The 72,089-nt window shown below is 33.2% G+C and overlaps 4 protein-coding genes and 1 long non-coding RNA gene across 6 annotated transcripts; 4 read left to right on the top strand and 1 right to left on the bottom strand.

Annotated features, from left to right (window-relative positions):
* Positions 1–1,715: 1,715 nt before the first annotated feature.
* On the bottom strand, positions 1,716–4,681 carry LOC112276359 (uncharacterized). Of its 2 annotated transcripts, none has more exons than XM_024507603.3 (5): positions 3,599–4,681; positions 2,906–3,377; positions 2,700–2,774; positions 2,430–2,536; positions 1,716–2,287 (listed from the first exon to the last, which is right to left on the bottom strand). In XM_024507603.3, exons 1-5 carry the CDS (start codon positions 3,823–3,825, stop codon positions 2,038–2,040), a joined length of 1,131 nt encoding a protein of 376 aa, XP_024363371.1. In that variant the 5' UTR covers positions 3,826–4,681; the 3' UTR covers positions 1,716–2,037. The 2 variants fall into 2 exon arrangements, with proteins under 2 accessions (XP_024363371.1, XP_024363372.1); XM_024507604.3 differs by having other exon boundaries at positions 3,614–4,612.
* Positions 4,682–16,442: 11,761 nt separating this feature from the next.
* LOC149986354 (uncharacterized) lies at positions 16,443–21,850 on the top strand. The gene is made up of 3 exons (XR_016500714.1): positions 16,443–18,620; positions 18,887–20,102; positions 20,362–21,850. It is a non-coding gene; the product is annotated as an uncharacterized LOC149986354 (long non-coding RNA).
* A 406-nt stretch (positions 21,851–22,256) lies between these two features.
* Positions 22,257–26,710, top strand: LOC112276729 (uncharacterized). The gene is made up of 8 exons (XM_024508353.3): positions 22,257–22,980; positions 23,303–23,507; positions 23,867–23,973; positions 24,286–24,471; positions 24,610–24,742; positions 24,933–25,030; positions 25,445–25,701; positions 25,944–26,710. The coding sequence occupies exons 1-8, from the start codon at positions 22,420–22,422 to the stop codon at positions 26,419–26,421; spliced, it is 2,025 nt and encodes a 674-aa protein (XP_024364121.1). The 5' UTR covers positions 22,257–22,419; the 3' UTR covers positions 26,422–26,710.
* Positions 26,711–42,356: 15,646 nt separating this feature from the next.
* LOC112276444 (putative glycerol-3-phosphate transporter 1) lies at positions 42,357–46,102 on the top strand. The gene is made up of 4 exons (XM_024507773.3): positions 42,357–43,759; positions 43,910–44,176; positions 44,337–44,894; positions 45,157–46,102. Exons 1-4 carry the CDS (start codon positions 42,913–42,915, stop codon positions 45,183–45,185), a joined length of 1,701 nt encoding a protein of 566 aa, XP_024363541.1. The 5' UTR covers positions 42,357–42,912; the 3' UTR covers positions 45,186–46,102.
* A 2,289-nt stretch (positions 46,103–48,391) lies between these two features.
* Positions 48,392–51,303, top strand: LOC112276902 (uncharacterized). The gene is made up of 2 exons (XM_024508707.3): positions 48,392–49,975; positions 50,410–51,303. Exons 1-2 carry the CDS (start codon positions 48,929–48,931, stop codon positions 50,845–50,847), a joined length of 1,485 nt encoding a protein of 494 aa, XP_024364475.1. The 5' UTR covers positions 48,392–48,928; the 3' UTR covers positions 50,848–51,303.
* Positions 51,304–72,089: the final 20,786 nt, after the last annotated feature.

Below are 72,089 nucleotides of genomic sequence, written 5' to 3'. Positions count from 1 at the left end.
TAACAAAACAACAATGATATGGGGGGTACATCACAATGCTAGGTAAAAACAATAGCAATGTGGTAGGTGCATCATATTGTTAGGTGAAAAGAATAAAATTCTAAGTAGAAATATTAATTTTCTAATTTTATGTGGTTATTAAATACTTCCATTTTATGTTGTATTAAGATACTAATTTTTATATGTAGATTGCAAGAAAAATAATTATCATAAAATTAAATAAAATTTATATTATTTTTAATAATATTTTCTAAAATATCTAGAAGATAATTTTATATTATATATATATGAAAGAGAACCTACTTACAAAACTAAATGAGTATTGAATACTGATCAAATGGTATAATCCTTTATCATATACAAACTACAATATCACAGTTTCAGTACAAAATTGTGAATATTTGTTATGAGATTGATTGAATTTTGTAAAATATGACGAAAAAAAGTTAGAAGTAAGATATTTTGATTCACAAATGCTGAAATGTTATTTTGATTTTATCCAAATATTGAAAAGAACACTGTAATAAATGTATTCTTTGTTCAACAAAAATTTCAATGTGTTTACTTATGTGTCAAATTAATGAAATGTACATATTACCAATCTCAATTGATATTCACAAAAAAAATATTTTTTATAAAGATATGTTGATGTATTCAAGAAAATCAAAGTTTTTTACATTTATCAACATCAGGTTCAAAATCATGTCCAATGTTTTTTTTGGATTCTTTCTTTTTTCTTTCATTCTTTTCTTGCATGTGTCTGTGTGTGTGCGTGTATATATATATATATATATTTTTTTAATGCACAAACACCTGTGAAACACTGGTTTTGTATGTACACTAAATTCAGTTCTTCTACCAAATGTTTTCAAATAATAGCTTTTTTACCAGGAATACACTTTGAAATAACATTGAACAGACATTTATTTGCAACAAGCAATGCACTTCTGGATAGTTCTTTCATAACAATTATGCCAAAGCATGGATGTAAATACACTTCACATTTACTGCTAGTGTATAAGATTATCATTAATGCAATGGACATGGTCCAATATTTAGTAACCGTCAAAGTTAATGTCGTAAACAGGGTATTGTTTGATTTGGCACCCCAACTAAAATAAAGTGATACATCTCATTTTTTTTTACACGCTATTAAGCACATAATACAGTTAGCCCTTAGTTGAAGAAAAACGACTATTTTTAACTTGCAATTACGTACAATAGTTAATTTGGTCACTATTTGGCAAGTATGCAAACCCAACCCTCCATCGATGCAACGTATGCTACACCTCTATCAATACAGGTGTTATAACATAGACCACAGTAGCCTTACAACATTATTTCATTACACATATCGGTACATATAACCAATGTTATACTACATTTAATGAATGTTCACAATGTCTCGAAGAACAATTCGATCGCAAAAAATCGTTCATGAAAAGATGATTGTTTAGACTCGAAAATTTTACAACACGTATCACTAACATCACTTATAATTACATAGACTAGTGGCAGGATTAAATCATGTTGACTGGTTTACAATATTTCCAGTACTTCAATGACATTATTATCCTAGGAAACTCTATGGTGACGAACCTGTTAATTGTTGCGTACCCACAGCAGGCAGAAAGTAATCTACGTCTACACATGCAGTGTTTCAGATGGATCGAATAATCACAAGTACTTCAAAACTGAACTCAAGCGTGCCATAGTTGACTCTAAAATTCCGTCCATACATTGGACGTTTTAGAAAGTATGATACATCACGGAAGCTGGCTCATCATTCAGCTTCACCTACAATTTCCACATTTGACAGTGGTAAAAATTTCTAGCGTGGTGCCATGCCCCAAAATGTATCTGATCTCGGCTATATGTTAGAAGTAATGGGTACCAGTTTAAACAGGCTCCTAATAAACAAGAACCTCTCTACAAGATTCCAACAAGGGCATGTACACAAGAGGGCATTGCACCTCAGGCGACAATATGTATCTGAAAAATCGTACAGGCTTCAGAAGCATTACTTCGAATCTCAAGTTACAGAGCTCCTCCTTGACAAAATTCTGCTTCATTGAAGAGGACTCGATGCGACGCAATTGCCTTGAACGTCGGCCGAGGGAGACCAGGGGGCCTGTGCGGAGTATCTCTGGGCCCTTGAAACAATGGAGCAACGACTGTCTTCATTTCAGACAATGGAATCCGAACATGTGGTGGCTTAGGTCCATGTCTTGGAGCCTGTGGCGTTGGGGGTCGCACATCCAGCACTCCTCCAGGTGCTTCACTAAAGCTTCAGAAAGACAAGAAAAGCCATCAGCATTCAAACAACATGTCACCCGAACCATTATCAAACATTAATACCTTGCAAGGACATGAAACAAGTTCGGATTTTGGATCAGAGACAGGCGGGGTTCAAAACAAGCGTAACTAACCTTAAGTAAAAATCCCGGTAGCGCTTGGGGGTGCACAAACTAATGGTTTTTTGTCTCTCGAAGTCGGGGGTAGTGAAGTTGAAGTGCATTTCCCTGGCAATATTAACCTGCACAACAGACCAGTGAAGTCCAAATCAGCATAACCAAACAAGGGGAGGCCGCATACCCGAGCAACCCACCCCACGCGTAGCATGAATGCCGACATTGTAGACAACCTAGGAGGCTACAACACGTACATGCAAGTCGACTAGCATAAGACACTACGCTTACCGCTTCTTGCAGGGACCTACAGACGTGGAAGACGGGTTTCAGTTGGTCATGGTGAAGTCTACAAACAATGTGTACCTGCGTAACATTGCGTAGCACATTGTCAGAACACACAATGAACGGACAAGTATACCTTACTGGTGTTGTAGAAGCAAGATCATATCCTAGGGTTGTTTACAGGACAACAAGAGTAAGGAGATGAGCCGTACCAGTAGCTCAACCGGCAGCCCTTCCAAAGGTGATTCGGATTGGGATGGGAAATCTACTTCATGCATGGGATCCCGCACCACTGTCAACTGCGAAGCGGGGGTCAGTGGAGTTCTAGGTGCCACTAACTTTTTCCTCTGGGGATATGCAGGTCCAAACACTTGTAACGTAGGAACTGGAGAACTCAAAGATGGTGCAGTCGAATCCGTCACGTTTGCAACCTCCAATGCAGAGGAGTTTTTCCTGAAGATGCTATTTCCAATTTTATTCTTCTTTCTAAGCGCATTAGTCATACGAGATTTCTTATGCTCATCCACTAATTTTGCCAGTTGTCCTGGCCTAAGATACTTTCGTCTCCGGGGCACCTGCGTTTGAGTATCCATACTGTGTTCTAAGCCTTGGATCCTCTGCTCACTTATAGAACTTACTTTAATACCAGACACCATCACAATATCAGACCTCAATGCACGCCCACTGCAAGGGAAACAAAGTGCACAGTTTAGGATTTCAGTATGATGCTACCAGAGATCCAAACCGTAGACGGGACACAGTGAAACTAGCGGAGGCGCTAAAACCCAAAATACGCAACGGTGATATGCATGTAGCAGGGCATGACCACTAAACCCCATAACCAACCAAAAAAATGTGTGGCAGGGGCTGACGACTAGGTCTCAGCAGTAGAAAATGAGATTTACCAGTACGAATCGCACCTAGAGAAGGTTTGAGAAGAGCCGCGAGTTAGTTCCGGAACTCTTCGGTACGACGAAGCTGCACAGGAAGGACCAGCTCGATCCTCCAAACCAATAGTGATTCCTACACAGCTGTGAGGGGAGTCACGTCTTTGACGTTTCACAAAAGTAACAGCATCCGGTTGTCCGCATCCACCTCTGCAAGAATCATCTCGCCTCCTTGGGAGGGCCATCACATTCGATATTTAGTCCTTGGTGGACTCACATAGGCAACAACGGCCTCACGTACACTACGAATTATCCGCGGACGAACAACAGAGGAGTGACACCATCGTTCTAGCCAAAAGTCGCGATGTGCTAAAAAAGCACAGGAAGTCTACACCCACATACAGAGAAGAACACGCAGGCTCGTACTATGAACGCAGCTACATTTGCACTCTAAGTGACGCGGGGCTGTACCAGTTAAGATAGAGAGAAACTCATGTCACTCTCGCTGATGCTCGCTCTACTTTCAGGTAGTCAGAACGCATCAACCGAATGTCTGCTGTGGTGTGCTGCAAGACCTAAACTCAACACGCCAAAGCCTCCGTTCCAACAGTGGTTGAACCTGGCACTAACCCCAAGGACATGAACGCGCCAACAATCACACTTCCCAAACCAGGCACACTGTATTGCCCTGCGACACCCTAACAATACTCTCACTGTCCCGCGTTACTTCCTCTCCCCAAACATGCAGCCATACAGAAGCGTCTGAACATTACTAATAAACGCACAGACTCCGTAACACGCCGCCTCCCCCAATCTGTGATGCACCGCACCACTAACGGACGAGATTCCCTGACACAACGCTGCTGCTGCGGCAGCCTCCGCACACCACCCGAGACTTCATGGAAAGAAGCTATCGCACCGCTCTCTAGTTAACAGAACGCCCGAGGTGTGCTAAAGAAGCACCGGAGCAGAACGCGGCGACGGAGGATCTGAACACTGCTCGACTAGTTCGCTAACAATAGCATAGCATCTCACGGCGAACGAAGGTTGTAGCGCTGCACCGAGAATAGGAAATCTACTAACACCCTGTCTGGATTGTGAGAGGAAGACAGTTCCGAACTGGAACATGCTCTCTCAAGATGGCGGGAGCGGGAGTTTATTTGAATCGGGCGCGAAGGAGGCTCCCGCTTCTTTTCGGAGGGATTTTGACAGCCCGGACAAGTCGCCCACACGGGTGGCTGCTGCGTCCAGTGTCCTGCGCTACCTCTGCCCAGTCGGCGACTCGCATTTCTCATTCAATTTCGCGCAGGTCGATACATTACTCTGTGTATTTTGTTTGCGATGTCGCTGTGATGATATGAAGTTTGATACGATTTATATATAACTTTGTAAGAGGTATACAATGGTTTGCTGAGTTGGCAATGTGTAAATTGATTCCAACAGAACATGCTGCCTCTCATTCCTCTGGAAATACCAGGGCAGATTCATAATAACCACCCTGGAGATGCTTGACAAGATGAAATCATATGCACTGGTGTTGGATATTTTGACCTACAGGTCATTGGTTTGATTGATTGATATCCATGACATATTGATTGGCCTTTTCTGAGGCTCACTGCCAGGTTGGCTGTGATAGTCAAAAACTATCATAATAATAATATCCGAAAAATAAAATAAAACAAGGATAATGTATCTAAGCAAAAACTTAAGGCTGCTCTTGCATTCTGTGGTCTTTGTGGGCAAAGAGATGCCAAATAATTCATGAGGCCTGAAGCTGGAAGCTAAGGATTGAAACCCTGCAATTCCTCATGAGATGTGGCAATGCCATCGGACAGCAAGCTGTAATTAGGGCGTAGATATTGTTCGATATTTTTTTGCCACCAGGTGACTAGGTGAGTTTTACACCATCCTGGCATAAGTTCATCACATGGCCTTGCTAAGTCACTGCTAGATGTATTTTGTCTGACTGTGCCAAGTCATCACTGGACAAGTTCCTTAGACTCTTGCCAACTCATCACTACACTGAGTTGTTACCTGCTGCAGCAATGTGTGCTTTCTCTGGGGTCAAAGGTCTCCAGATCATTCAGTTCCATTTTAGCAAGGTTGTTGAGAAAATGGTTTGGTGTGACGTTCTTGTGGCACAAGGGTCCTTGTGTAACATTTGATCACAACAATTGATCAATCTCATACATAAAATATCTAAGGGGATGAACCAGAGGAGACAAAACCATCTCTAATTGATTGCATATTTCATTGTTTTCATCAAAAGTGAAGCAATAATTTATCTTCTGATCAATTAGAGATCAAAATCTGCACATTGTTGTTGCAGATTGCCATGAACAGAAATGTGAGATCATTAAGCATGGAGTTCAGAAGCTCCCAATTGTAATTTTAAGTAAATATTTTTCTGTGGCCAATGGCATGGGTTTGCAGTAATTCTCAATGATACAGAATTGTGAAGAGAAAAAAGAAAACAACGACAACAACTTTGTGATCTTCTCCCTTATGTGGTAAAGAACAGAAATGTAAACGAAAAGTGATAAAGTTAAAAGTTAGCCAAAAGCTAACTGAGAACGACGTTCTCAATACGGGGAGCTTTGTTACTGATGATGCGAACTTGCTTTCTCAAGGAGAACTGCGTCTAGGGGCTGCGAAGAAGGTAAAACTTATTTGGCGCCTGTGATGATTGCCATGCGAGGCCCAATCTCTCTCTAAAGTCTCTCTCCAACACGTATGCATGTTGCTAGGGCGGGGGTTCGAACTTGGGCGGGGCGGCAGGGAAGCGGCAGATCAAAGCCAAGTGTACGTAAAAGATCCGATAGAATGGCAAAATATAGGCAAAGATCTGACGGCTCTGCATTGGATCCTATTTTTCCAAGTGATAAATAACGTTGGGTGTTTTGAACGAGGGTGCCCCAATCCCGGGCGGATCACGGTCATGGGACCTTGCGGGATACCTTTCTCCAACGTGGGGCCCATGCCCAACCCCTTAGTTGTTCCGGACAAATATCTAATTTACCCTCCTCCTACCCAGTGGTATTTAATGTCCTCCTTATTAACTTATTTATGAATATGGATGTGCGCTTTAACTTTGCCGCATCATGGAAGGCTCAAAACTCAAGACAAAACATACTTAAAAAACAAAATAAAATCTCGGGAAGGAATTTAAATTGTTCCACGAATGTCCGATATTGGTTTTAATTTCGATCATTTATATAAATTTGTTCATATTTCACTTATACTGAGATTAACGTACACACCCACAAACGCAACTTTTCATAGAGGTGAACAACTGATTGTACGATTTAGATACTTAAGTTTAGTCTTTTTCCTCTATATTTTTAACTATGTTGATTCATATTATTACAAAAAAATAAAAAATAAAAATAAAAAAAACTATGTTTGAGCAATTTTATTTCAATATTCAACCCTATGTTTCACTTTAATTATTTTAAATCTTGAGCTTCTTTAACATAAACTGTAGCCTTGAATTTACATTATATATCAATATTCTGGTTTTCATTTTGTGATTTCGCTTATTTATTTACTTAACTTTTCGAATCTGCATTCTTTTTGTTTCTTTTTTCTGTTGGGATCATTTTTAGTTTGGATATATGAGACAGGGTTTTTGTGTTAATTTTGCATTAAATATGTTTTTTGGCATGTGTTTCAGGAACATGAATTCTAGGGTACCGAAGAACTCTAAGATGGGAAATATATAGCAACTGAATACACAGCAATACTTCTCAATGCTAGAAAATTTGCCACCTTAAATAGGCATGGTATTGTAGATAAATCACCCATTCAACCTTTCAATTTTATGTGCTTCAAGTATTTTATACAGCGATTCATTGATGAGAAAAGGACCACACATCTTTAACAACAAGTTATCTTAGTTATTTTTGAGATTTTTTATTTGACGAATTTGGGTTTCTTTTTCAGAATAATTTAGCAACTTTTTAGATAACCATGAAGGCGTAAAGATAAGTCATTATTTTCAATAATGCATACACTGTCATCTCTTCTAAACCTCTCGATTTTCAGAGACTTTGTTTTCTTAACCTTCAAATAATAATCAGGTAATGGTTGGAAAAATTACACGTTCGAATCAGTAACAACATTGTGTACGAGGAACACAATTTTGTTCTTTTGGTAGTTGTCCCTAATATTGCACAAAGTTAACATTTATATGTGACTAACCTAGAAAGTTGCACCACGCAGATACTATCGATGTTGGTGTAATTTATCACTTAAAAATCATCAGGTTTTTGGTTCTTGACAACGTGGAATTCAAATTTTCTATTTTCTAAAACAGAAATTTGTCACCAATCGTTCTCTTTCAATTATAGACATATGACATTTTAAGCTCTAATCTTGAAACTTCTCATCTCGTAAATGTCCGCAAATCATGCGAAAGGCCAACATATAATAAAGTAGTGAATTGAAGAGAACTTATGAGTGGTATCAAATTCTAGAAGTCATTTAATCTTTGGGAATGAAGTCATTAATGCTTGCCACTTGGAAACCTTCTATAAGTTAGAGGATTAGTTTTTGGCTTGAAATTGAACAACTAATAACAGCAACAATAAATGTGGCTTTGGCTGCTCCACATGGTGGCTGGTCTCCATCCTTTTCTTCACTAGGAGTCCACATGCCGCTTTAACTTATCTATGATTTTGGGCATTGGATACCCATTTTTGGTGCCCAATTTAGGCTTATGACCATACAATACTATGAAGTTGATTGAATTTTTGTTGTGAATTATCATATATGATTCCTAATAGAGTAAGCTCATTAAAGCATTGTAAGAATTGTAAATTATTGGGTTAAATGCTTTCTTATGTATAAAAGAATGTGTGTAATATATTGTGACTTTTGAGACCCAATCCTTTAAAATTTAGAAGATGAATAATTGTAAGCTCCAAGGAAGGTGCCATTTAGTTAAATGTCCTTTTCTACTACAAGTTGCATTTTTGGAAAAGTATTAATGCAAATGAAAATAAAAATATAAATACTAATTTTAGTATCTACCGTAAATGCAAAGAGTTGTATACATGTTTTTCAACAATTAACATTCTTTTCAACTGATTTTACCTCTGTAAAATTGCTACAATATTTTGATTAGAATCTCCCTTTGATTTTGATTATATTTTTTGATAACTTGTATAAAAATAGCACATTTTATTATTATTATTATTTTTTCTCGTTTTTGTTACATTTCCAATAAAAATTTGATTTTTTTCTTTAGTAGATCTTGAATAAAGTAATAATCGGATTATATTGATTTTTTATTAAAAAATAATATATTAATATGTCTATTGTCATTGCAATCCTAAACCATTAACCTGAATCTAAGGTGGTTATTCAAGTTTTGAACAATTAGTTTTTAAAAATAATTTCAATCTTATGCATGTGATTTTTTATTTTTTATTTTTTATTTTTCTCAAAACGAAATAATGTTCTTCAATATTATAGGAATGGTTGAAGTGTCAACCTGCAAAAGCCCATGTAAAACTTTAAAGCCAAAAACTGATTTTATCCAAGACTTTTTAAATAATCAAGTAAATTCTTAAAATGAGTCATGTCACTTTTTGCATCATGCACACTTGTTTTGACACCATTTGATAATTATACATACATGTATAAATATATAAGTTCAATACACATTCTACTAACTATAATATGTATATATTTCAAAATTTAAATGATTTTCACCTTACATGTAACACTATTTCTTACTTAAAATTTCAAAAGGTATACTTATACTAGTACAAAAAAGGTGGTGTAATGAATGTGATCTAATAAATATAATTTAATATATTTATACGATTTTATATTTGAAAATCTAAAAATTAGTATATATATATATATATATAATTTTGTGGTAAAAATAACAAACTTAATTTTGATTTTTTTTCATTTTAATAAGTCATTAAAGAACTTAAGCTTAGTCTTTATTTACTTTTATGTTGTTGCATATAAATTATCTATTAATAATTTCAAATATTTTATAATGATTAATTTTAGGATAATATATTTATTATATTTATTTATTTATTTATTTATTTAAAAATTACTATTATACAATAAATTCTTATTAGTCTTTATGTAGCCATAGCCTTAAATATTCTATATTTCATATGTTCATGAATGTCTCATTGTTACTTTAATAAGCTTCATCTTATTTGTACAATATATTATTCATTAATGATTTTGCATTGCTGTAACAACATATGTTTTTGTCACTCAAAACACATTTGTTAGTTAACATAATGAAAATCTTATTGGTATATGATTTGATGTCACAAATATATATATTTATTCCAATAATTACCTATATGATTAAATAGAAGTAGGCAAAAATACATTAATTTCATAATATCTTTTAGAGAAGCTTTTTAAAAGTTTTATAGATGCTACTTTGACTTTACATATGTTTGTAGTTAATTGATAGGCTAGAAACTTGATCAACAAGTTAAACACATGTTATAAGTATTTGGAGCTAGTGGATCAAGCTAACTATGTGGCCTACACATAGATAACTTAAGTTGCAAGTTATGATATGTGTCTAACAAAGTTAATACATGTTAGAGGTTCTATAATAAATCACCATATAACTCTTAGTTAGAGAGTATATATGGAGACAAGAGTGAAGTCTTTTTTACTCTTATCAATGCCTTTCTAATCTTTTGTCTTGTTTCAACACGTTCTTGTCTTCTTGTCTTTAGCAATAACTAATCTAGTTCAATATATTACCATCTTTGAGTGATTTTATAGTCTTTTTGAGTGATACACGAGTATATTGAGGATTTTTTATTCATTTTTTATGTGAGATTCATACCTTGATATTTTGATAAAAGTATTAATTTATTATTTTTGTTTTATTTTTAGAAGTGACTAGATTAAACCATTTCTATTTTTATATTTTAAAGGTTGTAGATTATCTATATTTAAATAAATAATTTATTTTTTTAATACTATTTTTTTTAAAGAAAGTGAATTATTTTTTTTTGTAGAAATTTTCATTTGGTATTAAAGGTTGCAAATTATCTTCTTTTAATTTAACTTTTAGAATTTATTTGAGTTGTTTATAGAAGGAAAGAATATGGATGCTATCCTCAGCAAAAGTGAGAATAAATTTGTAACTATTATAAATCTTTATAAATTTTTTAATATTCTAAAAATATAAATTTTAAATATTTCTAATATAAAACATAGACATAATATTCTTATATATATGAAAGAAGTCTAAAGTCTATGCCAAAAAGTGGTGTAATTAAAAAAAATATATATTAGTCTTACAACCAAATTCAGGAAGTTTCACTTCTAGAAGCATAAGGGAGGCAAGGATTAGTATGCTTGAAAAGTTTGATGGAACGAGATCAAATTTTTGAAGGTTTTTACAACAAGTAATGCTCTATCAAAGGTTGCATCGTCCTCAATACTATAATGGATTTACTCAAGTTGGATTTATAGGTGTACTTCTATTGAGAAGTGTTCTTTCTTAATTTCTACCTTTGATGAAAAAAGATTCATAACTATATTCTGATTTGAATTTATTTTTGAAAGTATTTATGGATACATTAAGAAAAATTGATCAAAAAAAGGTAGTAAAGACAAAACTTATATTGCTACAGCAAAGATCATGTTCAGCCACTACATATGCTACTGAATTCCAAAATCTTACTTACAACTTGGATTAGAATGAAAAAGCCTTTGTTAATTAATTTTGATATGAGTTAAAAGATAATGTCAAAGATTTATTGTTGATAATATGAAGAATACATTCATTAGAACAATTTATTGCTTATGCTATTGCATACGACAATTGATTATCTCAAAGATACTAAAAACAAAAATTTGATTAGAGAAGTATAAGTTAGGCCATAACAACAACTCGTAAGTTTTTGGAAATTTATTTGGTTAGGCTAAAGCCTATATAAATTGACACAATATATTTTAAACTTCTTATTAAGTGAAAAAAAAAACTTGTTGTCATTAAGAAGGTTTGTATCTATATTGTAGAGAATCTAAATATATTCTAAAAAAAAAGAGATAGCTTGAATTAAAAAAACCAAACTTATACATGTAGAAGTAATAGATGGTCATTTGTTATTTTTTGGAGATATTATACATGAACTTTTTTACTTAGAAATAGCAATTAATGGTCATAATAGTTTAATAATATTTAATTTAATAAGATCTTCTTCCAATTAATTATTTTAGAATAATCAAGATTAAAAAAATATAAGCCTCAAATTGATTTGATTTCGTATAATCTTAATTTTTCTTGTAGTTTGATCTAAAATTTTGTTAGTTAAGTTAGAATAAAAAAATTTAATACATCCCAATCTTAAACTGATAGCTACACAAGCTTTCATGCATGTGACAAAAAAAGGGTCATCTTTTGTTATATATGCTATGTCCATTTTTAATGGTACAAAGATGTCAAGTGACATCTTAGCTAGTATTAAGATTTCTAAGAAGATTTTGAAAAGAAAAATGTAGATATTCTTCCAAAGCATTGATAAATTGATTTGCAAGAAGAATCTCAACCACCATTCAGATCAATTTATAACTTATCACAAAATAAGTTGGTTTCACTAAAAGAATATATAAATAAGAATTTAGCTAAGAACTTTATACACTATTCAAAATCTCTAGCATGAGCTTTTATCTTATTTGTGAAGAAAAAAATTAGATCTATTTAGATGTGCATAGATTATCGGAGATTTAACAAGATCACCATCAATAATATGTATCTTCTACCTTTGATTTCAAGACTTCTTGATCAACTCAATGAAGCAAAGATCTATATAAAAATAGATCTATAAAGAGCATATATCTTGGTTTACATTAAAAAAAGAGATGTATGAAAGATTGCTTTTCAAATTAAGTATGAAAATTTTAATCATAATATCTGGCCTTTTGGTTTCACAAATACACCAACCACTTTTTAACATCTCATTAATGAATTTTTTTGCAAGTTTCTTAGTGATTTTATTGTTTTATTTTTATTTTTATTTAGATAACATTTTAATCTACTCTAAGAATATAGGAGAATATGAACTTCATATTTATCATATGTTATTAAAATTTATAGATGTAAGATTATATGTCAATATGAAAAGTATATATTCTATACTACTCACGTTTATTTCTTAGAGTACATCATTTTTAACAAAGGACTAATGATAGATTCAAAGAAGGTTCAAACTATCATGGATTGAAAGATCTCAAAAACAGTCAAAGATGTGCAATATTTTTTGAGATTTGCTAGTTATTATAAGATATTTATCAAGAATTTTTTTTAAGTTATGTCTTCTCTTAGACCATTGACATATAAAGACAAACTTAAGTGGAGCAAAGAAGTTGAAACATCTCTTGAAGCCTTGAAGAAAATATTTATTTTTGTACCAATTTTGAATTGCATCAATTTTTTTAAGGTATTCTTTATAGAAAAAAATATATCAAACTTTACTATAAGTGCCATTTTATTATAAATAGAAGAAGATGATAAGCTCCATCTACCAGCTTTTGATTTAAAGAAAATTTTAACAGTCAAGATTAATTATGAGATTCATGATAAAGAGCTTCTTACAATTTTAGATTTATTTTAAGGATGGAATCATTATCTAAAAATTCCTCAAGTCAAGTCACCATATATACAAATCACAAGAACCTCGATACTTCATGTCAGCATATGTTTTAAATTGTTGACAAGCTCATTAGAGCATGTCATTATTAAAATTTGATTTCAAAATTACTTATTGATCTAAAAAAATAATAAGATTTCTTAAACGTCTTTTCTAAATTTCTTATCTAGCACTAAAAAGAAGACACATAGCTTTTGATTAGCAAAGAATGATTTTCTTAAAGTCAAAGTATTTTCATTTTCAAGCAATAAAATCAATATTGATTATTTTTTTAACTTTTGTCAAGCAAATTCAATCAAATATGTCTTTTAATCCTCTTCTTCATGATATCAAAGATAACTATTTTAAGTTTTATGGTATTTCTAAATTCAAGTTTGAGAATAATCTATTCTATTTTGAAAGATAATTATATAATCTTCAAGGTGAAGTACAATTACTTGTTCTTTAAGCTTATCATGACTTTCCAACAATTACACATTTTGGATATAATAAAATTTTGGAGCTAATATTGAGAGATTTTTGGTGGCTTTAAATATGAAATATAATTAAAAGATTTTTTTTTAATCATGTGATATTTATTCAAGATCCAAAATTTCTTATTATCAACCTTATGGACTTTTTAAGCCATTATTTATTCTAGAATAACTATAATATTTTGTTTCTATGGATTTTATTATAAATCTTTTAGATTCAAGTTCATGTGATTTTATATTTGTGATAGTAGATCGTTTTATCAAGATGGCACATTTTGTACTATGTACAAAATCTATCATAGGTAAAGAAATATTTAAGTTTTTTTTTAACAATATTTATGGCTATTATAGATTGCCAAAAGATATTATATCAGATAGGGAGACTTAATTTGTATGAAGATTTTGAAGAATCCTATTGAAGATTCTAAAGGTAGATTTAAAGCTTTTTTTAATTTTTTATCTTCAAATTGGAGCAAAGTTTTGAAACAAAGTAAATCAAGTTTTGGAGCAATATTTGAAGGGTACTATCAACCATCATTAAGATGATTGGAAAATTCTTTTGCCATTGACAAAATTTACATATAATAATTTGGTATATTTTTCTACTCAACAAACAACTTACTTTATTAATTATGGTTATCATCAATAATTTGATACTTTTTACTTTAAAAAAATTAATAATCTTGTAATAGAAGATTTGGAAAATTGTTTGTCAAAGCTATATGCAACAATAAAGGTAGGATTAAAAGAAGATCAAACACGACAATTAATCAAAGTAAATGCCTATTACAAAAAATAACTATAATTCAATGTGGATGAGAAGGTATGAGTATTTTATTGCAATATCAAAACTATTCGTCTTTGCAACAAGTTAGACTAACATAAGCTTAAATTATTTGATATTTATGAATAAATCAATCTTATTGCTTATTGATTATATCTACTAAAGTCTTTAAAGATCCATTCTATATTTCATATATCTCTTCTTGAGGCATATAAGATAATAAATATCTCAAAGAAAAGACAAATGCCACTTCTTCCTATAGAAGTGGATAATGATCAAGAATTCAAGGTAGAAGAAATCTTAGATTTAAGGCAACGCCAAAATAAATTCAAATATCTTATTCATTGGCATGGATATGATATTAATAAATGCATGTGGAAGTCAACAAAGAATCTTGTAAATGCAACAAAGAATCTTACAAATGCAGCAAAGAAAATTGAAGCTTTTTATTGATGATATTCATCAAAATCGACATAAAGAATAGCAAGACTCATGAAAGTTAAAGATCGCTCTTTATTTATTTGAATATTGTTGTATTTTCTTAGGATGAGATTTTGATAATTCTAATAGAAGTTGATTTACCTTTGTTATTTGTTAATAAATATAATTTTTTTGATGTAAATTTATTTCATAAATAAGATAATTTTATATTTTGAAGTGAATTAAAAATATATTTTTGAATATTTATAATTTATTTTTATTTTTTGCTATATAAAAATGGTAAGATTGGCTATTTTTATTAAAAATTGATTTTACTATTATTCTTTATTTATTTTTCATTACTTCCATATAATTTACTTTTGAAGCATTAAAAAGATTTTTGATTATATGTTGTATTCATAGTTTTGAAATGTCAATAATTAGTTCTTTTAGACAAATTATTTTATTAAAAATATTATTTTTATATACAAAGAAATTAAAATAATATTTATAATTGTTCAAACATAAATAATAAATATATTTTTTTGATATTTAATTTTTTTATCTTCAATAAATAATCATATATTTATATACAATAAGATAATATTTAAAATTTCTAAAGATATCAACTTATGATTCATAAATATAATATACATATCATATAATATTAATAATAATAATTATTATTAGTAACTTAACTACAGTATCAACAATACTATCCAAAGTAATATGATAATGAAACAATGGTCTAAATAAGTGATGTTGATATATTCTTATACTAGTAAGAAATATTCTTATATACTTAAGAATAGTATAATAATTATACAAGACTATTATTGATATTATAGAAATAAGATGCTACTCAAATGTTTTAGAATTCAACAATATCAAGAATGTAAAGGTGATAGAAGCATAACATTATTGGAAGTGTACTTAAGAATGCTAAAATTACAATAATAAAATGGAAAATCGTGTTAATTACATGTTACATATTTAGAATGCCTTTTTAAAGGCAATGCTTTATGCTATAAAAGTTGGATCATCAACAATTGTTTAGTGTGGTTGTTAAAAACCACAAGAGAACCATTTGTGGTAGCCTATTTTGATACTTTATCACTTTTGCATCACAACACACAAAAGTGTCCAAAAGAGGAGGAAAAGGAATAAAAGGTATGAAAATGACCCTTAATGAGGTATAATGGAGGGACCCAAAACAAGAAAGGTGGAACATGGGGAACATGGGTTGGTATGGGATCAAGTTCTACATATACATATTAGTGTGAACGCGAACAGAGGGCTTTCCGTCCTCATTCTGCGGGAACACCACGGGAACACGATGGGCACTCCATGTTTTTAATTAGGTTGAGCGCACCACAATGTGGGAACGTGCGAGAGGAGCAGAGTGTAGAATAAGGGGGCTCCCACCACGACAGGAGATCTCAGTGTGGGAACCAGCGTTCGAACTCTGGAACGTTGCGTGCGATGTCGGTTCTTGGGATGGGAGCGGGGAGTACTCTAACCATTTAACCAGATTTATATTCCACACTAATTTTAATACTCCGTTACTCTGTATTATACCCCGAAGTTCGTTATCTCTTCCCACGAAAGATGATTTGCATCCACACGGTCGTGCTCATTTTATTGCTTCGGCGGCTCATCCTCTTCGGCTGGATCTCTCGCAGAATGAGGAGCCATGTGGAAGTGTCGATTCCCTTGGATCGGTTCGCACTAGATGCGCGATGCGTTCCGGATACGAAGCATAGTATATTTTTCTACAATATGGAGAGGTGTGTGGTTTGAATTCCAATATTGATTGCCACCAGCATGGAGAACGCGGGATTTGCTGGGATATCTCGTGTTCTTCCTTTTTATCAGAACAGTTTTCTTTCGTTATGGTGAAATCTGCAGAAAAGTCCAAATATGGTGGTGGATGTGCTTGACCAGCTTAGAACATGTGGACAGATGAGTTCCGCAGAAATAAAGGAATGGACAGAGATTCGCAACTCGCAATAATCTTAACATCTTATTTGACGGCTACGATTTGAAGGAGCATTTCATGGAGGCGAGGAGGCGGAGCAGTTTTTGATACTGTCAAGAGCGGAGTGAAAGAACGTGAACAAGGCTGATGAGGTGAAGTAAGCGTTGCTTTCAAATATTACTTCATTTCTCGCTATGCCTTGAACGTGCTCTCATGTGTGGTGCTGAGAGAATCCTAGCCTCAAGATTATCGTAGATAGGGTTCCTTGCAAAGAAACAAGGAATGCCTAAGATCTCGAGTCGCTGAAGAGTTTCCTGCGGCGACCATCTGAATTGGATAGCTACACGGATCTCCAGCTTAGCATCATGTATGAAGCTGGAACATTCAGAAAGCTACAGTAAAATCGTTGAGGAGGTAGACGCATTATAAATTAGGAAGCGCAAACTCTCTTTAAGTACCTGAGCAGGTCAGCATTTTCCTAGAAATACTTACGTCTAAGTAGTATACTACTATGTGTACCGACGGACATACCCCTTCGATACATCTACTTCTTTGTACAAGAGAGGAGATAACAATGTAATGTTTAGAAAATACATGTAACGAAACGTATATTTCCTCACATCTTTATCAGTTGTGTGTTCAATCGCTAATATTTCCGCGCTTTTCACAACACAAATTCCGACCGTCTTTGAACAGTGCCCTCATTTTAGTATTCGATAGTCTCCAAATTGTTTCTGTGAGGTTGAAATGAACTCAGATGCTTAATGAACTTACCAGTTGCAATGACAGTTGCATCTATGTTGCTAACCTTTCTGACCCCTGGCGAATGCCGAAAATTGGTGCATCTTCAAGGTTAACGGAAGGTGATTGACCAAAAATCTTCACTAAATGTATGTACAGCAGCTCCTCCGTTGAAGGTTCTAATGAACACTTGGATAAAAAGAGTGCAGCACATAGTGCGTCACTGACAGGCCAGTGCGATGGTTTCGCAAAATTGCTTCACTAACAGAGGTGGATGCAAACTTCAAACTGAATTGGGAACTTATTTGTGAAGTTCACATAGAATGAACTTCACACATCTTACTGAACAATCGTGATTATTTGTTCTGTAACTTTGGTTATGTTGTTCCAGCCTCAGACGATGGTTGATATGGCCAATCCGTATGAGGGTGGTTCATATCGCCAATCGACCTCTGTTGATAGATTTTAAATCGAGAAGATGGATTAGAACTATTTCAAGCTAAAATATCAGACTTGTTCAGAGAAGACCATTCGAAGTTCAGGTTTTGATTGCGGTGTAGTTTTAATTTTGAATCTTGAGAGGATGCCGTTATTGCTATCGAGTAGATGCTGTATGTGCTGCGTTCTCTGTTCCAAGTTCTAAGTTCCTCTCAAGCTTATTGTAGCCAGAAGACAATGCAAAAGACTTCAGAAAGACTTCAAACAAACAAGAGATTTTGAACGGAAGATTCAAAATTAAAGTTGAATACAGTGCTTATAGCATTGGTACAGCAATCCAATGCTTTTGATTCGTATCACAACCATCAGCGTAACTTTTGGCCTCTATTCTTTGACCTTTAAGTGAAGATGGTTCGCCAATGGTGGAAACTGCTCACAGAAAAGCAGCACTCCGCACATCACCAATGATCAGTCTGGTGCCTCTTAACCTAGAACACGAGTTCATTCGTGGATGCTGAGTTGACTTGCACCAAATCGTCATCACAATAAGGTGACAGTTTCTTGAAATTCGGTCAATGCCTGTTCTGTGAATGTGTGTAAAGGTTGTATTTTCAGTGAAGAAGAATATTTCAATATTTTTTGTAAGACATTAGACATTTTTCAGAGGGAAATAGAACTTCAACCGCAGCATATCTAGTGATTCTGCCATCTCACAGTATTGAAACGTTTTCATAAAGTTTATGAAGCTTAGCCTAAAACAACTTAAAAACATTACATCTAACATTTCTGTCTTTTTTGCAAATTTTTTGGTTCTAGGTAGTAACTTACCAGCTGTGTAAGCTGCCACTAATCGGCTGCTTAAGACAGAAGGTGATGCGATCTGTAACCGTAAACTGGAAGTTGCAAATTTTCAAGCCGAAAGAGATCTAGATCTTAACAGACGAAGGAAAAAGTACAAGAACCAGAGGATTCACAGTTTTCTATAACGAAGAATGTGACTTCAACAACCACGGAAGACTTCAAAAACCTCCTAATAGGAAACAAGAAGCGTGCCTAAGCATCCCATACACTGAGGATGCCTAAACAAGCTACAGAATTGCCACAGTCGTTCATTGTAGCAAGTTCAACAACAAGACAGTGCAGAGATGAGGGCATCTTTTGTGAGCCAAACGCTTTGACAGTAATTCAACTGCTCAATTCAGCACTTCGTTTTCTTCACAACTTTGTAATCTCGAGAATGAGATGATTCAGCCAGCTGCGTAATCGAAATGATACGTGAAGAGTAAAAGAGGGCTGCGGTGGTTGGTAATGAATCAACACGAAGTTGAAAATACGTAGACCAAACAACATTTTCTGCTACAAATTGTGACACCAGAAGGATAGACAGAATAGAAAACCCAATCTCATTATCCTAAGAACCTTAGCGGTTAAAGTAACGATGCCCCAAAAGGCTCCAAAGCCTCCACCATTTTGGACGGATGATGGTGGTATAAAACCTTTCAATAACCTGAAGGTGGTAGCGTTTGCTAGCGTCTTATTTTCTGAAGACATTCTCTCAGAACATATTGCCAGGCATTTTTGAGTTCAGAATGTGTCCTTGGAACGAAGTCCGGCAGTTGATCTTTGTCTGGGTCTCCAGATTCGTCAGTACTCCGCTGTCTCAGCTGCATATGTGGTTAGGCATGCTTGTAGCAAATTTTCTGAGAATCTTAGACAAAAGCAGAAACTGAACGGTTTAGCTTCTTCTATAATTTTTAGGTGCCACCTCAATTTGTACACTTACAAAAAAGAAAAAAAGAAAAAAGAAATAGAGGGAAAGAAAATAGTGATACAGCAAACTTTCAAACTTTTTTGTCTTTGTACATCACCTTAAACTAAGCGATTGGCAACCAGACGACATATTTACCTGGATTGTGGTTCCGCGCTACCTTAAGAAAATCAACTCAAGATTATCTAAAGAACTTGCTGGACGTAAATGCAGGCTAGAGAACTTTTGAAGACATCTCTTGGCGTGATCGTCACGGTGCTAGGGGTAAAGTAATGCTCGGTATCTCGTAAATTCCCAGAGCACAAATGTTCATACAGAATTGTGAATACGCATCATGTCAAGCGCAACTTGTGCGGTGCTATGTTTTTCTCAAAGTTTAAAATCGTTCTGAAGTCAGATGAAAGCCTGCTACATTAATTCTCATGCTTAAGTTGGTGATTTAGAATATGAACAGTGCTAAGAGAATCGAAATCGAAAATCTGAGAATTCAAAAGTAGTTAGCTACTGCTATACGTGTGAGCAGGTATGAAACGAAGGCTCGAGGAGACATCGGTACCAGAGTGTTGTGGGTGGAGTACCCTAATCGATTTCTAGCGCCACTGGAGAAAGATATGAGTGGGTAAGTGTAACTTTCAATTATTAATTGCAAATCGTAGCTTCACGAAGTGAGTCAAATTGACATGAAAATTTGCGTTGCATTCCAGCCACAGCCATAATCCAAGCATACGTCTCTGCTTCTTGCCTCCTAAAGTTTGAATCGAAACAACCAAGATGGTGCTCAAGCAGAGCCTCTAATCTTCTATTCGAGCCCTGAATGAAACCGGCATTTCTCTGCTAGTAGGATGCTTACACTAGAGTGCCTGACCCCGCATAGTACTATTCCATTCTCAATCCAGGTGAAATCAAGCCCCTCACTGTGAATTTCAGGCAACACCTATGGTGCTTGCGTCTCCTGCCTTCTTTTCTCCTCAACACCGTCTTCTGTAGATGCACAGATATACCAAGCTCTCGGACGGGGAGCATTTATGGCGTGATCTCGGGAAAATAGGCGTGGTAATCATTTTTGTAACCCTCCTCATCACATTGACTTAGAGGTGAAACAAACCACTTGCCACGTTAAGAGGTATTCTGAAGCTGTTGTACGATTCACATCCTTAAAGAAACTTATGCATGTTTGACGAAAAAACTGATCAAGGAAGAAGAAGAGAATGTGAGGACCATCATCGATAACGATAACGATAAATACGCGGCTGAGTTGATTGCTAACAACGAGAAGAAGAACAAAAATAAAAAATAAGATCCACGTCTCCCTCTTCAAACGCTCATCCTGCAGCTCCTGCATAGTTCTCTGCACTTCTGCACAGTTTTTCTCGAATGCATCTTCACAGCGAAGATGGTTTTAACAGTTACTTATAGGTAGGAAATAAGCCACGAATTCCAGAACATATGATCAACTCAACTTCATAACTTATACAACTGAAAATTTGTGGACACTTAAAAACCTGAAACTTGGAAACATGTTCTTTACTGGTGAAAGAAGTTAAGGAAGCCATAAATTATGATCGAATAGAATAAACGATTATAATAGGTAAAAAGATCAAGATGCTACAGCGAGTTAAATGTCCACGGCGAGGCGTTCGGGCCTGTCAGAGTTTAGAATTAATCACTAATAAGTACAAACAACAAATCCATCACTGATCCCTGGAAACACAGTTAAGAAATAGTCTCTCTGACCTACACACTTGACATCACAGCTACTTACACCCTGACTAAAATAAATCAGAAGCGCAATGACAGCATCATCTCTAAAACTCTTTTATCTAATAACTTCATTTTCTCTCAAATTACTTCTGAGGCCGGTGAGGTGGAAGTCCTCCATTCTTCAACGCAATCGAATTCCACAACGCGCATAAATCAGTCGCTATGTACTGTGCACAGCAACAGCATCAGCAGGTGCAGAACAGGTAGACAAAGCCACAACGCAAGCGACCAGAGAGGAAAATTATTTTCCAGTCTTTCGAGTGATTATTATTCGAGGCTTCGGAGCACGCCCTGTTTTGTTTTCAAAAACCTTTGAACTGGAAATGGCGACGTCAGCAAGATAGGAGGCGCGCAATGAGAAGGAGCAAAGGCGGTGCGAAGCTGGTTTGAGCTAAAATTTAAAATGAAAGAGTTAACATTCGTTGAGTTAACATGAAATTTCATCCAAAACGACAGAGTTTAGATAACTGCAGGGGTTTCTTTCACAATCAACAAGCCCCGCGCACTCGGTCCAACTGCAACAGAAACACGTCGTGGGTGACCGGAAGGTCCGGTCATCGTCTTCGGTCGCCACAACCGGTCCCACTGCAGTCCTCGTTTGCTGAGAGTTTTATTTATTTAGTCCCGGCCAGCGGCATGCTTTTAGAGCCTTTCTAGAATCCGAATTCCCGCTTCTATGCTTGCTTAGACGTGTAGCGTTTTTCTGTATGGGATAGGATACCCTTGTGGTTCCTGGACGGGACGTTTTGGTGATGCTTTTGAAAATTTCCTTAGGAGAGGTTTGACGGTTTGTGTTGGGAATTGGGGAGGTTTTGAAGTGATGAGGGGAGACATGGCGACTTGGCTGCGCGTCGCGGCGGTTGTAGCCGTGGTGTGCTTGGTGGGTGTTATGGCTGAGCAGCCGAAGTCCGCAGGGGAGTTTGTGGCGGTGCACAGGAATTTCCCTAGGACTGTGCGGGTGGTGTCCCAAGAGGATGGGATCGCTGCCCGTGGCCATGGCGATGAGGAGCATGTGGATGGTAACAAAATGCAGTGGAGTTTTAATCTGTTCAAACCCTTCCAGATGTTCGGGGTACGAAGAGAAGGCCATGAGCACAAGAAGTGCAAAATGGGTGCTAAATTAGGTTTGTGGTGGTCGCATATGTTTGGGCATGGTCGTGATCATCATCACCACCACCACCGCCACAATGAGCACGGGTTTGAGAAGGATGTGGAGCACCGTCACTTCCGCCACCATGAGCACGGCTATGAACACAGGTTTGAAAAGGATACGGAGCACCATCATTGGCTACGTCCTTCATTTGCATGGAGTTTACTCGGCAAGATTGGCCGGTGGTTTTCTGGAATTCCATCCTTCTTTTCCGACATGGCTCACGTTAATGTAAGTAATTTCAATGTTCATCTGCAGCATACATCTACATGTTGTTAAACACAATGCAGGTTCTCACTAGTAAGTGCAATGGATAGGAATTATTTAGTTGTGCATTTTTTTAAAGTTTAGCCCTCGTTTCAAGAACAAGCTCACTATTATTTTTAGACCTTTTCCATGCTGTTTCGTGGAAACGTAATTTTGGAGACATATTGCAATTATTGAATTCTTCTCGGCCTTACATAACTCATATCTTGTGGTTTTAAGATAGCAATTGAGACATGAATTAATTTCCTTATTCTGATTCGTCTTGTGAACTTCTACTGGATTTTAGAGAATTTGGAGCGCTGGAGCTGGCGGAAGGAAGCCCCCTACTGTTGAATCTGCGACCGAACCTTTGGATATGCACGCACTCCAAAAGATTTTAAGCCCCAGTCTTTCATGCTCTTTGCGGGAGAAGCTTGCTAACATTTTTGCAGCTGTTTCAGAGGAGATTGTTGCAACCGCTAATGGCATTGACGACTCCGGCGATCAGCCAGGTGATCGCGCGTACCTAACACTTCAACATCGAAATCTCATGATGCGTTTGATTGTTTTAGTGATACCTTGCATCTTTTGCCTCGCGAATGAAACGTTAGTTTTTGACATCACTGTTCTACCGTTTTCTCGAATGCTTACTCTTTTACTTCTCTTCGTTTGGTCTCTCTTTTACCTATTTACATCATCCCTTGTGGTTTTAAAACCGTTGTACAATTAACCGAATTTTAGAAATGTAAGGTTACAAAATTTGCTTCCTTATTTGATCTCCACGGTTCCCATTCACCAAAAACTGTCTACAGTGAAATGATAAAGCATATTACTCTTCACGGTTGAGTAATTTATCCTTGTATTTGTGTAGATATGATCAAGAGAAACTTGAAGAATTTCATGGGAGATTCCATGAAGCGTAGAATCGCAAGCAGTGTATGCGACAGTAGTTCAATGTCTTCATGTGAACAGGAATTCGTACGTAACCGAGCGTCTTCAAGGCTTCCTTTATGTTTTCGATTCCGTCTGCTGCTCTGAGTTTGAGGATGGCTTTGAACTTCAGGATGGTCATGCGTCGCCACATGCTAATGGCTTACTGTTGAGGTTCTGTGAAGTGATGAGATGCAACGAAAAATTTCTACAATTTGGTGTTATTTTTGCTCTGATTGCCTTAACAAGATCAGAGAAAAGGCTGGCTTGCGTGGAACATTTCAGAAGTATTTCTTTGTTATTCGCCGAATACTCTATCCGAAAGTCAGTGGTTGATGTTGTTTATTGTTTTTTTCCCAGTGTGATGTCTTCCTCAGCCATTCTAGGAGTGGAATTCTTATGGCCTTCCGAGTTTTAGGCCTAAATCCAGTAAGGGCAGCTATCAACCCAGAAGGTGTTGCTGCTTGCGTGATGTCTTCCAGGTGTCAGAGCAAAAACTTGGTCATGTCCACGAGTGAGTTGGCCTTGATCATGAGTCTGAAAAAGGTGTGCTGCATGCTCAAACCAAGTAGACGTTGACTTAAACGGGTTTCTGCTTTACTATTCATCCTCCTGCGTAATGTATGTTTCTATTATGTTTTGTCTACTAGTTCTTATGTGTAATGGTTGTATGTGGAGTTATAGGCTCGCAGGTTAGCGCGTATTGTTTATCAAGCTGTTAATGCAAAATTGAATGAAGAGGCTTCGCAAACTTTTTCACACAAGCTCATTAGCATGTTCTCTAAAGCGTTTGGTGGAGAGCCAAATCCTTGCAGAGGTAATTCTTAAATAGTACAGCAACGTGATTTAGTTCTTTTTAGGCTTCCAATTTCTGTTCTAATTTGCCAATGAAGCAGTGGTTATACAACTCGTGCAAGAAATGTATCCGACTGTGTGCTTGAAACTCTTAAGTTAAAATGTCTTTGCTCTAGAAAATTGAAAATTATGAATTGATGTTCTTTCGTCAGACTGCTTGCGATGGAAGATTCATGGGTTGAAAAAACTGACTAAGAAAGCAGTGGCTGAAGTCTGTGAAAACGCAGCTCACTATAATTTGGAAGAAGAAGTAAGTTCGACTCACTCTTGATTATGACTGAAATTGTTGAGGTTGGGATCTTTTAGTCGTTACTCACGAGACTTTTTAATAAAGAATTATGTCGCAAGTATATTAACGTACTTGTATTGCTTGCGACGGTAAAAATAAAAAATTATCTTCAATGAACGTTCCGTCTTTCTAATACCTATTGACACGGAATGTTCATTGACGGTACTATATATATATATATATATATATATATATATATATATATATACTTTAAGTTGTTATGCAAGATGTAGCTGAGAAAATGTCTGCACATGGGCGGCCTTTTGAATTTATTTCAAGGGATTGTGCATCTTGTGGAAGGTACGCATTGTTTGAGAAGTCACCAGTATGCGCTTTTGTTGGTATTGATGAACCTGAATTGTCCCTTTCTGGCAGTGCAACTTTGCGAAAGAGAATAAATTCATATTCAAGACATTGTTTGCATACAAATTCAGGCTTTGGAAGAAGGCTACTGTTGTTTGTAGGAACCGTGAAGCTTGCGACACTCTCCCAATCCCTTCCACTGACACCTCTGAACAAGGAACAGTCACCGAAGGAGTGCAGAAGTTACCCTTTGGTCGGGTTGATATTAACACATTACGGACTCCAAGGGAGATGGAAGTGAACCCTATGGTGGCTAACTTCATGTTTTGGTCAGTTCCAGTCTTGACACGGAATGATTCTGTTTGGGTAGTGAACGAGGCTGGGTGATTCTTCTTCCTTGGGCTTTATCATAATTAATGACAGCTTCTTGAATGTAACACTTTTGAATTTCCATGGACCATCAATAGATGAACTGAAGAGTATAGCTTGCATGCTAATTTTCCCATGCCAGATCAGTTAGTGTTTTGAAAAATTTCCATTCATGATAAATTGTGTGACCTATTGTGTGTAGGAGGCAAGACTGTAAGCAGCGAGCCCTTCACAGAGCAGCCATGCTTCGCGGACACAGCTTAGAAGCTATTGCTTCCCATTTGAATGGTGATGGTAGCCTATCCCTGACACCTGGAAATGGTGCACTCATAATAGTGGATTTCGTGCGAAGTCCTCAATTAGAGCTTGATCAGCAATTGAACGTTCCTTTCGCAGCTGACTTACCGAAGAAGTGGGATTACTTTCATGGAACCATGAATATGGAGGGATTGGAGATGCAAACTTTTGAGCCCAGGTATGCAAGCTCGATGGATCTGGGGCCTTTCCATGAGGTTTGGAGGAAACCCGTTCTCGACTCCAGTCCTATACATGTGAATGGAGTGATGGAGGATGCACTTGTCAAGCCTCGCAACAATGTGTTGTCTATTACTGCTGATTCCGCCAGTAAGGACAAGTTGCCCTCCAGCAACGAAGCTGTTGTGGAGCATTCAGCTATGTGAACGGTTCCCTGAAATGTGCCTTCAACATGCACAGGTGACACATAGTTGCAGTTCAATACATCGGTAGCGGTTTGGAGTGTCCAAGGCTCGATGTTAGAGCCCAGCTTGTGCTTTCTGAAGCCATGTAGAATTATGCTGTTGTGAAAGCCATGTGACTTGTGCCAGTGTTTGGAGGGCTACGTAGAATAATTTTCATTTTTTTCTATATGTAATTAGAGACCCAGTCCACTCTGGAGAGTAGAGGCTTTTTTTTAATGCATATAGATAGTGTCGGTTGTGTTGATCGGAACATCTGACAGCTAATTGTTTTGTGTGCTTGAATGTTCTGATGATGCGTGGTTCTGCTTATTTAAAGTTTTCTGTCTCTGCTGTTGTATTCATGTAGCCTATATTTTCTCAATTTAATTTTTAATGTCGTCATTGAATTTATATCAAATCGTTTAGCAGTATTTTGTAGAAATAAATTTATTGTTGTGCATTGTTGCACCAAGCTATTGTTGCACCAAGCTATTGTTGCACCAAGCTATTGTTGCATTACTAAAATGCTTTTGTACCAACTCAATAGATATCAATTGAAGTGTATTTTCAGGTACACAACTTGAAAGTGAAATCTATAATGTTCAGTAAGGAATATTTATTGAAACAGCTACTAATTAGAAATTAATTCACATTCTTCACAGCTTACCCTCATTAACCAATTTTGTATATTTGTCATCAATTGTGAACATTGACTTTTAAATCATTCTATCCCAGTTTTTTTTTTTTTTTTTTTTTTTTTTTTTACAACTTGGTTGTCGTTCTTTTATAATATCCAACTTAAGTGGCTAGTAAACTGAACATTTGTAAATCATTTAATGTTCGAATTGATTTATATGAATGTAATTGTTACATACTCAATACTATGTTTATCAACACGTGTTCAACAGTATAAACCGTTAAGACTATGTCAATATGTGTTTGAGCAGTGTTAGCTTTATGTGGTTCAAATTTTAAAAAATAATATAAGATAAAATAAATAAAACTTTGACACACAAATTATTTAACAATTGATTTAAATGTAATTATTGCAGATAAAAAAATATGTTTAACACAAAAGAAATATAACCTAAGCATTGCTTAGAAAACAACTAATATAGTGGCTAATTTGATAAACTTTAGTATTAAATTTTTTAAATTAAAATCTATTAAATTATAGAATATCTAAACATTCATCAATTCATTGGGAAAGAAATCTTTATTAATAACCCTAAGAACAAATGTTAAATAGATAGAATATTATTTTATTTTTTATAATGTGTAAAAGTTGTTTTCCTATATTTATAAGTTCCATCAATTCATTGATATAGATAAGATTACAAGAATTAAATGTCCAAACTTATTTCTTAGTGATTTTTTTATTGCTTAATACATAAATTACATGATAATATTTTTAAATACAATATGAAAATTTTCATATTTAAGTGTTTTTAGTTACACAAACGATTTATTTTATTGAAGGGTTTAATACTTTTACTGATTCAGTTTTTAGTATTCAATTGTTAAACTAATAATCAAATTATTTGAATTTTAAAAACTAATATGCTTTATCATAATTGATTCAACATCTTTAAAACTAAAATCAATAAAACAATTATGCAATTTAATAAAATAGCATGAATAATAATATTAAAATACAAACTATTTGATGTTGAAAAAGAATATTTCTAACAAATTATATATTATTAAATCCTTCAAATAATTAAATATTTCAGTTATACTCCACCTTGATAAAATAAGTCTTTTGTCATAATAATGTGTTTTTGTCTTTATTTTTATTGAATGTATTTCTTTAATATGTTACATCAAATATAACAAACAATAACAAAACATGATGTTACATTTTATAATTTATAAATATTAAGTAAAAATTGTAGAAGTAAAACCAAATAAAACGTTTTATAGTATTAAATATAATGTTACAATATTATATTATAAATATCTTTTATTTAGAATATTGTTGTTTTATATTAATATACAAATTAAATAATTTGATATCATTTAAATTTTAACAGAAATAGAAATATAGTATTTTATGGATTTTCATTTGATTTAACAATTATTAATATTTGAATAATAACAAACTAACAGTAAAAGAAATAAAATTAATTTCTAATAAAATGGTCAGAAATCTAATATTTAAATTTAAAATGTTAATTCCAATTTTTTATTTCATAAATGGTATAGTATAATATAATATAATAGTGCAGTTTTTGGACCTAATTTTACTCATTCAAAGAATTGGCAATCGAATTTTGATGATATATGTGTAATTAAAATATTGTTTGTTTAAAACATCTTTGGACGGCAAAAAACAAGATTTGGTATAATTATATTCATTTCTTAAAGATCTATAACAAACTACTTGATAGAGACTTTCTCGTGCAACCATTTTGTATATCCATAATAGTTTATTGGTTGATTAAAGTGTTATTTTTTAATAAATTTAATCTATTATCATGTATTTAATACTATTTTATTGATCTTAAAACCAATATAATTTTATTTTTACTTAAAAGGTTATCTTTCTAATTTTATATTATTTCAATTTTGCCTCAATCTTTGTTATCTAGTAAGAATGCTATGTTAAAACTCCTTAAAGACCCATAAGTCTTAAAATCTATTTGCTTAACATACAGGATTTTTGTACAATTTCTTTTAAAAGTTATTGTAACAATATGGCGCACACATAGGACCAATCTACACCTAATAAACTTCTTTGATGTTTGTTAAAGAAGTTACTATCTATCTTATCTATTTCTAAATATTTATACATGTTTTAGTTATTTATGTATCAATTTGCTTTGTTTCAACTTGTAATTGTTGTCAATATTGGTTCTTAATTTGGATTGATGTTATTGATAGAAAAAATAAAAGAAACTAAAAATAAAGCAATGCTTTAGAAAGATTCTTAAATTATTTTTGTGTGTGTTTACTAATATCAATTTTGAGCTATTACATAAGATATTCTACTTTGTTTTGATACTACTTTAAATCTAAACATCTTCTATTTTACACTCTTGATTCTTATTTATTAAATTATAAGGTGTCGGTAATTGCATCTTTTTTGGCATGTTGATTATTTCAAAAGTTTTATTAAAAAATAATTAAAAAGTATTATATAACTTTATTAGTTCTTAAGATTTTAAGTTAATAAACAACTAGATAGTTTTATTTTTCTAAAGATAAAATTTCTATACTTCAACTAATCTAATTTTTGATGAGATGAATTGGTCTTGATGTGATAAAAAGAAAATATATTTTATTGAAAGATTTTAATAGAAATAATTATTTTGAAAAAAATATCTACATCATTTTTTGTTATAGCTGATATTTTTTTAGCTACATCTTTATTTTTATATTAAGCTTTGATAAACTATCTACTAATATTTTTGTTAAATATTTAATTTATTATTAATCTAATTTAAACTAAAAACAGAAAAAAAATTACTATACAAAATAGTAATCTTTAAAAAAGAATACTACATAATAATAAATGGCATATTGAAAATATTGCTCTAATTCTTTGTTTACATGTTTGATTTGATTATCACTTTGAGGATAAAAAATTGGAGGTATTTTTTTATTTTTTCTTTTATTTTATTATTTTCTTATATTTCTTTTAAAATTATTTTCGACAACATTCTCTAATACTTTTGATATTCATTAAGATCCTAAAATATATAAAATTTTAGTTAATAGGTAATAGAATTAATTGATGTTGTTAAAAAAAAAAAAAAAAAAAAAAAAAAAAAAAACCTACAATATTTTTTCATGCATAAGAATATTTATACAAGACAATATATTCTTTTTGTCTTGTATTTTGTATAAATGTTGAAAAAAAGAATATATTGTTTTTCATATTGTTAAAATAGAGTTTTAAGAATCTAAAGTTGGTATATTTGCAATAAAATCCATTATAACAAATGATTATAGTTACTTTAGAATATACAATAGTTGAAAAAAATTATAAACTTAGAGTTATAAAATCCTTTTTTAAGAGAAGATTTTATTAGATAATATATAAATTTCTATACAAATTTATATTTAATGTCACCAAAAACATCTTAAATTATGATTTATTATTATTATTATTATTATTTCTATAATTTCTTGTTTATGGGAGATTATGTTGTATCTAAAAGGCATGTAGATGTTCTTGACTTTATGCATCATACAATCAATTTAAATTTTGAAAAAGAAATTTCTAACTTTTTTTTTCCAAATACTATCTTTAAATTTAAGAATTAGAATTTTGATGATTTCTTTGAATATAATTTATAAAGAAACATAGAATTAAAATTATATGTATGTATACATACATACATTGGCTTAAGTGAGAAACATCTAAATAGGCTATTTAATAATCCTTTTCCTTTCTTGAGATAATATTAGTATTGAATACAAAGTGTAACTAATACATATCTTAACAAATTATTGATTGATTCAAGATACATACTAAAATTAAATATTTAAGATTTCTAAAATTAATGTAAATTATCACTGGACTTTGCATACGCTCTAAGTGATGAAGTCATTCTTAAATTGAATCCTTAATAGCACTGAAATCTGATCATAAAATTTATAATGAATCTTCTTTACCAAAATAACCTTAAAAATAAGAACTAAATACATTAAATAATTCTATTTTTTCATCATTAATAAAATTACATCTAATATAAAACTTATTAATTTTATCTCCATAAAAAAAATAACTTTTTTTAATAAGTGAATGCAACTTGGAATGCTTTTTATTAGATATTATTATGAAAAAAACCATACTACCTCATACAAGCCAAAGCTTTTTTTAAAATTCCATTTATTTTGAGTTTCAATTTTTAGAAAATCATTTTAATTTTTTATTTTAAAAGATTTATTAAAATTGTGTAAAATTGATATTTCCTTATCTTAGCATATATCCTTCTATTTTTAATTTTTTCATATAAAAAATATAATAATTATTAATATTTGAAAATATTTTCTCTGTACCATACATATTTTTAAAAAAATTATAAATTCATAAAATACATTATTTATTGTATTCTAAAACACATAGAGTATTTGTAACACCAAGATATATGACATAATACTTAAACTTTTGTACTTAGTTTGAAATTTTTTCATTTTTTCTTTCTAAAATGTGTATTAAATTATAAGTTTTTTAAAGGCCTATTTTAATATAGATATTACCTTGGTTTAACTAGTGGACAAATCTAAATAACAAAAACATTACATAAGGTATCATAAAAATTAACTTATTTAATCTACAACTTATTTGTAATGACCCAATGTTTTGTTTATAGAAATAATTACTAAAATTTCAAGACAATTTGAATTATAAATAAACATATAATTAATCTATTCCTAATTTATTATTTTTTTAAAGACAAAAATAAGTCTATATTTAAAAAATGACAATACATACATGTAAAGCTAAGAATAAAGAATGAAAATAAAAAATAAATATATGTATAAAGTCAAAACATATATATATATATATATACAAAAAAAGAGAGAGAGAAAGAGAGAGATGTTAAAGCCACACTCTCCCTTCCTACCTCATAATCCATTTTGTACATGTCCCTTGTCTCCCACCCAGTTCTTAACCATTGTTCCTATCTTGTCCCCACTCTACCTTCATTCCCTTTGCTTGTCCAAACCCCACCCTTGCCCCTATGCACATTCTTGAGGATAGTAGTGATGATTAATTAGAATTTTGGTAGGTTTTTCATGGTGTTAGAGTGGTTATGGTAATTAAACGCAATGGAATTTCTGTCTAAAAACTAATTTGGAAGTTGAATAAAAAATTCAAGTAACCATTCTTTTTATTAAGATTATTTAGAAAGAATACAACTTTTGTACACGTTTTCTGTAACAATTGTTTTTTTAGCATGGAGAAATTTTGGTTAATGTAAGAAAAATGACTAGAAATTTAAAAATTGATTAATTTATTAACATGCATAACTTGAGGTTTAATCAAAGACATCATCATAATATTATTTTACTATTAAATCTGAACATGTTTTATTTTGGAATAATTGATTTCAAGTCTTTACTTTTATGCTTAAAATAAACCTTTATATATTTGTAATTTTTTTGTTTTGATCTAATGTTAAAAATTCAATCAATAATAGAAATTTTATATCTATATATATATATATATATATATATATATAATATTATTTATATAATTTAATAATTTAATGTAAAATATTGGATAAAGAATATGTGTGTAATAAATATGCTCTTGTAATAAAAGATTGGATATATTAAAAAAATATATTTATCATATAAAAATACAAAAATACACAAAATATTCATGAGTCATGTAACAAAATCATACATAGAATTAATTATTTAAACAATATAAAAAAAGATAAAATTTACCTTAATTTTCTCTATTTTCAAAATTAAAAGCTTGCTCTCTAAGTACTCAATAACCCATTTTAAAATATTTTTCTTTCTAATTGATTGTAATTTAAAATTACAAAATTTTTATTTAGAATCTAACAAATCCACGGACTTTGAGCTTAAATAATTGAGATTTTAAATCCTATGATTATATTTTTATTTTTATGCAGTTGTACATAATTATCTTAATACTTAATGAAACTAATAATGAATTTTAGAATAAATGAAAACTTCCTCTTAAGATTAAAATATATAGATCAACGCAATTTAATTTTAGCAATTGATATCAATACAAAAATTATTTGTTAAAAATATTGCATGCTTTTGTCATTGAATATTCAACTTTAATATATAAATATCTAATTTTAATTTTTTTATATTTAGATAATTATTAAAAATAATACATGCATATCTTTACATATATATTTAAAAAAAAACATATTGTGGTTAAATTTTTATTGTCTATTTTTGTTCAAGTAATTCTTACATAAGACCATTTATAATTCTTGTGTAAGAATATATATATATATATATATATATATACATACATACATACATATAACATAAAAACTTATGTTTAATTATTTAATAAATATTATTTTAAATTAATAATCTATAAATTTAGTGATTAAAAAATAGATTAAAACTAATCATTTAGAAGTCGTTTTTAGTTTCTATTGCATTTGACTACTAAACTCTAATTACTCCACACCACCATCCTCGAGTATGTGCCTAGGTAGAGTTGGGACACGATGGAGACAGTGGCTATGAATGGAGGTCAGAAACGAGGGCTGGGAATAGGGTTGAAGACAAGGGACATGTACAAAATAGAGGTATGAAGGTAAGGAGGGTGTTGTTTCAACAAAACTGGGATTTGGCTTTAACAACTCTCTATATATATTGTCATGTTAAGAATTAATTATTTTTAATTGAAGATTTGAGTATAAAAAAGATAATAACAAGCTTTAAGATAGCCTTAGTCTTGATTCCATATATACTGACTAATGGAAAAGATATTGCAAAAGCTTCTTAAAAATCATAAATTCTAAAGGTATTAATTTTAAGATTAACTTGTATTAAAGCAAAGTTTTTGATCTTCTAAAAACCATCTTCAAACATTTAAATCTAAAATCCTCATAAATTTTTTAAAATTAAATAATTATTATTCTTATTATTATTATAATAAAATAATTATTATTTATTTTCTTTTTATGTATTTAATTAGGTTCTATTGTCTTAAAAGCACCAATTGAGTTTTATTTTATAAAAATCAATCTTAATACATTTACTTTAAAATATTATAATTAACATGTAATTTTTTAAATGAAAAATTATTGGAATTTATTTAATTAAAAAGAACAAATGATTTTTTCAGATTTAGATTCTACATTTTGAAGCAAAGAGCCTTAAGTTTAAACATATTTCTTTTCATAATAATAATAATAATAATAAATCATCTAATAACCTTTGGCAAGTATTGGGCTTTGAATATAATTTTTTATTGAAAATATTGTCTACAAACATTCAATTTTATGAAAAACATATAGCCACTAAGAATCTGAGCATATATATCCAAACTTGTTTAATCCAAAAATAATTGAAGTTTCTTAAAAGATAGTAAAAGTTCAAAACACAATATTAAGCAAAAATACGAACCAATATTTAGAATATATGATTGTATTTGCTAATCCAAAGCAAAAAATTATAAGTCTTTAAACAAACATGATAATCGGATACAGAAATCTTGATAATTCATGGATTCTTCATAATATTCTAGGTTCCACAACATGATTCCATATCCAATAGAGTTCATCCCCATCGTGTAATAATTTTGTGTTATAACTTCATAATCAAAAAAATCAATTATGTGATGAACAGAAACATTTTTAAGTTCTATTTTTAATACGTATATTTACTATTATGACCCCTTATTTTACAAATTTAATTACAATTACAACAATAATTGCCTCGTTTGTTTTAATTACCATCAAAGGTCCCTCTTGCCCCAAACCAATCAATGCCTCGTTAATCTCATTCGACCTGGCCGCTAACTCAGGTGAGCCTATCACGGGTGTATAGATTCCACCCGTGCTGCCCTGGTGGCCCACCCCCCCGTCCTCTCCTCCCCGCGTTCCCCGCTCCTCATAAGTTCCGCTGAAACCTCCCAATGTTGGTTGAGAAGTCCGAGGTGCCCCCAAATTTGGCCGAGAAAATTGTGCCCCAAATGGAAGCAGTGGGGACTGTGTGATACACTGGAGAATTGTTCCCATGTTTGAACGGTGCCACTGCCCACTTGGCGGCTGAGGTGGACACATACTTTGCCGTTTTGAGAATTAGGGTTTCCATATCCGGATGTCCTACGTGGACAGAACCAGTGGCACCGAACTACTTGAGGCTGTCATTTCGCTCTTACGGAAACGACTGTGACAACTCAACGTCTATAAATAGAATTTACAGACCTTTTTTGAGATTGACACTTCTCAGTTGCAACGGATTAATAAATATGTACACTCCACCCTCTAATTATAAATTATCGTAAGTATGGAATTAACAGAATGTGCCCCCCCTACATTGTTTAGACCAATATTATTATATATTTAGTGTCATCACATACGCATATAAACAAGTGTTGTTGCATTTACGGTTGTAGAAATCTATTCTGGAACCAAAACAGTTCATTATTGTAAAAACAGAGGATTCTCATATTGGTGTGGTACCATATCAATGCAAAACTAATTGAAATTGTGAAAGAAAGTTATAGCATTGTTGAACTTCCGTTTTTCAGTGTGACTATGTGTTCCTGTTCGTATTGTTAGTCAGTATATGTACAAATAACTTATCCACATAATAAAATTTTCTTACACATGTATCATTAAACACAAGGGGATGTTAAATAGATCCAAGTTTTTACAAAATGGACCCACCTATCCAAACCATTATGAGAAAAGAGAAGAAAAGAAAAAACAAAAAAAACAAACATAAACAAAAAAAAAAAAAATGACATCTAGATTCATTTTTCTGCTATTTTGCAACTAATAAAAATCAACCACATTCATCATGATCACCATATTTTTCATCAAGGGTGGATCTATTTTGTAAAAGCATGGGTCTATTTAACATTCCCTTAAACATATTGTATGTTTGAAAAAGACCAAATACAAAAAGTTCACAAAATTTATTAACAATAATAGGACCCTGTTAATAATATCAGTCTCAAAGGGATCCTCTAAACTCTGTGGCTCAAATTCAAATGAAAACTTGAACTGGGTATCAATGGGTGGTGGAAATTTCTTCGGACTGCCCACACTGAGACCGGTTCCACGAAGAAGACAAAGACGGGCATCTGCCCTTGTGCCCGAAAATTTCTGTCTTAACAAAAGCGGAGAGTTTCCCTTCGCATATTTTGTATGGGGGGGGGATTCCTCCCTGTTTCTGTATGCTGGGGCTGTCTGAATGAAACATCATTGATTTCGAATATTCATTTTATTCGGTTTGAATGAGTTCCCATGAACTTTACCTTTATCCATTCTATCAATTAGGCGCGGCGGATGGATTCAAACCCGTGATTCCATTGCGGCAAAGCTGTTGTGCGGGTTATGTCATAGGCGGGTATGGAGGGGAGTTTCGAGACTGTAAGGATGGATGTCTTCAGGATGACGTTGGGCACGAAAACCATTTGTCATCCATTCACCCACGTATACACTTCTTGAATAAAATAAAGGAACCGATAAACAATTCTTACATCCTTCTTAAGAAGCTTTTGTAAAATGTACTCCCTAAAATATAAACAAGGGAGTAAGACATGATATACTTGAAACCTACCAACAACACTGATTTTCGAGTAACACATATATTATCATTTTATTGGTTTTTTATTTTTATTTATTTTATATTTTTATTTTTCTGTCTTGTTTATATTGTATTGCTTAATATCTCGATTTAACATTCTTTTGTCTTTAATAATTTTCAAATGCTAGTGTTTTAATCAAAACTTTTTATTTTTTAAAGGTTACTAGAGTATACTTTTTTCTTTAAAGATTCTGTTATAAATTAAAAGTCATACATTACCAAATTTTAAGATAATAACTTATTATCTTTGAATTTATTAAATATATTATTAATTTTAAATTTATTTTAAACTTAAAATTTCAAAAATATTCCATTAAATATTACAATGGAATTTCTTAGAAAATAATAGAATTATACATTCATTTTAAAATAAATTATATATAAATAAATATATATATATATATACACACAGTAAAGTTACAATTTAAAATATGTAGATACTTTAAAATATTTAAAAATTTCGTAAGAGCTAGCTTCTATGATTATTAGAAATAATAATACTTGATTGCTGGTTGCTAACTGTTGAACCATTTCATGCAAAGTCTTTTAAATTAAATCATTATTCTTATTTTTATATTTTATAAAATGTTGAACCATATGATGTTTGCTGGAATTTTTGTGATAGATTCTCACAGTATTTATTCCGAATTACTTTAATCTTTTTTTCTTTTCTTTTTTTTCTTAGAAGCAAGAATTTTAAAAAATTATATTTAAAAAATGTAGTATATATTCTTAGAGATCAACACAATTAGTTTTAAGCATTGAAATTTATTAGCTATACCTCTAGGTTATTTGATGTTTGAAAATTCAACCCAATAAAAAGGGCATTAAGCTCTTTCACATTCTATGATTAGTGTGAGAAGAATAAAAATAATATTTGGGAATACTTTCAAACATCAAATAACTTCGAGGTATAGCTAATACCACCCTACTTTTTGCTATTGCCACCACAACCTCCATCCACTACATGCCACCAACACTCATAATATATATGTTGGTATTTTTTAAAAAAGAACAAGCTTCTTTTTACCTTTACCTTCATATATATATATATATATATATATATAGTATGTGAATTCTTATATGTTTAAACTTATTTTTTATATTAGTATTTAATAAAAATTAATAAAACAGTTAATTAAAATTTTAAAAATATAAATAAATATCAAGTGGGTGGCAAATTGTGGTGGCACTAGCAATACCCTACCTTTAATAAAGATAACAATTGTGTGTTTAAAATTTTTATAACAGACAATAAATTCCACCAACTTCTTCTACCTTTATCAATTGTGTCCTTCCAATAACTGGTTATTCAATATAATTTATTTTTTGCATGAGCTGAATGACATATATATGTATGTATGTATGTATGCAGAGAGATGCATAGAAACATAAAATTAAATAAATTGACAAATAAAATTCAACTCGCACTTTGCTTACACAATGAACACTTTGGCAGTACACATAAAAAGAATTGGTGTCAACCTTCTTTTATAAAAAGACTACAGAGAATTGATTAAATTATCCATAGATTATCATAAATCACACACAATAGTTAACATAAATCAGCCTAATATATCAATTACTGAAAGAAAAAAAGAAAAAAAGAAATGTATATATATATATATATATATATATATATTCATAAATCCGTAGTATACAGGAGAGTGTAATGAAATAACCATGCTTTTTTGATGAACTGTAAGAAACAATTTTAAATTCTTGGGTGTGTGCATGTATGTAACTGATCAAACTTTAATTGATTTATTTACTTATTAATGTTCATTCTGAACATATGTTTGAATATGTATGTATGTATGTATGTATGTATGTATGTCTATATGTATATATATTGTGTGTGTGTTTGTTGCTTTTACAGTGGAAAAATACTTCAATTGATCATGTAAGACATGATATTATAGTTACAACTGAAAACATCCAATATATCATTATTGTACAAGGAACAAAAGAAACTCGTGAGGGAAATAATAATTAAATATGTATATGAATGAGAATAAAAGTTTTAAATTTTTTTTACCAATTCATAATCAAAATAAATTATATTGTAATCGAAGCCACATACATGAGAGCCATGTAAACAAAAATTTGATGTCAAAAAATGAGAGCCATGTAAACAAAACAAACAAAGTGGGAGGAACCAAACCCTAGAATCTTTGATGGCATTTCTCAAAATGGGGGGTGACACTTTTGTTTACTATTGATGTCATTTAAAGATTGTGATAAGATAAGGGGGGCACAAAGATTGATAGATAGATAGATAAGGAGCCTTATTTGACCCTCGTGACTTGGGCACCCGAAGGCTTATCTATCCATCTGGCCCATCATGCACACAGCGGCACCAGCATTCGAGGTGAATTCCATGCGCAACACGCGCACTCGGGGGTGCCGCTGACATGTTCCAATGTCGGAACAGCTCTAGTAACGCTGTCATAAGACGGATTCCATTTCCTACGCTTTCGTCTAGAGTGGCTGAGTAGGCCAAGAACCCATTTAATGCTCCGTCCGCGTGACAATTCTAGCGGCAACCGAGACCAATTTGGGCGGAGGATATTGTTTGGAGAACCTTCGCCCATCTCAGAGTGTGCCAATGATTGATGCTCGATGGATATCCTTTTCGTCCCCTCTTTCTTCCTATATCCCTGATTTCTTTTACATTCCGTGTCTTGTCTTTTATTCCCTATCTTTTTCTTCCACCCCTTTTGCGACCATGGTTTGAAGTGTGACCTACTTGGTTTGTCATGACGCTCTGAAGATGACAAACTTCGAGTATTTTCCTTTTTGATATTCTTCCTTCCTTTGCTTATTCAGCAAAAGAGTTGGGCTGGTGGGGGAGTCTTGTAGGTCTAGGATGGATGAAATAAGGATGTGAGGATGATGAACGAATGTGTGGTGAATATCCTGCACCCGGAATCCTCGGTTAGCCTTTGGAAAGGTTCAGAAGCTGATTCTTGTGACCAGAAGTTTTTTCAAAAGTATCCGGTTTTTTGTTAAAAAATTCAATATTAACAACTTGTCTGATGAGAATGGAACGAATGTCTCCCATTCACAGCCCTGCAACACGCCCAAAAAGGTTCTCTAAAATGAAATCAAAAGTAAATTTTTGTGACGGCTTCCATAACCATTGTAACAAACACTGTGTTTTCTCGGTATAAAATAGGAAAAAGCCTGAATAAAACGTCGGTGAGAGTGTGGTTCGCGCACTTCTTCGATTTCCATTCTCTTTTTTTTTCTTCTTTATATCTGGTGCAGAGGTATCTGCCTGTTGGATCTTCTTGTTGTCAAATACTTTTGTATTTGTATTACAAATTTTACTTATCCCGATGATGGCACACCCAATAATAGGGCGGAACATTCACTGTGGCACAGTGATTACGTGTCCTTTTTCTTATATTACATACCTTAAAGGGCCTACATGGGTTTTGTGTTTTTAAAGTTCATAAAAGAAAGATGGCTGGAGAGTTGTTTTAGGAATGAGTGAAGGATGAGAAGGTTATGTAGCAGCTCAAAATGAGAATTTCATGTTTGTTCTGAGCAGAGTAGCTTAATGAGTGCCAGACGAAAGCAGAATGATATGCAGTCTGTTAACAGGACAAAAGCCAATAAGTTTGTCTGGAGTAAGGTCCAAGCCTCCTTTTTTCTTTTTATATTTCATCTACTTTTTTCTTCACTTTTTGCCTATTATTTCTCTGTGTGGTGAGCCTTGACGAAGATTCACAGCCACATCAGTTGAGAGGATGGAAGGAAGTCCACCGATTGTTCACACATGACAACGTGTAGTCTTCCACCGCTTGCACTACCACTACTTCTCCCAGCACCCCTTGGCCACTATTCTTTCAAAGTGCTTGTGGTAGACTTGGATCGAAGCAAGCGAAAAGGGAGGGCTTCCTATTCTGTGGCCCCTTGTCTCTCTCTCTAACCTCCTCCACTCCCACAAACATACATAAAACACAATGCTAAAACTTTATACTTAAATAATATGGGTTCTTTGTTTTTTTGTGTTGGAGAAAATGCACTTGGTCGGGTTAGCAGAATTCGGTAAAATAGTAATTCAATTAACAAACCATCTCCATGCAAGGAATCTCCCACCCAAGTCAGATGAACCTTTCAGAAGCTAGCATATCTATGTTTACCCTTCTAGCATCGTCTATTATTTAATTAGGGTGTTGTTCCCCTGTAATCAGTGAAATTTAATAATTTAATTTACATCTTATCTGTGATGTGCAAATATCAAAACAAATCATGAAATAGTTTCTAACTGGGGTGCGGAAAACGAAACCTCGTTCAGGCCCTCGACGAGGACCCGGATGCAAAAACCACGTTACTTCACGATGCAATGGGAAAAGGGTTCCATCCTCAAACGAATGAGGAGCTTCGTCTTGGCCCACTCATTCATTCGACTGTGGATCCAAAGGAATATCCCCCTCCTCCACCGGTGTCGTCGGACGGAATCCACACCTCCAATCGCCGCACACAGATGCCCGCGAGAGTTTGGTCGCAGCTTGCCATCCGCAGGATTTAACTCCGTTCGCAAATGCAGGTGGAATTAGGAGGACGAGTGGTGTAATGCGAGGAAAGGTGATCCGTGGTTCACGTAGCGGCGTAGGAATCTCGAGCATATGCTCATCGATGCCGTCGAACCTTCTCCAGGGTGGAGAGTAGATCCGTTCGCATATTCCGAGAACTCCTCGCATACTCCACGCATTAACCGTTGCTTGCGTACAGATTTGGCCGTGTAACGAAGCATCCCTGTCGGCGCGGTCAACTGTCAACCTCATGGGAGTTAGCCTCGCTCAGACTCATCTGAGTTTCACCTCGCTTTATTTTCCTGTCTTCAGTTCGCCCGCTGCGATATTTTTAAAGTGGAGAAAATAAAATTGCATCGCTGCCAACCTCAGAGGTGTCCACCAACCGTTGCGTGCATTTTGGTGGCATCACGGTGCGGATACTATTTTGGAATTCCGTCGCCTCGAGTCCGATTTCGGTTGTCAGTTTCGTGGAAGCAGTCCTATCATGTAGTTATTTGTTTGTTTATTTCTTTATTTCACTTGGTTTAGAGCCACGTTATAAAATATGTTCATCTGTTTTTATTCTTAAAAACGCTATTCTACTCTCGAGAGATTCCTCTTCATTGGGCTCGAGTAGTGTTTTTCATCGATTTGGAAATTTTGACAGGATTTCGAAGAAGATAATCTAAAATCAAATTTTATAATTTCTAAATCCAAACTGTATAATTATAGTTTTTACTTTTTTATTTTATTTTAATGTGTGAGTAAGTAGCGGTCGTTGTCCTGACGAGGCGAACGATAATTTCGTAGTGTTCTAACTTGGTGAGGGTTCTGTGTGCCGATTTAGGCAATCTTGAGTTTCTTCTTCACTTGACAGCTTCGGTGAGTCAGGGGAGCCGCGTGTTTGTTTACTTCATTGCTTAGCATTCTGCGTTTGTGTGGAATTCGTCAGAGATGTTGGGTGTGAGGAGTTTCTTCTTCTGACAGTGCAATGTGGCATCTCTGTTCGTAATCTGTTGTGCGAATCGAGTGCGCAGTCAAGGCTAATGCACCAGGCGGAGGTTCAAACTTGCATTGTCTGGATTTAAGGGGCACTCATCACGTCTTGTGTTAAAAGGCAGCGCATCCGTGATTTGTTTCTACACTCGCAGTTTAAGTGCAGCTTTTCATTCTCGGGAAGTTGTTTCGAGAGTCGCTTCTTGCTCTCCCTATGTTTTTTTTTTTCTTTTAGTCGAAGAAGGGAGTAAGTCTGGGACGTTTCCGTTTGTCGTGACACATTCCTCCTGCGTCATCTGGGCTAGGAGAAGCGCCGTTACGGTCGATAGTTGTTTTTGAGAGCTTTTAAATTCGTCCCTGTTCAAGAAGGTTTCCCGTCTTCTCTTAATTCTGGAGCTACGTCTGAATTGGTTGCAGTAATGAGTCCATTTAGTGGTTCATAATTTGAAGGTGTCCGAGTTTCTGTGTTGGAGTTTCTTGGTGTGCACTGTCTGTCGATCGTTTACAAGGGTGTAGTCTCCTGCTTTCGCTAGGAAGCGGGGTTTGTGTGACCTGCATGTCAACTCACGCATTGGAGAAGATGTCGAAGAAGCGTTGAGATTAGAATCGCAGAGTGCGGAGGGATTGTGTTCTACAAAACTCTTGTATACAGAAATCTGTAGGGGAGATTGAGATGGAGTCACACAGACAGAGCCGTCGTCCACCGCCCGGTATTGCTCTCCTTAGGAAGCTCAAGGGAGGCAGGGATTTCAGCTATACGACGTACCAGGCTATAGTCCTTTTAGTCACCTTCATCGCGTACGCTCTGTTTCACGCGTCGCGTAAGCCGCCTAGCATCGTGAAGAGTGTGCTGGATCCTGAGGGCTCTGTCATCTCTACCCTGGGATCTGGACACTACGCCCTCCCTGCATCTTTGACGCCATCCTTCGAAAAATTGTTTTACAATGGCTCTGCTGAATTCAATTCCACCGAAAATAAAATTGCTCAGGGAGGGTGGGCGCCATTTGATGGCAAGACAGGGAAGAATAGGCTCGGGGAAATTGACGTTGCCTTCCTGGCGTCGTATGCCTTTGGCATGTACTTTGCAGGGCACTTGGGAGACCGCCTGGACTTGCGGAAATTCCTGTCTGTTGGTATGATGTGCAGTGGCTTCTGTGTGTGCTTATTCGGGATGGCTCGCTTTTGGGACATACATCGTCTCGAGTATTTTTTGCTTGTGCAAATGGCTGCCGGACTTTTCCAAGCCACTGGCTGGCCTTCCGTAGTCACCATCGTCGGGAACTGGTTTGGAAAGAAGAAGCGGGGCTTAATTATGGGGATTTGGAATGCGCACACCTCCATTGGTAACATCCTTGGGTCCCTCATTGCCGCTGCGGCGCTCAAGTATGGATGGGGTTGGTCATTCATCGTTCCCGGTGCCCTTTTGGCTGGAGGCGGCCTCATGGTGTGGACCTTCCTCACCGTGAAGCCTGGTGATCTGGGCTTGCTGTGTCCTGAAGAAGTCGAGGCTGTTGCAGAAGGTGAGCGGGATTTTCTTATCTGTACTGTAGAGATTTTAAAGTTTTCAATCACAGATGAGGAATTCATTGTAACTTCTATTACAGCCCAGTTTATTGTATGTTGGGTTTTGGCAATTCTGTAGTAACATTTTTGACTCTGCGGTGATGCAGAACCTGGCTCTGATCACACAGATTTGACTGCGAATCAGAACAAGGATTTAGATGTGGCAGTTGAGTCTGAGTCATTAGACTTGGAGTCACAGCAGCTTGTTGAAGCAAATCAAGATGCGCCAGAATTGGGCAGGATCGATCTTGCTGTTGGGTTTCTTGAGGCATGGAGAATTCCTGGAGTCGCCACTTTCGCTCTCTGCTTGTTTTTTTCGAAGCTCGTGGCGTACACCTTCCTGTACTGGCTTCCATTCTACATCAGACAAACACGTAAGCTTTCAAACATCTTTCATTACTTTTCGTGTGGTTCATTTTGCTTTATGACCGCTTTCCTATCCCCGTGTTATTAATTTGAAAATGCTTTCTACTGGTTTTCATGTGTTTTTTTTGTAAATAAGGTTTTTGATCATATCAATATTGTTTGTAACAGCCATCGCAGGAAAGATTATGGACGAAAAGACAGCAGGTCAACTGTCAACACTATTTGATGTAGGGGGTGTAGTTGGAGGTATCTTGGCTGGCCACATCTCAGACAAGATGAATGCAAGGGCCATTACAGCTGCTGGGTTTATGTATTGCGCGATTCCCGCTCTCTTCCTATACAGGAGCTATGGCAGTGTTTCCTTGACGGTCAACATCGTACTGATGGTAGTCGCGGGGATGTTAATTAACGGGCCTTATGCACTTATCACGACGGCTGTTTCAGCTGACCTGGGGACGCACAGCTCACTGAAAGGAAATGGCAGAGCTTTAGCTACGGTTACTGCGATTATCGATGGAACAGGTTCCTTGGGAGCTGCGATTGGACCTTTGCTGACGGGATTTCTATCAGGTCAAGGTTGGGGTGCGGTCTTCGTGATGCTCATGATGGCCGCGCTGTTTGCTGGCTTGCTCCTGACGAAGTTGGTCGTAGCGGAGGTGGTGGAAAAGCTTGTAAAATATCAACGCGTTCAAAATCTCTCAGAAACAGCTCGAGAGCAACTGACGGGTAACCTCTCTCTGCTATTATTTGATTTTCGTTACATCTGTAAGTCAACTAGTGGGGTCTACAAGTATTTGGTGGTATATGCAGAAGTCTCGCTGTGAATGTTGAACAGTACATATGTCGTTGGCTCTGACCTCTGGCGTCCAGTAGTGAAATGCATGTCGGTCTCGTGTATTGGATTTGTCTATAAAAGATTGATTTATGCATCACGAAGCAAATCTTGAAACGTTCGACTCACATCTTGTTCTCTTTTTTATGATGCCAGATTTGTTGATAGGAGGAGGGAAAAAATGAGACGGGTATGGGAAGAGGAAAACTCAGCACATAAGAGTTTGTCTACATATATTCCAGGCCTATCGTATATTATCTTCATCAAATGATCAAAACTTTCCCCGAAAGCTTTCGAGGTTGTATCGTTGACTCAGGATGCATTATTACGCTCGATCAATCAAATGTTGCAGAGTTGTGAGGAGCATTCCCTGCTCTGAGCCTATCCAATGCGCTGGCGATTCTCGCAACATACACGTAACGTGCCAACTACCTCGGGTTGGCCTAAGTCCCCAGTTGCAAGGAGAAAGACAGTCATTGGAAAGAACATGGCAACATACATTAATTTTATTATTTCAGAGCCAAGCAAGTCTCAGGACGTTTTTGAATAAGACTGGCCTGGAAGCGATCAACTAGCCTGTCTCAACTGAGAGGCTTTTCTGCAGATCCAGCAGCTCAAGTCAGATAGTTCGAGCTGAGTAAGATAACACTTTTGATGAGGACAGTTTTTAAGCCACCCACCTAACAGGGAGAAGCACATTGGGTGCACCAAGTTTGTGTCAAGGAAAATCGTTGACTCAACATTTTGTACAAATTAGATGAGATAATTTTTCTTTCTATGAATACTGATCGCAATGAAACTTTAGGGCTCAAACCTTACAGACATGTCCAAACTTTTCATGGATATCCACTGCAGGATTGTGTGTCTTGTTTTGAGAATGTGTTGATAAAGATCACATGCATTTTCATAGTGTGTAGACTCAGGCAGGAAGTCGTGTCTGTGTCTGCCGATGGGACAGGAGAATGTTGAGCATTCTGTAAGGGTTAGGTTATCTTGGTTATCCTCAGAAAGCCCCAAAACGTTAAGCTATGTGCAGATGTACAGATTATGCTGGTGCCAGTAACACCATTTTATAGAACATGAAGCAACTTCACCTCAGAAAGTTGAAAAGTTATATGTAACTGGCTTTTAGTAATGCTTACACTTTGGAGGTATTTACTACAGAGCATGCGGTTGTCGTGGATGATTGAATCAAGGTTTTCATTTATGTTAACTGTGAGTGGGAGCAGGCAACACCCATGAGGTAGTTTTGTGTATTCACATATGCATTTACAATTCTAAAAAAAATGTTAACTAGTATAAAATAAATATGGAGGTGAAGTAATTATTCATTGATTTTTATTCATTCAATCATCTAATTTTAATCAACGAGGGTATCACTTTTCTTTGTTCATAGAAAGTGTTCTATTGAGCAAGAGGTTTGAATAGAGTTTACATTGTGTTCAGAGGGAGTTAATTTGAAGTGAAAATTGAATTGGAGAAATAAGGATTAAAATAGGTTAATTTTTTAAGAATTGTGCACTTTGACATGACTTTTTGTAAGTAATGTATAAAAAACAAGATAGTCATAATAGGTGGGATCTCATCAAATCTCTTCTAAATCCTATATAATTTCTAAATAAATTTCTTGCTAATTTTTTTTCTTTTCTTATGACCTACAAAACAATAGTCTAGTTGATAAATTTTATAATTCAAATTTTACTCAAATTACTCAAATTTTATAATAACATGAGATAAAATAATAATATTATTTTTAATAATACTTTAATAATTTTTAAAGATAAAGTGGTAGTGTAGCTATATTAAAATAAAAGATGACAATCCACAACATTTCATGTGAAAATTCTCTTGTTAAAAAAAATCTAATGCTACAATTCTACCAATTTCTAAAATTGACATAATAATCTCAAAAATTTGATGTGGAAATTTTTTCCTACATCATAATAATTTTCAAAAAAATTAAATTTAAATTTTAAATCTAATGTGGAAAAATTGAACTATCCAAATAAAATTTAATGTGACTAACTTAAATTTGATTCAGCAACATCAAACTATCATAATAAAATCTAATATGACGCTTATATTCAATATAAAAAAATCAATCTACCCTGTAACAATTTGACCTTACAAAATTACATTTGATATGATAATCTTTCATCAAATGTGACATAATCAACATTGCATAAAGATTCACAATTTTTTTGAATTTTAAATTTAAATTATGTAGTATCAAAACTAAGATTTTTGGATTTTACTTTATTATTTAAATTATTCAAATTATTTTTGAAAACATTACAATGTACTTTTTGTAATACATCCAATCTTAGTTGCCTAAAAGGGAAAATCTCAACACTAAAGACATGCTACAATTTGATAGATAAAATGACTGGATTTAAAAAAAATTATTTATGTACATTTATGTAACTAAAATTCAAAAACTATTGAGATATTTTTTCGTATTTTAAAAAATATATATAACAATATAGGGTATTTTTAAATTATATATATATATATATTAAATAAAAATTTAAATTACATGAGATTTGACATTTAGGTTGCATTAGTGTATTCTCTGAACATCATAGATTCATTGATATTTTTACCAACTTCACCACAAAATATTGAATATGTGGTTACATAATTTAAGAAACCAGCTCTTGCAATATCTCTGACTCTCTCTCTCTCTCTCTCTCTCTCTATATATATATATATATATATATATTTATATTCATTCTAGCAAAGATGAATTTTTTACATAAATTTTGTGAATTGTATACCTACATATTATAAAATTTATACACAAAAATTGTATATTTCAATCTTCACCTCACTACATATTAAAACTATGCTTATTTAAAAAAATTAAGTTGCAGGTCCACGAATGTTCTTTTTGTTGGTAACGGATGAACATATAATATGTGATGGCTTATAAGTCTTTACTAAAGATTATTTTTATTATTTTTATTAAATGCATCAAATTTTAATCAGCTATCTCTAATTAGCATTCTATGGAATGATCATTACCACCAATCAAGAGACAACTGCATTATACAATGCAAATAGTTTCTTGTAAGAAGGATTGTGGTTTATTAGAAAACTTTATTATTTGTTATTGTTAAACGTTGTAAATTCGTAAAGTGTTTTACTTTTTAAGCAGATCTTATGACCAACAGTGATCAAACATCATCCATCACCATATCATCCATAGTCGCAATATCATCCACCCAAAATCATCCAAAATATCATCCAACATGAAATCATTCATCATAATAATCATCTATCCACAAACATATATTCGTCCATCCATAAAATATTTTATTCATCCATCCGGTTGTCGTCTCCCTCTTTTTTTTTCTCCCTCTCTGTTCCCATTCTGAACAGAGCGATATGTTCATTTTCTAGGGCAATGCGAAATGTTGGACAGGCACGGACCTCCCATGCACTTCCGGCCCCATCTCCGGAGCCCGAACAATGCCATACGCCTCCCTCGTGCCGTTTAACCACTCTGGATTTTGCCGCTCTGTCCTGATTCCCGTTCCCTCTTTCATTAGCGTTGCTACAGGTAACTCATTTGGCAATCGGATCGAGATCAGCGCAGAGGAGTTTGAGGGCTTTTAAGTGTGTTTTTCTCGATAAATGCCTCTGAATTGGTCTTTGGATGTGCCACTTTCGACGAGATTGGTTTCGTGAGGATGAGGGAGGGAGGGAGGGATGAAGGATGGAAGCTCTTGCGAATGAGCATTGATGGTTGTGGACGCTGAAATCCTGGAATTTTGTAGTCTGAATTTGGTGGATGAGGGACTGAATTATGCCGTGGAGGTTTTTGAAGCTGAGTGGGGAGGATTTCGTGAATCGGAGTAGGTTTGGAAGAGAGCCGTGGGCAGTGTGATTCGAAATTGAGGAGGAGACAAAGAAGTGCTTGGAAGGGATGGCGATGGCCAGCGCGGCGGGGAGGATCGGGCGGAGCCGGGCGGGTGCTGCTGCTGCTGCTCTGAGCCGGGGATTTAAGGTGGAGCGGTTGGACATGTTCGACGTGGTAAATCCAGCCACGGGGAAGGTCATCGGGGAGCTGTTGATTGAGAGCAAGGATGAAGTGGTGTCAAAATTTGAGGCTCTTGCAGCTGGTCAGAAGAAGTGGCGGAGCGTGCCTTTGGTGGAGCGGCGAGCCATGCTGGAGAGGTTCAACGAGCTTCTTAGGCTTAATATGCCGGTTCTAGCCAAGACCTTGAGCACGGAAATGGGGAAGCCGATTGCACAGGCGAAGAACGAGGTTCGTGCGACGGTGGATAGAGTCAGGTTTTACCTTGAAAATTATGAGAAGGTGCTCAAGGAGAGTTGTGTTTTGGAGACCAGTATCCTCAAGGAGAAGGTTGTTTACGAGCCTCTTGGAGTAGTGGCTAACATTTCAGCTTGGAATTATCCATATTTCGTCTCCACGAATGTGTTTGCTGCAGCCCTATTAACAGGGAATGCTGTTCTTTATAAGCCGAGTGAGCATGCCACCTTAACAGGGATGGAGATCACAAACTTGCTGTATGAGGCAGGGGTTCCAAAGAATGTATTTGCGATGACAACCGGTAAGGGAGAGACAGGAGCGGCCGTGGCATCGCTGAAAGGTTTGGGAGGATTATTTTTCACGGGCTCGAACAAGACGGGGCTGGAAATTGCGAAGCAAGCTGCTCCAAATCTTGTCAAGCTGCAATTGGAGCTCGGAGGAAAGGATCCCGTGTATGTGAGAGCTGATGTGGCGGACGTAGGTGCCGCTGCCGCGTCTATTGCAGATGGTGCATTTTATAATTGTGGGCAGAGTTGTTGTAGTGTGGAAAGGATTTACGTCGATAAAAGAATATACAACGAGTTTCTGAGTGCTTTCATCAAGAATGTAATGGCTTTCAAGGTGGGAGATCCTTTAAAGCCTGATACATATATTGGTCCCGTGGCCAGACAACCTCACTTGCCTTACCTTGCTGCCCAGGTAAGCAATCATCGACAAAAATAATAAAGAAAACAAAAAACATATTCATGTTCCTCTCAATGTCTGGGTTTTGTGTTTTGTTATGCAATTTTCGGATAGGATGATATTTTACTCAGTAACCACTCTGTTAGGTCCACATAAATGTATCTGCATGACTTCCACTTAAATTAATTGTCATTGTATATACTAACACATGTCCTTCAAGTGATGGTTTCCTGTAACTTCATCCCCCATAAGTTTCAGAAATGAATAACCCGAACACACCTAATAGCATGTTCCCTAGATCGAGTGGACTGACTTTGGACTAACAACTAAATGTGTTGATTGAGACGGTGAACATGCTTTTTCTGTCGTGGCAATCTTCTGAGAGTGCGTCTCAGTGTTATATATGGCAATGTGTCGCTTATATATGGCAATGTGCTTTTCTCATGTAGGTGCAGGATGCTATCTCCAAAGGAGCTCGCGCATCATCACACACACATCTAGAGAGCAATCAAGGGGGTTTCTATTTCCCTCCTACAGTCCTCTCAGACGTGAATCACACCATGGACGTTATGAAGGAAGAGTCATTTGGGCCTTTGATTGGAATTCAAGCTGTAGAAAATGATGCAGAAGCATTGGCACTTATGAATGATACTACCTATGGGCTTACTGCCAGTGTGTATTGCAAGCACAATCAGGATGCTGAGAACATTCTTCGAGAGTTGGACGTTGGCACAGGTTACTGGAACTGCTGCGATCGAGTATCACCCAGGTTGCCGTGGTCTGGCCGCAGAGGTTCAGGCCTAGGGGTCACTTTGGGCATGGATGGGCTCCGTTCCTTCGTGAAACCCAAGGGGATTGTCTTTCAAAGTCCTTCCAACAAGGATTAAACAGCGAAATCTTGAATGAAGAACGAATGTGAAACCCAACTCGGGCTTCACTCAAAGTCCTACAACTCAATCAATTTGGCTGGCCTCTCGTAGTCAAATCGACTCGAATCCTGTTGGAACACAAATCATGTCAAATTTTAGACAGCGCCAGGGCTCTTTAACGACTAGGCCGTGGAAAAACTGTCGATGGCCAATTAACCATCATGGGTATTCTTGTACGCCATGGTGGCATTCGTGTACGTCATCCGGCCACAACCTTCTAATTGCCACTTTTGCGCTGCTTATTGTTACTCTAGTGAAGGGTGCATTTGGTCAGGTTTCACATTTAAGAACAAGTCTTTTTTTAATGTATTCTTTGACCATTGGAATCAGGTAGTTGGGTTTCTATTAAGTCTGTAATGTTATAAACTTTGACCATAAAATCCAATGAAGTTACATTGTAAACTACAAGTTCAACTTTGCGTAGTTTTTGTTTAGTTGTCAGCCATATTTTAAATTTTCAGTCTTTATAATGAAACTTACGTTAAATATCAGTGACTGGTAAACAACTAACTGTTTGTTGGTAGTAATTAGTGTTTGTCATTTGGTTGAAAATTTCAACTGATCATACAGATAACTCGTGCACATATGAATGTAAAACCTATTTGTATTTATTAAATTTCAGTGGCCTCACCACTTTTGGAAAGACAAAAAAACCCAACAAGTATATGTTTTTTTGGTTGAGTGTATTATTATGTAGGGTAGGAAAAATAGAACATTACAGTAGTTGATTACTGTGTACAATAATTACTTTTCAGCATTGAATAGCATCTATGAGAACTTAAAACTTTATTATAAAGCAAGAGCTAGCAATACAGAAATATATGTACTAGCAAAAAAACTGTGGTATTGAGCATAGAAAAGCTATACAACAAGGTTGCTAAGCCAAAATCAGTAGCCCTTAGAAAATTTTTGAAATTGGAAAAAAAAAGCACAAAAATACAAAAATTTATAATTCTTTAGTATATTTGCAAATAGAAAAATCTTATTTATTACAACAATTAAAATCACTAATTTAATAAATTTTTAAAATAAAGTATGTATAAAGTAATACTTTTAAATTTATCATTTTTGAGATAAATGATTTTTATTGAATTTGAAGAATTAAAATATAACAAAATATTTACAATTATTTATGTATAAATACAAGGGTTTTAAGATCTATTTTTATATTTAAAATAGTTTTTCAATAAATTTATTATTTGCCATTGCAAATAACATTTTTATTAGGAATTATCTTTGTTAAAATTAGAATAAAATATTTGTTGATAGTAGATATAATATGATCTTTAGAAAGAGATCTTATTGTTTCATGCAATTTCTTATTAAATTTTTTGTCTTTATAATCCAATTCATTAATTGTGTAATGACTAAGTATAATTTATTGTAAATTCCTTGGCATTTTTTTATCATAATAAAACTATTGGATGAAAGGATGGATAAAAACCAAAATATATAAAAGATACTTAATTAAAAGATCAATAGAGATGTTTTTAGAAAAACATAACTAATAGATTAAGCATAGTCAAAACTTAAATGATTATTGATGTCATTTTATTTTTTTAAAAAAGGCTCTAACCTACTTTGTAGGATAATAAATTTGGCAAGATTATATAAAACAAATAGAAAATTAATGCAACTATCTTTAACTTAAAGTTGAGAGTAGGTTTTTGCAAAAATTACTAAAAAACGAAGTAGATTAATATTTTGGAGGACCATTTTAGATACAAGGTCAAAACCAAATCTTATGGTACAAAGACAAGCATCTACAAAAAAAAAAAAATTCTTTTAGAAATTAAAAGGTGATTTTTGAAAAAAGACTTTGAGGAAGTTCTAATGATTTAAGATACCTTTGGATTGTATTTTGAATAACTTCATAAGAACTAAATCAAGTGAAGTTTTTAGTACTTGCAATATTAATTTTAGCCATAAAATTGCGGTCTATATTTTCAACTATTTTTTGAACAATGTATTAGATCTATAGCTAGTTATTTGTATGTCAATGAATATATTTGTGTTGAATGTATGATATAAACATACAAAAGAGATTCTAGAACCTTCTAATAATCTTCCACATCATGGTGGATCTTTTTAAAACATTCTAAGCTCTTGATAGAAGTGTGTGGTAGATAACTTAGAAGCTAAGCTATATTAGGTGGCTTTTAAAGAAGCTTCTTGAATAGCTTAGAAATCAAGCCACATAATATAGCTTGAACTGTAAGTCTTTTTGAAAAACTTCCAAAAGAGTTTCTTGAAACTTGGTTTATAAGTCATTTAATAGCTTGCATGGCAAGACGTAAGAGGCTTGGATTCCAAGCCTTTGGTCTTGCAAGTGATTAAAGTATAGACATGATTGAGACTTTACTTAGTATTATCAATTCATTTCTTCAATTAGTTCTTCTTGTGATTTTTAGACCTTCTTATTTTTTAACATTAAAAATTTTTGATTGATTTTTTTTAGCTATTTCTTCTTTTATGGATACATAGTCTTCATTGGTTGGTACTTTAAAGATAATCATCTTAATTCGTTTGATTTTTTTTTCTTAATTCAAAGAATTAATAATTTATTGTTGAGATCAATATTTACATTGGCTTTGTATTTGTATGTATTATTTATAATTTTTTATTTTCATTGTTAGAAAAAACATAAAAAAGAATCTCATATCTTTTTAGTTATTTATAAAAAAAATATGATTTTTAGTTGATTTACTATATAAAATTATTAAGATAAAAAATGTAGCTTTGATTTGATATTAGCTATATAAATATATTATGAAATTACTTAAAAAAATTAAAATTATTTTAGATTTATTTTAGAATTTTTTAAAGCAATTTTTAAGACTTTGATAAAAATAATTTTTATCACTTTTAGAAGCCATCATGAAGAAATAGAGTAAGATTTGATAGTTCTATAAGATTTATAGGAAAATCAAATATTTTTAAATACCATGGTGAAGTCAAAAATGCAAAAATGTTAGTTTTACTAGTAGAAAATATGACAATTAGAAGCTAATATAGTCCTTGTAGAAATGGAGGTGTACAAGTCTCACATGGATTAGAGCACCTCAATTGTAGGTAGGAAGATAAGGCTAAGGCCTTATAGCCTCTCTTTGACATCTATATACATTACTTGTGAACCTTGTTAAGGCTTAAACTCTTGATTTCTTAAGTAAATTATCTTTAGGATAAAACTTATTTACTTAATTTATTTATAGTAACTTAGATTTTATAAGTTTTATTTCATCAAAAGGATAAAATCACTTATATAAAAATATATATTTTATTTTTATTTTTATATTTTTTCTACATAAAAATCCAATAAACAAACTATGACTAATTTTATAGTATGCAATTACTTGATTGCACTTATTTGATTAATTTCGTATTATTCTTCTTTTGATCTCATTAATTTTTTTCTTCACTTTATACCACCAATTACAAGAAATTCTTAATTTAAGCCATCTTGTAATTTAAATCAAGAGATAAATTTTATCCTCATAGATGTCATCAAAAAAACTTTCAAAAAGAAGCTTCAATATTAAACTAGATACAAAAGAAGAAGATTTAGCTAAAAATATCATCAATATGCTATATTTTATTTTTTAATTATTTAGTATGAAAAGTTAAATTATATAGTTATTATATTACAAGTTCTATGTGTCAAATTAAAAAAAATTATAGAATCTAAAGATCTTGAACTTAAGTTTTTATTTAGAAAAAAAGTATATTAAATATAATAATATTTATCTTATAGGCATTTTTGAAACAAAGCTAAACTTTTTGAATGTTGGATTCATCCTTATAATCTAGGATAGAATTTATTACTAAAAAAAAAAAAAAGAAAAAAAAAGCATCATTGTACTTGACATCAATTGAAAGTTGTCAAAATTAATATGTTCTGTCGTATTACATGTTGTTTTGCTTAGGAATGCACTGCGCACTTAGCTGTGGAAGGTGAGATTATGTTTCACAAGTAGCCAAGAAACCCTAATAGGTTTCACCCATGTGAGAAGAATATAATCTAAATTTCAATTCAAAAGTGCTTAAAACACTCTTCTTAGTAGTCTTAACCATACATAAATCCCAATTACCTTGTTACTTTCATATTTAAGCAATTTAGATTTTTCTTGTAAATCCTAATCAGTGAGCTTTAACAAGCTGTAACATCCAATCCGACCGTCCACTTGATGTAGAATTTTGCATACAATTGTCAATGCAAGTCTTCTGAATGCACAAGAAGTTTTAGCCCAATCCAACTTATAGATTGTGAGAAAACCTCCAAAAATTGCACCAATGTCACTCGGCCGCCAACTTGAAAAGTGAAGTAGAAATCCTAGCAATGATATTTCCTTTTCCAACCGTTAACTTTGTCTCAAAATTGGTGTGTAGCTTTATCTTTAAGTTCTCCAAGACCATGCTAATTTTCACCTTCATCCGACCAATAGATCTTCAGATATCATAGAAATCCTACCCAACCTCAAACTGCCATTTTCTGAAACCCTCTTGTGTTAAAAACTAGATATCTCTAAATCGGGCCATTAGATTATCACAAAATTTTGTATACCCTTAGCACACCCAATAATCCAAACAATATTAAATTTTCAACCGTAGATGTTTTGCCAATTGTACGAACTAGCCAAAATTTCTAGCTCTAATTATATTATATAAAACCCAAATCATTGATACAAACCCTGACTTTGAACAACCATTGCTAACTCCTCCAAAACCCTCTCAAAATAATTCTTACCTCTCTGGAAAGAACTTCAAGCTAGCTCTCAAATCCTAACCTCCGATCTATGAATGAAATCCTACTTTGCCCTAGGTCATCGTTTTTGTGGCTAGAGGTTTGATTTCGACCTTGTCTCACAAACAGTTTATCCCCTGGGTATCAATCTATTCTAACCTAAGGATTTTTTTAGCCCAACCCTACTCTAAACTTAATCCTAGTACCAACTATACTAATTATTTACCTCTTCTAACCTGATTTCATCAATTTATGGTCTTTCTAAGGTAATAGAAGAGTCTCTACAACATAGAAGGAAAAATTACTAACTAACCTTCAACCTACTAATTATTAAGATAAGAAAATAACCTAAGAGGCTTTTATAAGAGCCATGTTTAGATACCTCAAATTATAATTAAACTAAGATAATTAGATATTAATTAGAAATTTAATTTTGATTATAATTTCACTATATAGTCGTATTACATCATGATAGTGCACTTTAATAATAATAAATTATAATAATCATAATAATAAAAAAAATTATAAAATTTAAATATTATTAATTGATATATAAAAAATATCATGTTTTTTATTTATTTTCTTTTAAAATTCATCTAAATTATTTAATTTAAAATCTTATGGTTTTATAAACTATAAAAATCAAAGAACAAAAAGCATACTTAATAAAGTTCTAATGAATCTAACTTGAAATGATTACATTGCATAACTAAGAGCATGGAGTTTAAAAAAAGAAATCACACTTGGTTGATAAAACCATAAAACATAGATTTAATACTATCAATCTTTTTTTAAAAGATGAACCATTAATTTTTTAGTTGATACAATTGTATTTGTATGAATTATTTTAAGTGCAATAATTATTATAATTTTTGATGGTACCTTCATATTTTCTTGAGTATTTATTTAATATAAAATAATTTGCAGTCTCAAAAGAACTGTAACATTTTAATAAAATTTAATTTTCATAGATAAAGAAATATCAAGTTTTGATATTGTATTTACTAATCTTATTAAAATTTTAATAGCATGAGTCTAGAAAAAAAAATAAAAAAATAATACAATTATACATTGTTGAAAAAAACAAAAGTAAATTAAGAAAAAATAGACATAAGATAAAAAATATATTAAAATAGCTCTTTCTAAATAAAAAAATATAAAAGTCTTAAATCAAGGTTAGAATGCAAGAAATTAAATTTTATTTATCCTATAATAGAAGATATTTTCTATATTTAATTATTTTAATAATTTTATATAAAGCATAATACTTCAAAGATTGTTAGGGACATATTCCTTAGAACTTTCTAGAGAGAAGTTTCTAGAACCTTCTAGAAAACAAGCCTCTGGAACCTTCTAGAAGAAAAGCCTCTGGAACCTTTTAGAGAGAAGTTTCTAGAAGCTTCTAGAAGAGAAGTCTCTGGAACCTTCTAGAAAGGAATCCCCTGGAACTTTCTAGAAGCTTCCTAGCTAATAGAAGTAACTCGAGAAGTTTCTAGAACCTTCTAGAAAGGAAGCCTCTGGAACCTTCTAGAAGCTTCCTAGTTAATAGAAGTAGCTCGAGAAGCTTCCTAAGTAGGAGTATATATAGGGATCGAGGCTGAAGAGTTCTTCAGTCTCGACAACACATCTCTTGGAGTTCTAGCTCACCTTTCTAGTGTTGTTCTTGTTCTCATCTGTTTAATCTAGTTCTGCCACTTCTTCTTGAACTTCTTGTTAGATTTCAAGTCTGTATTTTGTGTCCGTGACAGTTTGTCGAGACTACACTAACTTGAGATATCAGAGCTAGTTCTTTCTTAGTAGAGTGTGGATTACCCCTTTACTTGAAGGTATACTAGCATTTTTTAGAGGTTGCGGATTACCCTCCTCTAAACTGATACTTCTTCTGTTACAATATTGGAGTCTTATTCTTCTTGGAGAGAGTGGATTACCCCTCTTCTTGAAATTCTTAAGGCGTTTTATAGGTTGTGGATTACCCTCCTATAAACCAATATTGCCTCTTATAGGGTCATTTTTTTCCTTCTTTTAGAATGGCCGGAGGTCAAGACATTAGTATGACAGAAAGTTCGGAGTCTAAGTTAGATGCTATTATGAATGCCCTCGCTACGTTATCACAAAGAACTGCAGAGATTGAAGGAGTGGTGGCAAGGCTTCATAATGATGGAGTATCTGGGATAACACAATCTAAACTACACCAGCCTCAAATTTCGGCACTTGGAGAAATAACTTTACCTCAGGTTCGACAAGAACCATTAGTTCTACAACATAAGGAGCCTCGAGTTAGCCTTCCAGATAAGTTTGATGGAACACGTTCCAAGTTTTGAGGATTCGTCAATCAAATCAGGTTGATAACAGTTTTACAACCCGAACGATATCCAACGGAGGAGTCACGTGTTGGGCTTGTTGGAACCTTACTTATGGGACAAGCTCTATCATGGTTTGCTCCTTTGTTTGAGAAACGATCATCCATATTAAACAACTTCGAAACCTTTTTGGAAGCATTTGCAGAAGCATTTGGTGAACACGATAAGGTTTGATGGGCTACAACAAAGATCCGGTCGCTACGACAAGGGATGCGTTCTACATCAATCTATGCTTCGGATTTCAGGCAATTAGTATGCGACATCAATTGGGATGAAGAAGCGTTGATGAGTCAATTCTATTGGGGTTTAAGAGATGATGTGAAGGATTTGCTGTTAACTCTTCCTGATCCACGAATGCTCAATGAAGCCATTAGCCAAGCTGTGAAGTGCGATAATCGCCTATTCCAACGTCGCCAAGACCAACGCTCAAGACAACATACAATTTGCCATGCTCCAACTATGTCGGCAAGCGGTGTGAATTCACATTCAGAGGTGGAAGACATGCAAATTGATGCGATACGTATCAAATCTCTTACTATAGAAGAAAAAAAGCGACGTATGGAGGAAAATTTATGCTTGTATTGCGGTGGAGAAGGCCACAAAGTTAGAAACTGCCCCAAAAAGTAAAATCGAGGCATAGTCAAGACTAGGGGAGTATTTGTTCAGGAAAACGAGGATGCCCAGCCACAGTAGGAACCGTGCGGCTGGACAATGAAATATCCCAACAACAATCAGGTTCCTTTCTTTCTGTCCAACCTGCACTTTGTTTTACAATCCCTCTGTTTATCGGCCCTCAAAAATTGAGAACCTTAGCACTACTAGACTCAGGAGCATCTGCTTGTTTTTTAGACGAAGAATTTGCAAAGCGTCATAAGATCCCTTTAGTACAAAAATCAAAACCTGTTCATATTGAGGTCATAGATGGGCGACCTTTATTATCTGGTAGCATCACCCATGAATCAAAACCTATAGAAGTAACGTTTAAAGATCATAGTAGTCATATCATTTTTAATAATATTAGAACCCCATCAAATCCTATTATTCTTGGTCTTTCTTGGTTGGAAAAACATAATCCATTGATAGATTGGAGGTTGCGGAAGATGACTTTTCCCACAAAACCACCCAAGAAAAAACCTAGTAAAAAACCTCGAAAAAAGAAATCCTTATTCATTGGAGCAAGAGCGTTTATAAGATCATCTAAGGAAGGCACTCCATTTGTCATTTATGCGGCTCCAACTACCGAGGAGAAGATCTCAACAGCAAGTATACCGGAGCAATATAAAGATTTTGAAGACGTATTTCAAAAGAAGAACGCTGACATACTACCGGAACACCGACCATATGATTGTGCCATAGATTTGCAAGAAGGAGCACAACCACCTTTTGGCCCAATCTACAATCTATCGCAAACGGAGTTGGCAGAGTTACGAAAGTACATCGACGAGAATCTAGCCAAGAACTTCATTCGTCATTCAAAATCATCAACTGGAGCACCCATCTTATTTGTGAAGAAAAAAGATGGATCATTACGGATGTGTGTGGACTATCGAGGCCTCAACAAGGTAACAAAGAAAAATCGTTACCCATTACCTTTGATTTCTAGTCTCTTAGAACAACTTGGACGTGCGAAGATCTTTACAAAAATTGATCTAAGGGGAGCTTATAATCTCGTACGAATCAAGGAAGGAGATGAGTGGAAGACAACATTCCGTACAAGGTATGGTCATTTTGAATATAATGTCATGCCTTTTGGTCTTACCAGTGTTCCAGTGGTTTTCCAACATATGATGAATGACATCTTTCAAGAACACCTCGACGATTTTGTTGTCATCTATTTGGACGATATTCTAATATTCTCTAAAAACGAGGAAGAGCATGAGGAGCATGTTTGTTTGGTCTTGGAGAAACTATGCAAGCGAGGACTATATGCCAAATTAGAAAAGTGTTTATTTCACCAGACGGAGATGGAATTTTTGGGGTTCATTGCGACTACAGAAGGTTTGAAGATGGATCCCAAGAAAGTAGAAGCAATCATGTCTTGAGAGGTTCCGAAGACGGTTAGAGACGTACAATGCTTTCTTGGTTTTGCTAACTTCTATCGGATCTTCATCAAGAATTATTCTCAAGTTGCTGCTCCTCTCATTCGATTAACATGCAAGGATAAGTTTGAATGGGGACCTTTGGCGGAGAAGGCGTTTCAAGATTTGAAGACAGCATTTACTATAGCTCAAATTTTGGTACATCCAGACTTTACAAAGGCCTTCTATTTAGAAACTGATGCTTCAGATTTTGCTTTGGGAGCTGTGCTTTCACAAATGAGTGAAGATAAGAAGCTCCATCCAGTTGCATTCTATTCTCGAAAGTTCTCTGCTGCTGAAATCAATTATGAGATCCACAATAAGGAACTTTTTGCTATAGTGGATTCTTTCTAAGAATGGCATCACTTTCTTGAAGGAGCTGCACATCCAGTAACCGTATATACGGATCACAAGAATTTGAAGTATTTCATGATGGCTCGAGTTTTAAATTGGCGTCAAGCTCGGTGGAATATGTCGCTATCTAGATTCGATTTTGTTATCACTTATCGACGTGGAAGGCAACAAGGACTATCCGATGCTTTATCAAGGAGATCGTATCTTGCACCAAAAGCTGGAGAAGCAGCGTTTGATCAACAATGTACAACATTATTGAAGCCAGAGAGATTTCAACTTTGTGCTACTATTGTATCATTTGATGCTGACTTCCTAATCCAGGTACGTGCTATGACCATTAAAGATTCAGTAGCCATTGATATCAAGCAACGTACCAATGACGACAAGTTCGAGGTGGAGGGAGATCTTTTATACTTTGAAGAGCGATTGTACATTCTAAAAGGACTAGCACGACTCCGAGTTCTTCAATCTCGCCATGATTTTCCAGCTGCGGGACATTTTGGATTCAACAAGACCTTGGAGCTTATTTCCCGAGATTTTTGGTGGCCCCAAATGTGGAAGGATGTGAAAGATTTTGTCCTCTCTTGTGACATCTGTTCAAGATCTAAGAATCCTCGGCATCGCCCTTATGGACTTCTACAGCCATTGCCAATTCCACGTCGACTATGGTCTTCAATTTCTATGGACTTCATCACGGACTTGCCATCATCAAACTCATTTGATAGCATCTTTGTTGTGGTAGATCGGCTTACGAAGATGGCATACTTTGTTCCTTGTAAGAAGACATCGTCCAGTGAAGTCACAGCAAGACTCTTTCTCGATAATGTGTATCGATATCATGGACTACTAGATGATATCATATCAGATCGAGGTAACCAGTTCGTGTCAAAGTTTTGGAGATCTTTCTTTGGGATATTGAAGGTGGATATCAAGCTTTCTTCAGCTTTTCATCCTCAAACTGATGGCCAAACGGAACGGGTGAATCAAGTCTTGAAGCAGTACTTACGATGCAGCATCAACTATCAGCAAGACGATTGGACTGCATATCTACCGCTAGCCGAGTTTGCATATAACAACACCCTCCATGCATCGACTCAACAAACACCATTCTTTTCCAACTATGGATATCATCCGAAGCTTGATTTATTGAGTCCGTCAACAAATAACAATCCAGCAGCTGAAGGATTTGCGAAGCAACTATCAGAGCTTCAAACTATGTTGAAGCTTCAATTACAATCCGCTCAAGAATCCTATAAGACGTCTGCAGATAGATTTCGGAATCAAGCACCTACTTTCAAAGTTGGAGACAAAGCCTGGCTTCTTCGACAAAATATCAAGACCAAGCGACTATGTGATAAGTTGGACTATCGAAGATTGGGACCATTTATCATCCAGAAGAAAATTAATCCAGTGGCATACCGGTTGGAGTTACCGGCTTCTATGAAGGTACATCCAGTCTTTCATGTTTCTCTGTTGGAACCTTATCGAGAGTCATCTTTTTCTGGAAGAGTGCAATGTCTGCCACCTAGTATTGAAATCGAGAACCACGAAGAATACGAGGTTGAAAAGGTATTGGATTCATGGCGAATGTGGGGAAAGTTAGAATATCTTGTTCATTGGTGCAGCTATGACATTAATGAGCGAACGTGGGAGCCAACTGAAAATCTTGCGAATGCGCCACAAAAGGTACAGGAGTTTCATCAACGACATTCCGATAAACCTAAATCAATTCGATGATAGCTTCTTTCTGAAGCTTGTTCTCCCAACAATATAAGAAAAGGGGAGAGCACCAGCAAAATTCATAGTTGATGTAGTTATTTTCTCCAAGATAGATCGTAGTTTGGTCTTTTGATATGGATAGCCAAGAGATAGATACTATGCCAGTCAGAGTATCGCAATCGAGTAGCTCACGAAGGCGACCTCGAGATGAAGCACTACATGTACCACGACGACGACGGAGGATACCGAGTAACCGATCACTGGTGATCGTATTTGAGATCGAGCCTGCTTACGATGGTCAACCAAAAGGCGTGTTTGCAGGACAATTTCACAATGAGGACACGGAAGTTCATGCTTGGTCAGAAGTCGAAGGCGTGGACCACTACCGTTGGCTTCAAGGGTCGATGAACCACTTATCTCGTGAACAACAGTTGGAATTCATAGCAGAAGTTATGCGACAGATCTTCATTTTCTTGCGTTGGTACTAATCAACAACATTGCTTCTCAGAGACCTCGAAGCTAAAGGAGGGGGTGATGTTAGGGACATATTCTTTAGAACTTTCTAGAGAGAAGTTTCTAGAACCTTCTAGAAAATAAGCCTCTGGAACCTTCTAGAAGAGAAGCCTCTGGAACCTTTTAAAGAGAAGTTTCTAGAAGCTTCTAGAAGAGAAGTCTCTGGAACCTTCTAGAAGAGAAGTTTCTAGAAGCTTCTAAAAAAGAATCTTCTGGAACTTTCTAGAAGCTTCCTAGTTAGTAGAAGTAACTCGTGAAGTTTCTAGAACCTTCTAGAAAGAAAGCCTCTGGAACCTTCTAGAAGCTTCCTAGTTAATAGAAGTAGCTCGAGAAGCTTCCTAAGTAGGAGTATATATAGGGATCGAGGCTGAAGAGTTCTTCAGTCTCGACAACACATCTCTTGGAGTTCTAGCTCACCTTTCTAGTATTGTTCTTGTACTCATCTATTTAATCTAGTTCTACCACTTCTTCTTGAACTTCTTGTTAGATTTCAAGTCTGTATTTTGTGTCTGTGACAAAGATTTGTAAATAATAAATAGAATGTAAGATCTCGCTTTTAGGATTATATGCTTAGAAATAGAATTATTGGAAGATAAAAACAAAAGTTTAAAAGATTCTTTTATTCAAGGAAAAATTTAAAAATTAATGATTAAAAATAATTGAATAAATAATTTTTATTATAATTTATTCTTCTCTAATACATGTAATAGTTTGAATATTTTTTAATTTTTTAAATTATCAATTAATATAAGATTAAATACAGAATAATCTTATAAAAAGAGAGATATTAGATTATTGATTTTTTTTCTTCTAAATAGATCTTATTTGTTAAAAAATAAGATATTTGCTAATTTTTTTTATATAAATTGTGATAGAAAATATTTGAACTAATTTTTTTATAAATAGAATGCTTATAGAATATGTGGCATAGAATTGTAATAAATTAAAATAAATATTACTGTTATATTTTTTAAATTTAAATAATAAGTAGTATATCTTATATTATAATATTTTTAATTTGATAGAAATAATATTTTTATGAAAACTTATAGATAGTAATAAAAAATATAATGTAAAAAATTATTCAAAGTAATTAAATCATTAATTTATTTATTACTTCTTATAAAATTATATTACTATAAATAAATCATAAAAATATTCCACACTTTTATTTGATATCTATAAATATTTTTTTAGTAATATTCTAAATAATATAATATATTTAATTTTTTAAAAATAAGGCTTATTATTTGCAATGACATACCAATGTAAAATTAAAATAAAATTAATAAAACCTTCCTTTCATATATAAAAAAAAAACAAATTGACAAAACTACTGTAGTTTCTTATAGATATTTTTGTAATTTTTTTTATTTATTTAAAAGATCTTATAAAAGAGATTGTTGATGCTTCTTTAAAAAAATTAATAATTTAAATTAATTTTTGAGTATACGAATTCACAAAAAAAAAGAAGCATGCATCTAAAACCTAAATTTTTACAAAATCAAGTGTTTACTCTACAAATTTTAAAGATACATGTAATGTATTATTATTATAAAAATTTGAATAATTTTTTAAATTAATAATATCTAAATAAATTTTATATTTTTAGGTTTAAAATAAATCAATAATTTTTTATCCATCATAGAAAAAATGATCATTTTGGAATATATGAAAGTAGATTGATATCAAACACTTTTATTTAAGATGTCTATATAAGATTAAATTAAAAAATTTGTAGTGATAGAAGATAGAAAAAACAAAACAAAGTAGTTTTTCAATTCAGTACCTTAATATTCAAGCATGCTTAGATTGATACTATTTAAGTTAGAGTTTTAAATTAGATGTTCTATTCAAGTTTTGCAAAACTTTATTCTACATTTATGTATTATGTGAATTATAGCTTAAGAATGCAGTAAATATTTGATTAAAGAATAAATATTTTTATGGCCTAAAATTCTTCTTTCAATCCAAAAAATAAAATAAAAAATAAAGTTTTTAGAAAGCGTACTTTTTTTTTATTTTTTTATTATTTTAGAAATTATAATTCTATAAAATTATAAATTATATCAATTTTAAATCTCAAATTCTACAAATTCTAAATAAATCTTATAAAAATCTCAAAAAATCCTATAAAATTCTAAATAAAATCCAAGAAATCTTTAAAATAATTTAAATTTCAACTAATAAAACTTTTATAATTTATATTTTAAATATTTTATTAACTTTAAAATATTTAACTATATAATTTAACTTTCTAAACTAAATAATTAAAAATAAAATATAGCATATTGATGATGTTTTTAGCTAAATCTTCTTCTTTTGTATCTAGTTTAATATTGAAGCTTCTTTTTGAAAGCTTTTTTGATGACATCTATGAAGATAAAATTTATCTCTTGATTTAAATTACAAGATGGCCTAAATTAAGGATTTCTTGTAATTGGTAGTATAAAGTGAAGAAAAAAATTAATGAGATCAAAAGAAGAATAATACGAAATTAATCAAATAAGTGCAATCAAGTAATTGCATACTATAAAATTAGTCATAGTTTGTTTATTGGATTTTTATGTAGAAAAAATATAAAAATAAAAACAAAATATATATTTTTATATAAGTGCTTTTGTTATTTTGATGAAATAAAAATTATAAAATCTAAGTTACTATAAATAAATTTAATAAATAAGTTTTATCCTAAAGATAATTTACTTAAGAAATCAAGAGTTTAAGCCTTAACAAGGTTCACAAGTAATGTATATAGATGTCAAAGAGAGGCTATAAGGCCTTAGCCTTATCTTCCTACCTACAATTGAGGTGCTCTAATCCATGTGAGACTAATACACCTCCATTTCTACAAGGACTATATTAGCTTCTAATTGTCATGTTTTCTACTAGTAAAACTAACGTTTTTGCATTTTTGACTTCACAATGGTATTTAAAAACATTTGATTTGCCTATAAATCTTGTAGAACCGTCAAATCTTACTCTATTTCTTCATGATGGCTTCTAAAAGTGATAATAATTATTTTTATCAAAGTCTTAAAGATTGCTTTAAAAATTCTAAAATAAATCTAAAATAATTTTAACTTTTTAAAGCAATTTCATAATATATTTATATAGCTAATATCAAATCAAAGCTACATTTTTTTACCTTAATAATTTTATATAGTGATAAAATTAATTTAAATCAACTAAAAATCATATTTTTTTTTTTTATAAATAACTAAAAAGACATGAAATTATTTTTTATGGTTTTTCCAACAATCAAAATAAAAGTAATTTTTTTTATAAATATTAAATTTAAATAAAAATTTTAAAGTAATCAAAGTTTAAATTTTTCACAACCAGTGAACTAATTAAGATTTAAATAAGAGTGAATTAATTAAGACTTAAATAAAATGTCAAATTTCTTAGAATTAAACAATTAATTTATTTATTATGAATTATATAATCTTCTACTTAAAGGAGATTTATTTTAGCTTTAAAAGTATTAGAAAGCTTCTTGAGAAGTTTTCATATTGTTTGAAAACAAAACAAGTTTAGAAAGCTTCTTAAGAAGTTTTCATGTTGCTTAAAGATGAAAAAACCTTAGGAAGGTTCTAAGATAACTTCTTTAATTATCTTAGAATTTTTTAAAATCTGGCAAAATATTTTAAGAACCATTTAGAATATTTTTAAATATTCTAAGAATCTTTTAAAATTCTTTTGAAACCTTATAGAATCTAATAGAATATTTTAAAAATATTCTTAAAATCTTCTCTTATTAGATGTCTATAATATGACTTTCTTTTCTAACTCCAAGTTCTATAAGAAGCATTTATTTCATATTTAAAATAGAATCACCAAAGCTTAAGCATCATTTTTAAAGTTTTTTTTTGTTTGAATTAACTATAGCATGGATATTTTCATAATAGAAAGAGTTTGCTTTAAGAAAGTGCTAAGTCTTTTGCTACTACTAATTGCTCAAATAAGTTGCAAGTTTATAAAATATAAATATTATTTATAACTTGTCTTCAAAAAGATACATACATCAAATTCATAAGTCTAGAATGCACAAGAGTTCCTAAGATGTGACTAGATATTCTAAAATCACTTCTATTCTTTTAAGAATTCTTTTCAAATATATATAATTCAATAACTTTTAATCTAATTATTTGATTGGATTCAATTTTTTTTATAAATTAACTTATATTCTTGAATATTTATATAAAAATAAATTAATCATAAATTTATTAAAAATCTTCAAATATTATCACATTTCTAGCAAATGCTAAACATATTAGTTTGTAAGCATTTGCATAAAAAATCCAACATATTTTAAAAGTCCAAGACTTAAATATCATGAATTTTTTATGTAAAGTTTTTTAAAATAGTCATCTATACTTATAGAAATTTTGAGCCAAAAATTCATTCCAAAACTCAAGATATGACTCAAATCAAAATCTTTATAAAAAGTATTTATTTAAAAATCTTGATTTTTAAGTATCAGCTTTCAATAGCTCTTTCTTCTTTGTTCTAGATTAGAATGTATTATTTTGCATAAATTGAAATCTTTAAATTAACTTTTGAAACTCTTTTTTTTTTTTTTTTTTTTTTTTTTTTTTTTATTGAATATTTTCGTATAATTATTTATAGGCTTAAAAGAATAATAATAGATACAAAATTCACATCCTAACTTCAAATAATCGTATATCTTTCATCAAAATCTCAAATCATATATTTTTTATATCCAAATTCTAGTCCAAAATATAAGCTTTTTGAATCCAACTTCCAAACATTGAATTACTTGTTTTACTTCAAATGATTTGCCTTGCCTCAAATGGACCATCCTAAAGTGATTCCAAACTCTAATGTGGTTCTACATAACATCTCCAAGGCCATTGGATATGACTTTCAACGAATGGAAATGAAGTCTTCTATTATTTATATTATCCATCTGCATGTTGTGGTCTAAGAATTAAAATATTATATTTTTGACACCAAAGCCTTTCTAAATTCCTTATTAATAAATCCTAAAACTTTTATCTTTAATTACAAAACTTATACTATAAACTTAAATAAATTAGATAAATATTTTATTTTATTTTTAATTATAATCTAATTTTTATAATATTTTATATTATTTTTATATATTATACTACTTTCTAGTATGACATCATATCAAGGATATGAATCTTAAAGAAAGAGAATCCTCAATACACTCTTCTATCACTGAAGAGAACTAAAAATCACTCAAAAGGTGATGTAATATTAACTAGAATGGCTATTGCCAAAAACAAGAAGAGTAGAAAGTCTTGAAACAAGACCAAGACTAGAAAGGCATTGACAAGAGTGAAGAAGGCTTCACTCTTGCCTCCATATATACTATCTAATTAAGAGCCACATAGCGATGTCTTATAGGACCTCCAACATGTGTTGACTTTGCTAGCCGCATGTCTTATCTTGCAAGGTAATTTATCTATGTATGTGCCACATAATTAGCTTGTTTCACAAGCTATTACATGAAGATAATTTGTTCCACAAGCTACCAATACATGGTTAGCTTTTTGGCCAAGTTTCTAACCTATGAATAGATCTAAAGTCAAAACCGCATCTATGAAGCTTTTGGGAAGCTTCTCTAGAAGACTTTATGAAATTATTCTATTTTACCTACTTCTACTTAATCATATAAGTAACTATTGAGATAAATATATATGCCCGTGACATTATCCCTCCTAGAGACGAGTTCCATGAAGAGCGGTCTTCATATGTTGAGGAAGTCCAAGATGTGGCAAATTATATTTGCTACATACTCCGATCTTTGCTCTCTTCGGAGATGGTTGATAGATCCTCTCAGCCATTTATAGTGTCCCATACTAGGGCGAGAAGACCACCTTGTTATTTGGTCATTGTTAAGGCCTTTATAACTTCCTTCAAATAAAACATTTGGAACACTGTTAGGAATAGTTCCTACTTCTAATAAAATCACTAAACATCGGGATTCTCTTCAAAGGTCACGATTCCAAACACGTTGTATCTTGCCATCTATTCGAGGAAGGACATGTCGTTCTTAAGGATCTTCATCTCAATTCCATCATCTTGAAGGTTGTGACAATCGCAATGTCTCGTCTGGTAAGTCCGCAAATGAAAGCTCTTGAGTTGAATTTGCTGGTTGTTGGTGCTCCATCTCATCACAAATACATAGAAGCTATAATAAAAGATAGAAGGTAGAATGTTATTTTCCTTTGATCTTGTTTCTTTTATAGCAAAGGTTTGCTATTCTTCATCTTGGTTTTGATGGACATCATTGATGAAAGACTTCAACTTTCTTTGCTGTATTTGCAAGATTCTTTGATGGCTCCCATATACGTTCACTAATATTATATCCGCACCAATGAACAACATATTCCAACCTTTTTCAGTGCCACCTTGAGTCTAAGACTTCTTCTACCTCAAACTCTTGGTTATTATCCACTTCTATAGGAGGAGGTGGCATTTGTCTTCTTCTCAAGATATTCATTGTCTTATACGGCTCTAGAAGAGATACGTGAAATACATGGTGGATCTTCATAGACTCCAATAGATGTAATCGATAGGCAACAGAATTGATTTGTTCACATATAGGAAAAGGTCCGAGCCTACGATAATCTAATTTATCACAAGAACGAGTAATCTTGATATTACGATGAAATAACTATACCTTGTCGCCTATAATATATTGTGGTTGCTCCTTGCAATAGGCTTCTATATTGGTCTTTTGTTATTCTTGAGCTTCCTTTAATTGTATCTTCATTGTTGTATATAGCTGTGACAAACAATTTGCTAAATCTTCTGCTATAGGATTATTAACTTTTGAAAAGTGAAAAGTATCAAGACGAGGATGATGACCATAATTGACAAAGAAAGGTGTTTGTTCAGTAGAAGAATGTATCGAATTATTATATACAAACTTTGCCAATGATAAAAGAGTTGTCCAATCATCTTGATGATAGTTGATGGTACATCTCAAATACTGCTCCAAAACTTGATTTATCCGTTCTGTTTGTCCATCAGTTTGACGATGAAAAGTTGAAGAAAGATTTATATCCACCTTTAGAATCTTGAATAGGATTCTCTAAAATCTTGATACAAATTAAGTTCCCTATCCAATATAATATCTTTTGACAATCCATGATAGTGATAGATATTGTTAATGAAAAGCTTAGCTATTTCTTCACCTTTGATAGATTATGTACATGGTACAAAATATGCCATCTTTGTAAAATGATCTACTATCACAAATATAGAGTCATAAGAACATGAGATTCAAAGATCCGTGATGAAATCCATAGAAACAAAAGACCATGGTTATTCTGAAATAGGTAATAGCTAAAGAAGTTTGTAAAGTTGATGACAAGGAGTTTTTGATCTTGAGCAAACATCACAAGATTGTATAAAATCTTTGACTGCCTTCCACATTTGCAACCATCAAAAATCCTTGGATATTAGTTCCAAAGTTTTATTGTACCCAAAGTGTCATACTACTCAAAAGTCATGACAAGCTTGAAGAACATGTAATTGAGTTTCACCTTCTAGAACATATAGCATCCTTCAAAATATAATAGATTATTCTTGAATTCAAACTTGGAAGTATCATGAGACTTAGAAGAAGTATCCTTGATATCCTGAACAAGAAAATCAGAGGACATGCTTGATTGAATTTGCTTCATAAATATTGAATCAACAATCAATATTGATTTTATAGCTCGAAGATGAAAATGCTCAGGTTTCATGAGAATTGATCTTTATTGATCAAAAGATGCATCTCCTTCTTTTGGTGCAAGATAAGAATGTCTAGAAAGAGCATTCGATAGATCTTGTTGTTTTCTGGATCAATAAGTGATCTTGAAATTGAATCTAGATAAAGTTATGTTCCAACAAGCTTGACAACGATTCAAGATACATACTCACATGAAGTACTCGAGGTTCTTATGGTCTGTATACACGGTAATTGGACTTGAAGTGCCTTTTAGATAATGACACCATTCTTGAAATGAATCCATGATTGCAAGGAACTCTTTGTCATGGATCTCATAATTAATCTCGACTGCTGAAAATTTTCTTGAAAAGAAAGCTACTGGATGGAGTTTTTCATCCATTCCTATTTGTGACAACACGACACATATAGCAAAATCTGACACGTCTGTTTTCATAAAAAATGCCTTGAAGAAGTCAACGCAATATAAGATTGGTGTAAAAATAAATTTCTTCTTTAAAGCATCAAATGATGCTTTTGTTTCTTTATTCCACTCAAGTTTGTCTTTACAAGTCAAACGTATAAGTAGAGCTATAACTTGAAAAAAATTCTTGATGAAGATTTGATAGTAATTAGCAAAGCCCAAAAAGCATTGTACATCTTGTACTATTCTTGAAATCTTTTAATCTATGATAGTTTGAACCTTCTTGGGATCCATCATAAGACCTTTGTTGGAAATGATGTATCTTAAGAAGTCAACTTGAGTGCTGTTGAATACACAATTTTTAAATTTGGCATATAATCTTACATCTCTAAGATTCTATAATACGCGACGAACATGAAGTTCATGTTTTTATGTGTTCTTAAAGTAGATTAGAATGTGGTCTAAATAGCAAACATCAAAAATATCTAAAAATTCATAAAAATCATCATTCATAAGATGTTGAAAAGTGACCGATGCATTGGTGAGTCCAAAAGACATGACATTAAATTCAAAATGTCCATACCTAGTTCGAAAAGCAGTCTTCCACTCATCTCTTTCTTTGATACGAACTAAGTTGTATGCTCCTCGTAGATCTATTTTCGTATAGATCTTTGCTTGATTGAGTTGGTTAAGAAGTCTTGAAATCAAAGGCAAAGGATACCTATTTTTGATGGTGATCTTGTTGAGTCCTCGATAATCCACATACATTCGTAGAGATCCATCTTTCTTCTTCACAAATAAGATAGGAGCCCCGGCTGGAGATTTAGAATGGTGTATGGAGTTCTTTGCCAAATTTTCATCAATATACTCCTTTAATGCAACCAATTCATTCTGCGATAAACTATAGATTGGTCCAAATGGTGGTTGAGTTCCTTCTTGAAGATCAATTGAATAATCATAAGGTCTATGCTTAGGAAGAATATTTACATTCTTCTTTTCAAAAATATCTTGGAATTCTTGATATTGCTTAGGAATACCACTTGACGTTGTTTCACCATTAGAAATGGGTGTAGCATATATAGTAAAAGATGATCCTTCTTTTGCAGCATATATGAAAGCTTTTACACCTATTAGTAATGGTTTGGATGTACTGGACTTATATACTTCTACTTTGCTAATGCGATCTTGGATTATACTATCAAAAAATTTAAGATTATGAAAAATCTAATCTATTTGAGGGTTATATTTTTCTAGCCATGATAATCCTAAAATAACCAGATTAGAGGGAGATTTTATTACA

Source organism: Physcomitrium patens, chromosome 24, assembly GCF_059467195.1.
Source record: "Physcomitrium patens ecotype Gransden chromosome 24, ASM5946719v1, whole genome shotgun sequence".
In the NCBI taxonomy this organism is placed as follows: Eukaryota; Viridiplantae; Streptophyta; class Bryopsida; order Funariales; family Funariaceae; genus Physcomitrium; species Physcomitrium patens.
The sequence above is the reverse complement of the archived record's forward strand: the minus strand, read 5'-3'. Positions and strand labels throughout refer to the sequence as shown.

Excerpts from the sequence above, each read along its gene's own strand:
- LOC112276359 (XM_024507603.3), bottom strand. The coding sequence starts at position 3,825 with ATGGCCCTCCCAAGGAGGCGAGATGATTCTTGCAGAGGTGGATGCGGA. Across the intron at positions 3,378-3,598 it reads TCTAGGTGCGATTCGTACTG|TGGGCGTGCATTGAGGTCTG; the intron begins GTAAATCTCATT and ends TTTCCCTTGCAG. Across the intron at positions 2,288-2,429 it reads TACCGGGATTTTTACTTAAG|CTTTAGTGAAGCACCTGGAG; the intron begins GTTAGTTACGCT and ends GTCTTTCTGAAG.
- LOC112276729 (XM_024508353.3), top strand. The coding sequence starts at position 22,420 with ATGAGGGGAGACATGGCGACTTGGCTGCGCGTCGCGGCGGTTGTAGCC. Across the intron at positions 24,472-24,609 it reads TGATCATGAGTCTGAAAAAG|GCTCGCAGGTTAGCGCGTAT; the intron begins GTGTGCTGCATG and ends GTGGAGTTATAG. Across the intron at positions 25,031-25,444 it reads ACTATAATTTGGAAGAAGAA|TGCAACTTTGCGAAAGAGAA; the intron begins GTAAGTTCGACT and ends CCTTTCTGGCAG.
- LOC112276444 (XM_024507773.3), top strand. The coding sequence starts at position 42,913 with ATGGAGTCACACAGACAGAGCCGTCGTCCACCGCCCGGTATTGCTCTC. Across the intron at positions 43,760-43,909 it reads AGTCGAGGCTGTTGCAGAAG|AACCTGGCTCTGATCACACA; the intron begins GTGAGCGGGATT and ends GCGGTGATGCAG. Across the intron at positions 44,895-45,156 it reads AGCTCGAGAGCAACTGACGG|ATTTGTTGATAGGAGGAGGG; the intron begins GTAACCTCTCTC and ends TTATGATGCCAG.
- LOC112276902 (XM_024508707.3), top strand. The coding sequence starts at position 48,929 with ATGGCGATGGCCAGCGCGGCGGGGAGGATCGGGCGGAGCCGGGCGGGT. Across the intron at positions 49,976-50,409 it reads TGCCTTACCTTGCTGCCCAG|GTGCAGGATGCTATCTCCAA; the intron begins GTAAGCAATCAT and ends TTTCTCATGTAG.